The sequence below is a fragment of the Phaethon aethereus genome (genome assembly GCF_964289735.1).
Source record: "Phaethon aethereus genome assembly, chromosome: 6".
NCBI classification, from domain to species: domain Eukaryota; kingdom Metazoa; phylum Chordata; class Aves; order Phaethontiformes; family Phaethontidae; genus Phaethon; species Phaethon aethereus.
The window spans coordinates 16833090-16894037 of NC_138580.1; the positions used below are offsets into that span (position 1 = coordinate 16833090).

Sequence of the window (60948 nt, forward strand, 5' to 3'; positions counted from 1 at the left end):
AGGTGCTCAGAGGCAGGAGAGGACAGGAGGGCCTCTCCAGCCCCAGAGATCTGCACTGCTACCACCTCTCAGCCCAGTCCACCCAAACCGGGCTTGTCCTTGTCTATGCACTGCTCCTCCCACAGCCAAAATCACAAACACAGTCATACCTGCCAAATGTGGTACTTTGGGGGGGGCGCGGGATAACCTGAGGAGAAAGATGCCCCTCACCCCGCCAGGCCATACCTGGCCCAACCACCCCTGCGGCCTCCTCTGTACCAGCCTCGGCCCAACTCGAGGCCCTGTCCCCGGAGGCCATGTTCCCTCACAGTGCCACGTCAACCCCCTCCGCCGCCGCAGAGGCGGTGGCGGGCAGCGTTTCCTGCCCGCTGCTGCAGCCTGGGGACAGGGCAGGGCGAGGATGGGCCCCTCTCATTACCTTACTCGCCGTAGTGCCTCCCCCTGCGCCCTCTCTTTGTGTCGCTGCCGCCCGCCGCTGGGTGGCGCTGCCGCTCCCGCGGAACTCGAGGCGCCGCCGCCGTGTTCCCGGGGGGACGCGATGCGGACAGGGCGCGTCGCCGGCCGGAGCGCTGAGCACAGCGCACCGCATCCCGGAACGAGCGAGATGGCGCGCAGCGGCAAGGTGAGGGGAGAGGGGGTCTTTCAGTATCCCGACAGCCTTTGGGCACCCCCACATACTTCGTCCGCCGTCCCCCCCACGGCCCGGTGTGGGGGGAATGTACCTCAGAGGTGGAGTGGGGGTCGTGGAGGGGGTACTGCCCCCTTGGGCCCGGCCGCTTGTGGCGGTGGGTGTTTGTGCGGCCACGTGCTCGCTGTGGGCGCCTTCTGAGGGCGCTTCGGGGTTGTTCCAGTAGTGCCTTTCTGTGAGCCGAACATGGCCGGTCGGCTCACGCTCACCTGAGGGAATTGGCTTTACTGCCTCAGGCGGCTTGCCTATATGGTAGTCAGCGTGAGGCGGAACAGGCCCGGCGGACCTTCGGTCTGCTGGCTTCGGCAGAACAGCCAGAGCTGCACAGCCCACGGCTGAAACCGAGAAGCTCCTCCCTGTGCTGACCTCCGAGTTGCTGCTGGTACAAAGCTGTGAAATTCAAAGGGACTTCAGTATTCCTGTCTCGGGCGCAGCTGCGGTTTTGTGCACAGTGCAGCTACCAAAGTAGTAATTGCCATTGCTCTTGCTGAAATAGTAGTAGAAACGGTTTTGCCCTGTTAAAAATGCAGTTTATTTGTCTGGTATGTTTAAGGGATCCTGTTGGTGAAAGCTGCGTTAAGGTTTCTGATACAGGGCACTTAATATCTGTTAAATGTAGGCTTTGTCTGTCCTGCAGGTCAAAGTGCTGCTGCTGTAGCCACACTTCTCTCAGCTTATTATAACTAGCTTCAGCAGCGAGAGGTTAGAGATAAAGGCAGACAATTGTTTCATTTTGCCCTTATCAGTACTTGAGCAAAGCAGATTGATGTTAGCTCAGGTGTGACAGTGTGTCCTGCAATCACCCATGCTGAGCAGCTTAGTATACTGCACCTGAAAATTGCAGTACTGGATGCTTAGAGGTTAATAACAGATGAAAAGGCATATAGAGGAGGATTACCAGAAGAGAGACCTGCCCTCTTCCTGAAGGAAGGATTCCACATACCTGAATAGGCACTGGGCTTGGAGTTTTCAGCCTTCCAGAAGGGCATGTTAGCACTTGCTACTTGATAATTGTTTCGTAAGCCAAACAAGCAGCTCTTTACTCCTGCACTTGTTTGATTCCTTTGCTGTCATCTTGCCAGCTGTGAAGAGCATTTTTACCTGTTTTGGACAACATGATTGATTCAGCTGCCAGCAATTGTGTGTCTTGGGTCAGGACAGCAACAAGCCAAGGGTCTGCAGTTGCTGATGCTGGTAGAGTAATTCCTCAGGCTGGCAGGTGAGCAGTATCAAGGCTCTTGTGAGAACCTAGTGCAGCCTCAGTTACTGCCCCAGTTCCACTCTAAGCTTCTGCAGATGTAGCTGCCTCAAAGGCATTAATTCCTGGCTCCTAGGCAAGCCAGCAGTAAAGTCAGAGTGAGGAATAGTGTGTTGAGACTGAGTATAACCTGCTGGACGTCTTGCGGAGCCCTGTTGCTCAGCCTTCTTTCTTTTTTCCTCTTGTCCTCTCCTGAGAGCTGCTAATACAGAGCATTAGACAACTAATCTGGGCAAATTATTCCTATAAACTTGATATTAAGAAATACCTATTTGGGTGACAAAAAGAATGTTGTTCTTTTGGTTGATGTTTAAAAAGGGACTTGGGAGTTATTTGCATGGTCATATGCAAAAGAGCTTAGACCAACACGTTTTCTTTCTGTTTGTCCCTTTTGTTTTGCAAAAGCAGACTATGCATCTCATGCTGCTTCATTCTCAATCTTTTGATTTATTGCCCATGTCCTTTTGGCAGTTTCGCTTCTTAGAGAATTGGATATATTTTGTATTTTAAAACAAGGTTATTGGCTCCAAAATAGGTAGTAACTATACACACTTTCCTGTGTTCTGGCAAGCAATAATTTTTTGTACGCAATGTAATTTAAGCTTCTGGCTGTCCACCAGGCAAGATTTTAATGTATATTTAAAGAACCTTGGTTTAATCAGTGACAATAAATTTGAGCTGGCTTTTTGTCAGTGTCCTTGGAGATGCAGGACATAATTTTGCTGAATTCCTCTTGTAGCTTCATTCAGCTGGGTGGTAAAATTACTCAGGTTAATCAAGGTAAGTGGAGTCTGCGGAAGAACTTTAGAGGAACTTAGCAAAACCAGTTGAATGGACAATACTGCAGGTAATATTCTTTATTAATAAATGTTGGACAAGAGAACTCACAAGAAACAATTTTGTTCATGTGCTAGTTTATGAATCAATTAAGGGGAAGACTTGGGCTTTGTTACATAAAGATCTGTTAGAGCAATGATCAGAAATGCAAACACATATTCTAGCTTGTGGGATTTAAGCCCCTTAGTTGAAATCGGAATTCATCCTTCTGAGGTATTAGGAGCATAGCTGTGTGCTGCAGACACTGGTGCTCACTGCAGAGACACCTCCAGGAACATTAAATGTTCTGACTCACTGGAAGCCATAGGAGTGCAGTCATTCTTACGTCGCTGGGTTAGACCAAACAGTGGCCTGCAGCAATTACAGGCTACTGTGAGTGGTGAATGTAGCTGTAGAGCTTGGGGAACAAGCTTGTATCTCCACCTTGTTTTGTGCAGATACACTGTGTTGTGTTGTGCTGGTAACTGTCAACTGAAATATCTGTTTTATTTCCTAGTGTAGAAGAGCCCTTATATCCCATATATGTTCACAGGGTTGAATAGAAATTGCCCTTCTTGACAGACTATTGTGTTACGTGGGATTTTTTCTATTTTCCACGGAGACAGCTGGAACATGGTACAGGATCAAATGATTCTTAGTTCAGTGTAGTTGCAGTGGTTCTGTTCTCCACCATTGTCTCATATTAACAGTTACTGTAAAAGAAACTAATAGTGACATAGTTTGATTTTTAGGTTTGTGTGTTCAAGGATCTGAACTAACCCTTTTAAGTAATTATGCTTGAAGTGACCCTTTTACATTATTATTCAGTATTGTATTTCCTTTCTAGGCAGCCATAGTGCTGTGCCTGGATGTAGGCTTTACAATGAGCAATTCTGCCTCTGGTGAGGAGTCTTCACTTGAACAAGCCAAGAAGGTTATGACAAAGTTTGTGCAGCGACAGGTATGTGTGACTTCACATGTGATAAAAAAACTGTTGAAAAGGGAGAGGAAATAATGATATCTGTGAAATATTTTTCTCATTTACTAACAATTGAAATAAATGAGAAATGAGTAAGAATTAGTCCATTTTTATGCAGGAGTAACAGTGCTCTGTGTTTCAGCTGTACTTTTGTGGACATGTGGCAGTTGGATTAATCACTTTTTTTTTTTTAGGACAGTAGAAACTTTTAGGCAGAGGAAAGTACTCTTTCTCTAAAATGTTTCAACCTTCTTAAGATTTACTATACTCAAGACTCATCTCAATTTTACTTTTTTTTATCCCAGATATCTTCACGTCAATCTGTTAGTTTAATTATATCTAAATTAGTGAACTCTCTGTAAGATTACATTTTGGTAGGATAGCACTGAAAAAATAAGAAAAAGTAAATCCACTGTACTTGACATTGTTTCAAAATTAGTTCAGCTTGCTCAAGTCTGCTAACATAGTAGTGTTTTTCTACCTGTTTTGTATTTTCTCTCTTTCCAGGTTTTTGCTGAGAGTAAAGATGAGGTTGCTGTAGTTTTGTTTGGCACTGATGGTACTAGGAATGGCCTTGCCAGTGGGGATCAATACCAAAACATTACTGTACATAGGTCACTAATGCTACCAGATTTTGATCTGCTGGAAGACATTCAAGATGTGATTAAGCCAGGCTCTGAACAAGCAGACTGTATCCTTTCGTTGTAGAGCACTTCTTGAACTGATTCAGCTACATAGGAGAAACGAAGTTAGTGTTGTGAAATGGGCTCAGACTTGCCTCTGAAATTTTAACTACTATCAGTGTTCAGCTAATTTGTGGTTGTAAGTTTGTTCAAAAGCAGATTAGCTGCTTTGTGACATTCTTTTAGGCTAGCTGATGGAGTCTTGGCCGTAGGGTATCATTGCTTTTATGAAGTGTTCTGTTAATTAAAGAGAATAAAGATAGCGATAATACAATTTTAGGCCTCAAATAAGGCATGTGTGTCTAAAAGTAATGCTGCAGAACTTGGTTTATGCTTTTTCATCAAATAAAAATACTATTTATGAAATATGTCTGCAGAATAATCAGAAACCAGACAGAGCAGAATAGAGGCTTATGAGATTGATTTCCATATAAAGTATTTCTAACATTGCCAAATGTCACTTGCTGGTTTAAATGTTGTTCATGTTTGAATGTATTCTGTTGTTAGTTGCGTAAGGGGAAGATTTTTAAAAGAAGAGATCTGTGTAGTGTCCCCTTGTGTGTTTCATTTATATACTGTTCAAGTTCCTGTGTTGTCTTCCCTCTTTCTGGCCATAAAATTATTGTTGTGAGCTCTGTTCTATTTGCGTGCAGCCAGTCAGCTGTATCTTAGCAGAAGCAGTCATGTTCCTTCTTCGGTGGGTGGGCAGGTTTTTTGCGCAGTGATAAAAATATGTTCCCAATGAAAATTGTGATTGGGAAGAAACTATCAAGAGATTGCCAGATGCAGATGTTTTGAAGGAAAACTGGCATGAGAAAATGGTATCATGTATTGAAAGTACCGGTAAATTTTATCTGTGGATTCAAAGTAACCTTGTAAAGATTAGATTGCACTTTCATTGGACGTGAGCCTCCTCACTGACAGTTAAAATATTGCGCCCTGAAGCAGTCTTTTTACTGTTCCATCAGATAAATGGGAAGAGACAAGATCATAAAACAGAGAAGTTGTATTGGAACCTCTTGCACAGTAGATATTTGAAAAGTACTCGTCTCAAAAAATTTTTTGCTTGTTAACTAAAATGCATGTTTGTCAGTGTTTGGGAGGGGGTGAAAACAGAAGACGGTTTCATAGGAAAAACACTTTTGTGACATGATTCATGTTCCAAAGGAGATTTTTCTTAAGTTTGCTTAGTTCTGGATGCAATTATTGTGTGTATGGACTTGCTTCAGCGGGAAACATTGTGAGTATGTAACCCAAAGCCTTTTACAGAATTCTGACCTTGAACTTTGGAACTGATCTGATTTCTTCTCTGTATTAGCTTTCCAGTATCGTGTAAATATGGAAAATGCTTTTTTTACAAAATAAAGCCAATATTAAAAACAAACAACACACTACAGGAGTCTGTCCCTGAAGAATTCCCAGGAGGCATCTAGCTTCTCCAGACAATCTAAGAACTTTCTGATGCAACTGGGAACTTCGGAGTAGATTCATGAGAATATTAATACCATTATACAAGGCACAAAGACTTCACTTAGTGTTGCATTTTTTGTGACCTATTTTCAAAAAACATGAATTCAGACGTTAAAATGCATAGAAGACAGCTACCAAATTTATAAGGGTGATGGCATAACTTAAAGAAAAAACAAAACCAAAAAAACCCTAGAAAAGTGAGTTTGTTCAGCCTAGCTAATTAAAGGCTGTTGGGAGAGAAGGTGGCTGTTTGTAAATATGCAGGCTGTGGGAGATAAACATGCAGTAAGGAAAAACGCTGTTTAAGCTGAAAGAAAATATTGGCACACGTGTTACAAAGCTGTCAGTGAATGTACTTAGACTGGAGATGTGACGATTTCTAACACCCAGTGAACTGATGGTCCAGGGAAAGGAAGATAACCTTATTTACCTCTCAAAACAGAAACTGAACATCTTGTTAAAAAGATTATGTGATCTAACTGTGAATGCAAAAGACTAGACGTAGCGATGCAATTTAGATGAATAAAATCTGATGGGCATGGAAAGCTGTATCAGTTTGATGGTTAAAGGTGAGTTGTGAATTAAAAGCACTGTATTTATGGCAGTATAACCTTGAATACCTTCAGAACAACTGCTTTTGTAATGTTGTGGGTAACTTGCTTGTATGCACCAAACCCTTTGATACTGAGTTTACCTTCAGTTGAGAAAATACCATCAGGAAAAAATTCAAGAAAATCACCCTTATGGTTGAATATCCAGATAAAAACTGTATCAGTTTAACTGAATTTTGTTCTGTAGCTGACAGAAGTTTTTGATGTTTATTGTTACTATTTCTTAGCCTCTTAAATAGGCTTTAAAGTCTATCTTGTCCAATGAGTCTACTGAATTAGCTTACTAAAATGGAACCCCCACCAGCGATAGTAATTTAAAATACACTTTCCATTTTCACAAGGACATACTTAAATCTGCAAAGGAAATATCTAGTGTAATCAATAAACCACCTAACATATTTTATTAGCATTTTATCTACCTTGGTGAAAAATGGCAGAATTCCGTTCATTTAGATGTAGTCAGTGATTTATACAGTCACAGGGCTAGAGTCCTCAATTTTAGGGGGTAGGAGTGAGTAGGGGGAATCGTATAAAGGTAAAAACCTACCATAATTAATATGACCGATGATAGAACATTTTCTACCAAGTAGGTTTGTTTGCCTTTTTTTTTTTTTACAGGTAAGGAAAAAGAATTAGAAGAATTTTGTAAGGAAAGAATTAGAAAAAAGCCTTATAGATAATACTTCTGATATATGTAAGTGTTCCTTTTTTATTTTAAGAGGAAAGAAGTACGAGAAGAGGCACATTGAACTGTTTACAGATCTTAGTAGTCCTGTCAGTGAGGATCAGCTGGAAATTATCATTGCTAACTTGAAGAAAACAGGAATTTCACTTCAGTTTTTGTAAGTATGGAAGAGGCTGTTATACACTATGCCATTTTTTTAAAAGGGAAGTTATTCTTTCTTAATAACAGTCTTGAAGGAGCTGGTGATATGTTGGTGTATTGTTTCTTATAGAGGTGTACCAGTATGTAATATGATTGTTATAAATACTTCTATCAGTTGCACATGCCATGAATTCCAGTTATGAACAAAGTCCCCTTGATTAAGTGATGTGCAAATACACGTTAAGATGATGGCTGCTTCTCCAGTTAAGCTTATAGCTCAGAACCAGAGTCTAAAATGGGAGACAAAAGATCTATCTAAGTAGAGAAGTGGGAAACAATGAGCCACAAATAGCCTCAGAAGCAGTGGTTTTGTCACAGCAACAGCCTAGATCCTTTTAGGTAAGGGAGTTACTGGGGAGAAATAATGAGGTAGTGTTGCAGATGTTTATAGCCTGATTCTGGTGTCACTTTTGCAAGTGGGAACAGAAGGGTTTTCACGGTGATGGGCTTGGAAAATGGAAGCAATGTCGTAAGTGTTATGACAGGAATCCCTTGGCTGTCTTGGTATAGGTATAGGCATTGATCTGAAGAATCAATGGTGGTGCTGAGATCTCTGTGAGTTGTTGCACTGATGGTAACGTAGGAAGCTATAGGCCGTCTGGTAGGAGTTTATTTAAAAGCAAAACTTTGTGTGAATGTCAATGTTTGCTGTTTATAACAAATAATTTCACAGGAGAAAGTTAAAGCTGCAGTTTTACTTATGACCGTTTTAATATTTGCTTTCACCTAGATCTAGCATTCTGTTCATGTTGTGAACTTGATAAATTCATTAAAGCCATTTGTGAACCCACCTGCAAGATAAGAGAGGGGTTAGGTAGGAAAGTGTGACTGAAAATCATGGGCTGATCCTCCACAGAAAAATTCTTTTTTGCCTGTGCTTGGGTGAGGCTGAATGTAAAAAATGTCAGCCTACTCTCACGTTTTGTCTACCTTCTAAAAGAAGGTATGATTGCAACATGCCTTGACATGCTCCTTCTAGGTTATTTGACCTATTGTTGTCACTGGAGATACGACACCAGGAACCTGAGCACGTGCTGCCAGCCAGAGTACATCTTTTCAGAGACCTCGTATTTAGAACTTGCTACCTTGTCTCCATACCTGTAGTTTGCTATGCAGACTAGCACAGATGCTACCACCACAAGTTAATGTTGCAGTTTTATTCTGTGAGATTTCTGATACGTCTTTACATTTTCTTTGTCTGTAACGTAGCAAAGGAAAAGCCCTGTGGCTAATAAAAGCACTAGGGAGATGTTGCTGTTACAGCATCAGCTGCAGATTTACACCCTGTCTCCCAGCCACACGAGCAAACAATGCTTTGAGAAATACATGAACAACCGTAAAATACTCAGGATACTGGTTTAAAATAATTTCTTGCTAAACCTTGTCCTTTTGTTATAACCCATGCTTCCACCTCTTACACCCTGTTTATTGATTAGGTTGTAACTTGTGACACATAGTTGGTTTTCCTCCCTGTTATCAGGTGCCAAGCACATGATGAGTACTGTGTAGCTTTGGATGTTACACAGTTATCACAAGAGTCTTTAAGCATTGTATAATGAAAATAATCTAACTTTATATATCAGAGGTTTGAAGCTTCTTTGCTCTCATAACAACTTTAAAATACATTTTCTTTATTTGTCAATGGATTCTGTGTTCTAAAAAGGTACCAAACACTTTGCTGAAATTTGATCTTTAATTCTGCTGTATGACATTGTTGTGCGTATTGTTAACTCTGCTTATTATATGTTGCTCCACAGATAAGTTTAGTGAACACTAATGAGGTGAAAGTAAGGTAGAGATCTGTAGGCTGTGTTTTTGAAAACATAATACAATGATAAAATTCTTTTACTTCGTGGAGATCTGGTAAAAGCTATCATGTGGTTCATTCAAAATTGGATCAGACGAAAGATTTGAAAAATCTGCAGGCGTTGTCAAGGGCACAGAGTAGAGGATCTTACACATCTTTCTTTTCTGTAGTTATTATACTTAGTTAACTCTGTTATATTTTGAAGAGCAGCAAAATCATTTTAGCTATAACCCCTGGCTAAATTTTTAAAACTGATTCTTGAAGTGCAGGAAAATGTGTCATCTTCAGTCAGAAATTCACCTACTGGTGTAAGCTATTAAAATCTCAAAGAGTAACATTTATTCCAGTAATACCCAATAGCCCCACTTCAGAGAAAGGCCCGTTTGCTGGCATTTAGAGCAGATATAGAATTATAGGCCTGGAATGGCTTTTAACAAGTCATCTGGAGCAATCCTCTACTTCAGACTGGGTCAGTTGTATGTATGTCAATGCTGAGCAGTGCTTGTCTAATCTTTTTATCAAGATTTCCAGTGATGGGGACTTTTCCATCTCCTCACTCTGTTGGTTTTAGAGATTATGGTTTGAACTGCCTTTATCAGGCTTTTGAATATCTGACCGGACTCCATAATGTAATTTGAGCGCAAGCTGAATATGAAGAACCGATTGTTCCCTTCCTCTCTGCAACAGACTGTCTTGCCTTCTGACTCCCTTTTCTATGGGCTTTTTTTTGTTCAATCTTTTTTCATAGATCTTGTTTTCTAATCAGCATTGTCTTTACTCCCTACTCCCTTCCTGTATGTGGACATCTTTACTGATGTATGATGCCCAGAACTGGTGCACAGGATGTTACCAATTCCAAGCAGACCTGAAATAGTACTTCATGTGTTTTGCAAGCCATGCAGCTTTTTATACATCTGACTGCAGCTAGATAGAAATTGTTGATCCTGATACAATTTTTGTTTTGTTTTTGGTTGGTTATTTTAATTAAGAAGAAAGTCAAACTAACTGCTTCCACTTGTGTTCTTAGTCTGCCATTTCCAGTGGATGTTGATGATGGAGGTGGAGATACAAGTGCCAGCGTACGTTCTCAGATGTACAGAAACCCTTTTCCAAGAAAGGGTTTAACTGAGCAACAGAAGGAAGGTATTGGTGTGGTGAGAAAACTGATGCATACTTTGGACAAAGAAGAAGGGCTGGAAGAAATTTATACTTTCAGGTAAACTTGGCTAATCCTCTTTATCACACTGCAAATTTACTTCCTGAGTTCTTCCCCAAAATATGAAATTAAGTAGTCAGTCACTTGGCTTTCAGTTTTACTGAAGTCACTGAATTTCATAACTTGTTATACGCTCAGTCCCTTTCAAACAGCTGCTTCAGTGGCTTTAGAATAGGTAGAAAAGCTTATAGATTTCAGTGGAAAATGAATTTTCTATAGCTGTATTTAAGGGGAAAAAAAAAAATCAGTTCTTCCATCTTTAGTGTTGGTGGATTTTGGAAGGAATGTTTCTCTAAATGAGATTTCAAAAGCATGTTTTGGAAAGAATTGGATTTTGTGACATAGTGCAGGTATAACATTTGCATTTAATGATAGCCTTTGTTCCTTGGTCTCAGACTCTTTTTAGCTCACTAGTTTATCAAACTCCCACAAATGTTTTGAGTAATGTTTGTTGAATCCTGCTCTTTAATCACAGACTTACTGTGCCTTTGTGCCAAACAATATGCCTTTATAGTACCATTCCTAATGCAAGAATTTGAAAGATGGTTTTTCACTCCATGTTTCCCCAATGAAAGAATAAAAATATATGTGTCTCTGAAAAACTATAGCTAATGATATGTCCAAGACTTTTCCACATAGGTGTTGCCTCAGTTGGGATACAAGCAAAATGTGTCTGTGTGCCTTAAAAAGTTCTGATTTTATTGTCCAAGTAGTTCTATTCTACAATTACAAAGAGTGATCTTTTAGAGAGTATGTTTTTCAGGATGCTTAGTAGACCATTAGTAGCAGGCTTTGTCATTACATCAAAAGACTGCACAGAAAAGCAGTATCTTTCTGGGCCCATTTATCCTTTACGATAATCCATATGCACGAAGCTGCTATGTGGCTTGTCCCCTTTGTATTTTTTTTTTTTTTTAAATCTCGGGCTCTTGCTACTGTATAAGCTGTCTTTGTGCCATGCTTTCAGGGGAAATCCAAAATCTTTGGGTAAACAAGCATTTCAGTAGTAGATTAAAGCTTTAGTTAAGTTGTTTAAGAATACATGAGGTTTTAGATGCAGTTAAGTTGCTTATAAAGCTTAAGAAGTCAGCCTTGCAAATCTGTCATGATAATTTACCAACTCAGACTCTCTGTTTTCCTATATTCATTATTGCTGCTGGTAAAAATATTTCAACTTTTGTGAAAATAAATTAGTCATGCTGGGAAAGTGAGAAAATATTGTATTGTTTTAGGGTTTGATATTCTGACTATTGGACAGGAGGTACTTCTGCTGCCTCTGGGTTTGGGGGAAAGGACTGGAGAGCAGAGGAGAAGAGGCATGTTTTTAAAATACAAGTTGAAATGTGCATTTGCTAAGGTTTTATTGGCTGAGTCGTCCTTGAAAACATGGAGCTTTTTTCTTCTATAAACATAAGAAATTAAAGTATAGAGTTAGTAAACTGAGCTTAAGTGTCATACGCCTAAAGATGTCATTTAGGTATTTGATTTTTCACATTCATCCTTGAATGTATGTGTTGCAGTAGCTTTGATGTAGTAACAAGTCCTATTTAAAAATCCTGTATTGATGTATCTATTGTCAGAAAAAGTAATTTTTCCTCCCTTCTTTCTGTTCCCCAAGGAAAAAAAATTTAAAAGGAAATACAATGTTTATCTCATTATAAAAATCTCAGTCCATTTTCTTCTTTCATTGTGCTTCTGTTAGAATTTTCAAAAAAACTCTGCTTATCCTAAGAAAGTTGAAAAGTAGAATACCAAGCTGAGTTCTGCAATAATGTTTTTAGGAGCTGATTTTAATTTATGCAGACAAGTGCTTTAACGAAGATAGAGGTAGATTTGGGTCTTTATCATTAGGTGAAAAAGGTGAGGTCAACACTGTTTTCTCTTTGCTTCATCATGCAATAAAAAAATTTTATGAGCACTGTGTGTCTCAGCACTGGAATTTTATAGCAAAATAGCTGATACAGTTATTAGCTGAAAGCTGTTCTGGGGTGCAAGCCTATTTGATTTCACAATAATATATTATAAATTACTTATACTGTCAATTTTGAATTTTTGGACTCCATTGCTTAAAGCTGTGCAGTTGAGTTAACACTCTTCAGTATAAAATCGTTACAGTTCCTTTTTTTTTGGTGTTTTATGGACTTGCATATATGCTGTTTAGGCTAGAAATATTTAAAGTAACTTGTTTCACTCTAACCAAATGCTCTGAAAATAATGAGTTCATTAGTACTGTATTAAAAAAAGTGTCAAAAGTTAATTACCACACAAACAAAATCCTGTTAATTGAAACTGGATTCTTTATTTCTTCACCTCCTCTGCAGAAACCATTTTACCACTTAGAGAAGCCTTTTCTAATTTGCGTTGTTCAACTACCTACATGCCCTAATTGGGTGAGCGCAGATAAATGTAAAATGCTTAATAAGCAATTGTGTGGTTTCATCACAAGGCCTAAGATACTGTCTGTAAGTCACAGAATCACTAAGGTTGGAAAGGACCTTCAAGATCATCAAGTCCAACCATTAACCCAACGCCACCATGTCCCCTAAACTGTGTCCTGAAGTGCCACATCCACGCATTTTTTGAATACTTCCAGAGATGATGACTCCACCACCTCCCTGGGCAGCCTGTTCCAATGCTTGACCACTCTCTCAGTGAAGAAATTTTTCCTAATATCCAATCTAAACCTCCCCTGGCGCAACTTGAGGCCATTTCCTCTTGTCCTATCACTAGTTACTTGGGAGAAGAGACCAACACCCATGTCGCCACAACCCCCTTTCAGGTAGTTGTAGAGAGCGATGAGGTCTCCCCTGAGCCTCCTCTTCTCCAGACTGAACAACCCCAGTTCCCTCAGCCACTCCTCATAAGACTTGTGCTCCAGCCCCCTCACCAGCTTCGTTGCCCTTCTCTGGACATGCTCCAGCACCTCAATGTCCTTCTTGTAGTGAGGGGCCCAAAACTGAACACAGGATTCAAGGTGCGGCCTCACCAGTGCTGAGTACAGGGGCACAATCACTTCCCTACTCCTGCTGGCCACACTATTGCTGATACAGGTCAGGACGCTGTTGGCCTTCTTGGCCACCTGGGCACACTGCTGGCTCATATTCAGCCGGCTGTCAACCAGCACCACCAGGACCTTTTCTGCTGGGCAGCTCTCCAGCCACTCCTCCCCAAGCCTGTAGCGTTGCATGGGGCTGTTGTGACCCAAGTGCAGGACCCGGCACTTGGCCTTATTAAACCTCATACAGTTGACCTTGGCCCATTGATCCAGCCTGTCCAGATCCGTCTGCAGAACCCAGTTCTAATGTACACCATTGTAAAGGCTCGAGGTGGGAGTAATCTACTGTAGCACCTTTTTTTCATTCTCTTTTCCGACAATAGTTAATGACAAGGTTATTCATACAATTTATTTTCTAATGCTTTCTGGAGTCTAAGCTGAAACAATTGGGCCTCTGCATCTCCTTGAAGAGAGCGTATTGTCTGTAGTATTTTATTACAGTTCACCAGAGTTCATTTCTGTTTTCCTGATTCCTTTATTTAGGGAGAGCCTGGAGCGTCTTTCGATGTTTAAGAAGATAGAAAGAAGACCTATGGCTTGGCCCTGCCAGCTCACTATTGGTTCTAATTTGTCTATAAGGATTGTGGCCTACAAATCAGTAAGTTCATAAAATCGTATGTTTTGGTGTATTTTGGCAGCAAGTTAGGTGCAGCTGCATGTTTTTTCCTTAAAGGTAAGAAAATAAAAGATAAAACAACATCCAAAATAATTATGGCAGAGATTTTATGTCTGCAAAAGCCAGTATATCTAAAACTGTGGTTCCCACAGCAACTCTGACTTCACCATATTGTACACATATGTTAAAGAACTAAAATTCACTATGTACAGAAATAGAAGTAATTGCTATCTACGCTGTGACACTTAATGGTATTAAGTTGACGAACCTGATTAAGAATGCTGCGCTTCTGTGAAGCTTTCCATTTGGCATCAGTGATATGTCTGCAGCTCAACGAGACTTAATATATATTTCTTAAGCCCTAGGCATGAGGGGAATTATGCACATGCGCATGTAAAAAGGTGGGTGTAAATGTTTTACCAGCTATTGTTTGGAGTCACATCTATTGTTATTTCAGACTTGGAAGAAAAGGTATATTTTTCCAGCTTGTTTGCTTTATACTGTTGGCCAGAGCTTGGGTGTAATCTGTTTCCCTTACAAATTACATGGGTCCTTCACACAGTGCTAGGGATAAGTAAGTGTATTTCAACACAGAAAATGTGCAAAATTCCGGTTATTGAATAATTAATAGGTAACTATGTAGTGTGGCAGCATTGATGCATCTGGTGAGATGGAGATTAATTAGTTTGTGATTTGAACCCAAGACTAAGAGTCTGGCCAATATTGCAAGGTTTCAGGAAGATACATTATGAAGTTGAAATATATCTGATTTCTGGGAGGTAGGCATGCTAGCCTTGAAAGAGATCTCTGCTGCCAGCTTTTTTTTAATATTTATTAATAATTTTTTTTATTAGGATATTGTGCCAGACCTGTACAAATATGCAGTAAGAGTCCCTTCCCAAAGGTGTTTACACACAAAGTAAGTGAAGCTTGGAAGAGTAAGCAACATGAACTGAGTGACTAGCCCGAGGTCATACAGCAGTTGGATCAGAGCTAGGAACAGACTTGTGATATACTGATGTAATCTATTCTGTTTTTTCTGTTTTCTGCCCAGTTCCCCATTTTTCTTCTCATTCACTAAGTATACTATCAATTTCACTTAAGTAGAGAGAAAAGAAAGCGTTTTTCTGTCCCTGTAGTAAGGAAACATTCACTCATTGCAGGTGTTTATTCCTTCTTTCCCTTCCCAGTCCTGTAATGCAACTGGGATCTTTTTCTGCCTTTTGGGGAAGTTGCAGTAACGTAAGGTATTTTTATCCTGTATTGTAGTAAGCTTGATGCAAAACTTGGGCAAACAAGCTGAATGAGCATTGAGTTGTCTTGATTCTTTAACATACATCTTAATCCCTTGTCAAAAACGTTTATGTAGGTGGAGGAAGTAAAATACATAGCAAGCAAGTTACATGTTATCCTGTGACTAAAAGACTTCCACAAATTACTTAGCCTGTGACTTTAATGAATAACCAATACAAGTATGCAGTTAATATGATATAGTTCAGGTGTTAGGTCTCATACAGATGAAACTGTGTGCTGAAAGCACTGTGGTAGCAGTCAGAGATGCATATTTGGGGCTGTCATTATTAGTCCTTTTTTGGCAAAATAACACAGCACTTGGTCTAAGACTTTTTTCCATATTCTGACTGAATGTTAGAACTGAACATTCCACTGAAATGTTAAATGTTCCTTTTCTTTGAATTCTGATATAAAGGTCACAGAAGAGAAGGTGAAAAAAATTTGGACAGTTGTGGATGCTAAAACCCTCAGAAAAGATGATGTGCAAAAAGAAACTGTTTACTGCTTGAATGATGATGATGAAACAGAGGTTCAGAGAGATGATACTATTCAAGGTATGACTTCTTTATGTGCACCCTGGCCACAAAGCAAAGATAATGGCTTGTACTATTAAATCACCTAAGTGTCTTTTAGTTTTATACTTTGAAGCCTAGCTGGGCTCTTAGAATGTAAGCTCTGTAAGCTGCTGGAACTCAGAGACTGTTATGTGAGAGACTTTGTCTTCATGTATTTTAAAAATTCTTACTTTTGCCAGTAATAGGAATAATAATAATAATACCACCAGGTGGAACTTGGAAGGCACTACAGCTTCCTAAATTGTCTTCTTGTGGAGGACCATACCTCAGTTCTGTAGTGAGTAGTGCGGCTACCTCTATTCTGTTTTCAAATCTTCAGTTATACTGATAATATGAATACTTTCATAACACTGCTTTTTTTTCTAGATAAGCAACTGCTCTAGATATTCTGCAGTTGGGAAGATAAAACCATTCAAGGAAGGCTTAGTGTGCAAGAATCTATGAGCTTTGCTGTTTAAATTATGTAACAGGCTCAATCTGAAGTAGTGGTATGCAGAATACTTCTTTTATAACCTTCAGCCTCTTTCTGAGTAGAAATTCCTCAGAAGACTAAAGAGCCCAGAAATAAATGGTCTTTCACTATGAAATAGTCTACTTTTTAAAAATGGAGTTAAGCAAATACGGGGTTTTTTTTGTGATTGTAGATACATTTTGTTACTTTTTTCTTTCATTTGCTGTTTGAATACCACACAAGTGGGAGAAATTTATTAGCTATAAAGGGCAGAACTATTCAGATAACAGTATAGCAAGTGCTGTCAAATGAATAAAATAAATTGAAAAATGAAGACAAATACTGTTTTGCTTTTTTTAAATGCAATGTGTTTCAGTTATAGCCATCATAGGTGTTTCGTAGCAATAGCAGATAAAAATGTCCGAACTACAGTGTGATTTTCTTTGTTTCTTTAAGCAGAAATGACAGGTAAAAGCTAGTAGTCTGTTTATGTTTTATAATTTGAAAAAATTTAGTAAAATTTTAAAAAATTTCACTTTTCATAGTGAATATATTTTGAAGCATTTGTGCCCATTCCCTGCTGATGTCCTCACTGCCCAAGTTGGTGAATGGTTGCAGGATGTAAAAAGAAGTGATGAACAGTTCAGTGTGAACAAATGAGGCCAAAAATTTCTCTATCAATGGTGTCTTACACCATTTTCTTACAGTTAAAGAGCTGCTGATGCTTCATGGACTTTTGTGGACAGTTTGAGAAACATCATAATTAGGCAATATTTTGCATTTGAAGCACCCGTACTGAAATTTCTTTTGTTCTGCCTCTGTGTTTGCTTTTCAGTTTCCAGGAAAATGTATCTGCATATATGTTTTTCATTCATGGATTTACCTCTGTTCCTTCTGGTTTCTTCACATCTGAGGATCTCATCCTTTGTTTGTGACTGTATAATAAAGTGATACTGTTACAAGAAGGATATTGTAGCTGGAGGTGGGGGAGTAAGCAATTGGAACACCATACCCCTTAGAAACTAACAGCTTCCTGTTTTGTGGAGATAGCCTTGTAATGTAAGGCATGGGAAGTAAAACACAGAAATGTATAGAAAGACCACTTCTGCTTACAAGAGTGTTTTGGTTTTCCATTGTGTGTGAGAATGTATCTCATGTCCACTGTTAACATATCTTGTTTTCTGAATCCCTTCTGGTGTCATTTCCTGTCCATGATTTGTGATATGTTTGGGTTTTTTTGTATTACGTTTGCAGGGAGTGTTGCAATCTATTTGCTGAAATCTATTCTGATTTGCTTAAATCTATTCTGTGAGCATAACTTTGTTGGGCAAGATGTTCAGTTCCCATATTTTCTTTCCTGCTCTCTACGAGGGTAACTGTTACATTAAACAATGTACAAGGAGTGTAGCTGCTGTTTGTGAAGTACAAAATATGTCTATGGAGTGTGTGGTTTTTTGTTAACAGGGAAAGTAATTTTATGAGCGTGTGTGCAGTGTAGCTGTGGGGCATGCATGCATTGTTAAAATATTCAGAGAACTAATTTCGGTGTTAGAATTGTAGGCCCATATGTGTACCAGATGCTCTTCTCTTGTTCTGCAGGGTTTCGCTATGGGAGTGATATAGTTCCTTTTTCAAAGGAAGATGAAGAGCAGATGAAATACAAAACAGAAGCAAAATGTTTTTCTGTTTTGGGATTCAGCAGATCCTCTCAGGTACAGTACTAAACTTCTTCCCATTCAACTTAAAACCAACATACAACATTCATGCAACAACTGCGTTGTTCAGACAATTGATTTCAGCTTAAATTCACTAAAGTTGTGGTGTGGTATTGGGAATGGGACATCTGCAGTCACATGAGTCATACAGTGTGACTTATTTGCTGATTTTAGTACATGTAAACAGTATGTAGTCGTGTGAAGGAGAGAACCTCAAAAATGTGGCCAGTGGGCCCTCAAGTGAAGCAAGAGCCAGTGAACTCGGATCGCTGCAAAGTGGAGACAGAGGTATTGTCTCATTTCATCTCATGAACTTAAACAGTGTTGCCAGATCTGCAACAGAAGCCTTTTTGGGCTTTGTCCAGCCACTAGTGTGTTCTTTTTAACAGAAGATGCCTCTCCCTCAATATGAAAGAAATTTTGAAGAAAGCCTGAGAACTGACTGCATTCATTCTCGTTTCCATAAGGATTAGTTTGTGAACTGTGACTTGCTACTTGCTTCTACTATAACAAAAACTAAATGTAGCTAAGACTTCATAGAACTTAGATGAAGATAACATGATTTAAAAACTGTCCATATTTCAGTGAGATGCTTGGTGCCTTTATGCATTTACCTGTACTTGTGGGGATTAATTTTGCGATTTGTTTTACCTGGAAGTTGTAAGAAACTTACCTTGAGCAAGTATATTAATAAAAGCTATCCAGCACAAGGTGATTTCCTGCAGAAAATCCAGGACTTAAACATTAGGAAAGGCTTAGGCAAAGGCTTAACAAACCATTCTTGAAGCAGAACATGTGAGGAGAAAATACAGAGATGTGGGCACCAGTAATTTGGGGAGAGAGTGCAACGTTTCATTTTAGCATTTTGGCGCTCACGAGGGAGACGAACTGCATTGGCTGTTTGCAAGGCTAGGAAAGAGCAGAGCCCCAGTCTTGCTGTTTATCTGCAATGACTGCCAGGGCAAGTGAGGACCAGCAAGACAATTCCTGCCTAGCACCTTCCTTGGAGGAGAGAGAGTGCAACGTGGAACAGAAAAGAATAGTAGGGGTGCTTGAACTACCAAAATCCCACTCATTCTTCTCTGGGATATTGCACAGGGTGACTGAAACTTCACTCTTCTTGGAGTTCACTGCACCTGGTCCCCTTCACCACTCAAAACTGAAAGGAAATCATGGGGCAGCTCTGCACATTCTGTTCTGAAAGTTTCCAGCCCTCCTGCTCTTTGAAATGTCTTGCTGCCTAAATAAAATAGAACCCTTGACAAAGGCTAAGGAATTGTTACCTTTACCAGGAAGGAAATATGCTAATAAAATAGGAAGCATCTATGGGAACTTGCTCCCAAATGGATGTAACTAAACATATTTTTACTTTACAGTACAGGTGGCACAGAGGTCCCTGCATGTTGCTAGATACGCCCTTAGACTACTGCAGTGCGGTGGTCCAAAGCATATTATTAACTGAGAAGCCAGGAAGTTATGTTGATTTATTGAAATGAGAAGCCACAGTAAATGGGAACTGTAACTTGGTTGCTCCTTGAGGACATTCAGAACTTTAAGTTGTTAAGTAACACGGGAACTTGCGTACTAAAAGTGATTGATTGAGGAAATGTACCATGCTTGAGCTTATATGCACTAAATTGGCTGGGGGAGAGAGATGTTAGGGACTGCAAATCCTGTACCAGAAACTGGGTCTAACAAGGGAAATGTGTCTGAACCCAGTGTTTCAATGAGACAATTTCTTGCATCTTTTCACACGTTCTTAGCCTACAGCTGAGTCTTACTGTCTTCATTTAATTCTGTAAGACATATTTCACTGTGTGCAGCATTTTCTTGTGCTGGAGGCTGGCTGGTCTCCTATTTTTACTTGCAGTCTGACTTTTATTGAAAACAGAAACTAAAAGGAAAGCAGTTGAGAAGCATCATGCTCCTGTAAGTGAGCTGTTATTTCGCATGGAATTTTTTTTTTACCATCATTGGTCAGATAGTGTGGTAATACCTTCAAATTCATAGTTAATAATTATAGGAATACAATTAGTTGTAGGAATGCTTCTGATTCACATAACTATGCCTCTAAGAGTTAACAAATTGGTTTTATATTTTTCCAATGCACAAAATATTTATTGCTTTTGATAATTTTTATGATGTACTTTTCTTGTCTGTGGATTTCATAACGAAGAGGAATTGCATCTTAAATAAAGTGTGCTCTGGTCCTGTAACTAGGATTGTGAATAATTATGCCCAATAGTAGTTGCATAGACCTCAGTGGAATAAAATTATTCATGTGTGATTGCAGGATTAAAATTACACTGTATAGATAATGATATCAGGAAGTTTCTAAGTACAACTGGAATTTTCAAGACCCATGCTTTCCTTACATTTTTGGCTCCTGAATTTTATTGTTTGGAATCATAATACTGACACTATTAAAATGTATGTTTTGTATTAAATTGTTTCTTCTAAAAACTTTGCAGAAAAGATAAATTATTATTAACTAGAGAAACTGGAACAGCTCCAAATACATAATTTAAGAAGGAATAGAACCACCTCATATTATTTTTCTGAGTTATTCACATCCCTCAGGAAAGAAGATCAGAGGCCGCTGAAACTTTGATTTTTAATTTATAAGCAATGCCATGTAAATCAAGAAATAATCCTTGAAATATTACAAAGGGACCATTTTTTTTTTCCAAACAAAAAAAGGTGTAGTTGTATACTCATCTAAATATTTATACTATACTGAACATAAAATTTCCTGAGCTTTTAAAGACAGAACAGCGAAGAATAATCACAGGTAGAATAATCTAAGTTGAAGAATTGTGGTGTAATACATTAAACAGATCTGCTCTGGTGCAAGTTGTCACTGACTTCAACAGCACTATGGCAACTTGCTAAATAATGAAAGTTCAGGTTAGTTTGAAGACTGTAATTTGAAGAGATTTTTCTGTAACAAAGAAAGGTCATTTTAACCAGTGTTCATGGTAGCGTGCAGTCTTTGTGACAGGTTTTCCACTACTGCAGTGTTTTTCTGGGTGTGTCTCACAGCCTCTGTAGCTCTAGCTATTCCAGCAATGCCCATTAGTGAACTGTATTTTTTTTTTTTTTTTTTGGGTCAGCCATGTTCATGAACAGCATAAGTTCTGGCAAAGAAGTGCTGCTTTGCCAGCACAGCTGTATATACTCCAGGTTGCTGTTGAATTAGCTTTATGAATTAAGGATGTGACTTTTTTCAGCTCTTTTTTGACATGTCTTTGCTAGGAAAATTTAATGGCACAGATGTTGTCCTGGTTTCAGCCAGGATAGAGCTGGTTTTCCTCACAGAAGCTAGTGTGAGACTGTGTTTTGGATTTGGGATGAGGAACTGTTGATAATGTGCTGATGTTTTGGGTTGTTGCTGAGCCGTCAAGGACAGTCCAGCTTCTTGTGCTGGCCTGCCAGCGAGCAGGCTGGGGGTGCACGGGGAGCTGGGAGGGGACACAGCCGGGACAGCTGACCCAGACTGGCCAAAGAGATATTCCCTACCATACGACGTCATGCCCAGTACATAAACTGGAGTTGGCCGGGGGGGCGGAAATCGCTGCTCGGGGACGGGCTGTCGATCACGGGGTGGTGAGCAATTTCTGTATTGGGCATCACTTGTTCTTATACATTCCTTTGTTGGTATTATCATTATTGTTCCCTTCTTTCTTTCTGTCCTATTAAACCGTGTTTATCTCAACCCACGAGGTTTTTCCTAATTCTCTCCCCCGTCCCGCTGTGGGAGGGAGAGTGAGCGAGCGGCTGCGTGGTGCTTAGTTGCCGGCTGGGGCTAAACCACGACAGTCCTTTTTGGCGCCCAACGTGGGGCCCGAGGCTTGAGATAATAACGGTTGCAGGTCACAATATCAGTTTGATTTGCATCATGCTCTCGTCTTTGCTGTACATGTTAAGGATCGGTGTTGGTTTCTGCGGGCTGCTGTACTCTGCAATGATTAGTAATGTCTCGCCTGTGAATTTTGTTTTTAGAGCACTGACCTTGAGCTTAATGTGGTATCATCTGAGCTCTGTACTAAAGCCGTTACTGTATTTTGGCTACAGTCTTGTGGAGACGATTAGCAATTATACTTCTGCCTCTGAAAGGTTTTTTATGGAGGAAATGCAGAATGGTACCTTTGATACCCTCTATCATAACATTTCCTCCTTCATCACAATAATTTTTCAGTATTTTGAACACCCTTGGCTGGTTAAAATACCTCTATTGCTACTTCTGGGGAACATGGTTTCAGTTTTGTCTAAGGTTGGCAAGCAATTTAAGAATATCACCCGGAGATCTGCCCCAAGGCTGGATAGTTATGAATGGCAGGGTGTGTGGAACAGCATGGGCAAATGCCTGGGGCGGTGGGCACCTCCGGTGTTTTGGAGCTTCACTCCCGAACAAGTGCAGAATCCTGATAAACTAGCAGAATATCTGGAAGAAGTATGCTGTCAGCCTGGCAGCTCCAAGGAGACACAAATCATTGCCATGTGCTGGGGCCTGGCCCATGCCTACCGAACCCTATTTAACACTATGCAAAGGGGAGAGAGGCTCTCTGGGTCTGATGGCAATGTGGCAGGCACTGTGACTACTCCAACGTCTGTAGCAGGCACTGTCACTACTCCAACCCCCACGGCGGGCACTGTAGCTACTCAGACTGTTGCAGCTGAACCAGAGGACCAGCCCATCCCGGTATCAGTTGCCCCTGTACAAAAGAAGAAATCTTGGAAGCGGAAGTCAGCTCGTTTAGTAAGGGAGGAGGAAGATCCTGCTAAGAAGGAGCCAGAGGAAGAGAGTGAGGAGGCAGAGTGCTCTGAAGCAGGGCCATCACAAGCACGGAAGAGGGAAGAGAGCGAGTCATCGCTTGAAGAGGAGGAAGAGGAAGAACTTATAAAAGAGACGGTAACTACCCGATCTCTATCCCTGAGTGAATTGCGAGATATGCGAAAGGATTTCAGCCGTCATCCAGGTGAGCACATTGTCACCTGGCTGCTCCGATGCTGGGATAATGGGGCCAGTAGCCTGGAATTAGAGGGTAGGGAAGCCAAGCAGCTGGGATCCCTTTCTAGGGAAGGGGGCATTGACAAAGCAATTGGAAAAGGTGCACAAGTCCTCAGCCTCTGGAGACGACTCCTGTCGGGTGTGAAGGAAAGGTATCCCTTCAAGGAAGATGTTCTATGTCACCCAGGCAAGTGGACCACCATGGAGAAAGGTATCCAGTACCTGAGGGAGCTAGCGGTGCTGGAAGTGATTTATGGTGACTTGGACAATGGACAATCATCCAAAGATCCAGATGAAGTCAATTGCACGCAACCTATGTGGCGGAAGTTTGTACGGAGTGCACCATCATCATATGCCAACTCATTAGCAGTAATGGCCTGGAAGGACGGAGAGAGACCAACGGTGGATGAATTGGCTGGCCAACTCCGGCAATACGAAGAAAGTCTCTCTTCCTCCCTACGGGCCTGCGTCTCTGCTATAGAGAAACTGTCCCGAGAGTTCCGGCAATTCAAAGAGGATATGCCCTACCCTCCACCCATACGGACCAGTGTCTCAGCCATTAGGAGTAAGCGCTCTTCTGTTCAAGAGAGAAGATATAGAGGATACACACCACGAGCCACCCTGTGGTTTCAATTGCGTGACTACGGAGAGGACATGAGGAGGTGGGATGGAAAACCTACCTCGACCCTAGAGGCACGAGTACGCGAGCTGCAAGGAAAAACAATTACAAAAGGGGGTTCAGGTTCCTCGAGGAAAATCGTCGCTCCACTTTCCAGTGGGCAGCTTCCCAGAAAGAATAGAAGAGCTGATCTCACCTCTGATCCTCTTGAAGGGACTTCTGACTCCTATTTACAAGAAGTGGGTAACGAGTACTATGAGCAGGATTAGAGGGGCCCTGCCTCCAGCCAGGCGGAGGAGAGGGACAACCGAGTTTATTGGACTGTGTGGATTAGATGGCCTGGCACGTCAGACCCACAGGAATATAAGGCTTTAGTGGACACCGGTGCACAATGTACCCTGATGCCATCAAGCCATATAGGGGCAGAGCCCATCTGTATTTCCGGAGTGACAGGGGGATCCCAACAGCTGACTGTACTGGAGGCTGAAGTGAGCCTAACTGGGAATGAGTGGCAGAAGCACCCCATTGTGACTGGCCCGGAGGCTCCGTGCATCCTGGGCATAGACTACCTTAGCAGAGGGTATTTCAAGGACCCAAAAGGGTACCGGTGGGCTTTTGGTATAGCTGCCTTGGAGACGGAAGAAATTAAACAGCTGTCCACCTTGCCTGGTCTCTCAGAGGACCCTTCGGTGGTGGGGTTGCTCAGGGTCAAAGAACAACAGGTGCCGATCGCTACCACAACAGTGCACCGGCAGCAATATCGCACCAACAGAGACTCCCTGATCCCCATCCATGAGCTGATTCGTCGGCTGGAGAGCCAAGGAGTGATCAGCAAGACTCACTCACCCTTCAACAGCCCCATATGGCCAGTGCGAAAGTCTAATGGAGAGTGGAGACTGACAGTAGACTATCGTGGCCTGAATGAAGTCACGCCACCACTGAGCGCTGCTGTGCCGGACATGCTAGAACTTCAATATGAACTGGAGTCAAAGGCAGCCAAGTGGTACGCCACCATTGATATTGCTAACGCGTTTTTCTCGATCCCTTTGGCAGCAGAGTGCAGGCCACAGTTTGCTTTCACTTGGAGAGGTGTCCAATACACCTGGAATCGACTTCCCCAGGGGTGGAAACACAGCCCTACCATTTGCCATGGGCTGATACAAACTGCACTGGAACAGGGTGAAGCTCCAGAGCATCTGCAATACATTGATGACATCATCGTATGGGGCAACACAGCAGAAGAAGTTTTCGAGAAAGGGAAGAAAATAATTCAAGTCCTTCTGAAAGCTGGTTTTGCTATAAAGCAAAGTAAAGTCAAGGGACCTGCACAAGAGATCCAGTTTTTAGGAATAAAATGGCAAGATGGACGTCGACAGATCCCAACGGATGTGATCAACAAAATAACAGCTATGTCTCCACCAACTAGCAAAAAAGAAACACAAGCATTTCTGGGCGTTGTGGGTTTCTGGAGAATGCATATTCCAAATTACAGTCTGATTGTAAGCCCTCTTTATCAAGTGACCCGGAAGAAGAACGATTTTAAATGGGGCCCTGAGCAACGACAAGCCTTCGAACAAATCAAACAGGAGATAGTTCATGCCGTAGCCCTCGGGCCAGTACGGGCAGGACAAGATGTTAAAAATGTGCTCTACACGGCAGCCGGGGAGAATGGCCCTACCTGGAGTCTCTGGCAGAAGGCACCAGGAGAGACTCGAGGTCGACCTCTAGGGTTTTGGAGTCGAGGATATAGGGGATCTGAGTCCCGCTATACTCCAACTGAAAAGGAGATATTGGCGGCATATGAAGGAGTTCGAGCTGCCTCAGAAGTGGTTGGTACTGAAGCACAGCTCCTCCTGGCACCCCGACTGCCGGTGCTGGGCTGGATGTTCAAAGGGAGGGTCCCCTCTACGCATCATGCGACTGATGCTACGTGGAGTAAGTGGGTCGCACTTATTACACAGCGGGCTCGAATAGGAAATCTTAATCGCCCGGGAATCTTGGAAGTGATCATGGACTGGCCAGAAGGCAAAGATTTTGGAATATCACCGGAAGAGGAGGTGGCGCGTGCTGAAGAGGCTCCACCATATAATGAACTGCCAGAGAACGAAAGGCAATATGCCCTGTTTACTGATGGGTCCTGTCGTATTGTAGGCAAACATCGAAGGTGGAAAGCTGCTGTATGGAGCCCTATACGACGAGTTGCAGAAGTGGCTGAAGGACAAGGTGAATCAAGTCAGTTTGCGGAGGTGAAAGCCATCCAGCTGGCTTTAGATATTGCTGAACGAGGAAAATGGCCAGTACTCTATCTTTATACTGACTCATGGATGGTGGCAAATGCTCTATGGGGGTGGCTGCAGCAATGGAAGCAGAGCAACTGGCAACGCAGAGGCAAGCCCATCTGGGCTGCTGAATTGTGGCAAGATATTGCTGCCCGACTAGAGAATCTCGTCATAAAAGTACGTCACGTAGATGCTCACGTACCCAAGAGTCGGGCCACCGAAGAACATCAAAACAACCATCAGGTGGATCAGGCTGCTAAGATTGAAGTGGCTCAGGTGGATCTGGACTGGCAACATAAGGGTGAATTATTTATAGCTCGGTGGGCCCATGACACCTCAGGCCATCAGGGAAGAGATGCAACATATAGATGGGCTCGGGATCAAGGGGTGGACCTGACCATGGATGCTATTGCACAGGTTATCCATGAATGTGAAACGTGTGCTGCGATCAAACAAGCCAAGCGGTTAAAGCCTCTCTGGTATGAAGGACGATGGTTGAAATATAAATATGGGGAGGCCTGGCAGATTGACTATATCACACTTCCACAAACTCGCCAAGGCAAGCGCTATGTGCTTACCATGGTGGAAGCAACCACCGGATGGCTGGAAACATACCCTGTGCCCCATGCCACCGCCCGGAACACTATCCTGGGCCTTGAAAAGCAAGTCTTATGGCGACATGGCACCCCCGAAAGAATTGAGTCAGACAATGGGACTCATTTCCGAAACAACCTCATAGACGCCTGGGCCAAAGAGCACGGCATTGAGTGGGTGTATCATATCCCCTATCATGCACCAGCTTCCGGAAAAATTGAACGATACAACGGACTGTTAAAGACTACACTGAGAGCAATGGGTGATGGGACATTCAAACATTGGGATAAACATTTAGCCAAAGCCACCTGGTTAGTCAACACTAGGGGATCTACTAATAGAGCCGGCCCTGCCCAATCAAAACTTCTACGTACTGTAGAAGGGGATAAAGTCCCTGTGGTGCATGTGAGAAACATGCTGGGGAAGACAGTCTGGGTTACTCCTGCATTAGGAAAAGGCAAACCCGTTCGTGGGATTGCCTTTGCCCAGGGACCTGGGTGCACTTGGTGGGTAATGCGGAAGGATGGGGAAGTCCGATGTGTACCTCAAGGAGACTTGATTTTGGGTGAAAACAGTCAATGATTTGAATTGTATTATGTTAATTGTTCAGAATGACATTACTACTATGGCTGCTATCTACCATATCAATGGTATTATAGTAAGAATCACCCAGACTGATGACGAATGAGCTTCACTGAAACCAAGCAACGTGCAGCAGTGATGAAACCAGAACTGGCTTCAGCAGCTTGCGCCCAACAAATCCCTCGAGATCGACATCTTCGACCTGCAGATCATGGACATGGACCGTGCCAGATGACAATCCAACACCACATACCATCTCCCCTGCCCTGAGAGACTGCTATGATGGATGAAGCCCAGAGTCATGGACTGACTGAACTCCATAGACATTTTAAAGTGATGGCCCATGGACTAAGAAAGTGATATCTGTGTGTATATATTAAAGGACAGGAAGAGTAATAATGAATAATTGGAATGTATTGAAAAGTATAGGACCTGAGCATGACGTAAATGGTATGGAATAAGGGGTGGATACTGTCCTGGTTTCAGCCAGGATAGAGCTGGTTTTCCTCACAGAAGCTAGTGTGAGACTGTGTTTTGGGTTTGGGATGAGGAACTGTTGATAATGTGCTGATGTTTTGGGTTGTTGCTGAGCCGTCAAGGACAGTCCAGCTTCTTGTGCTGGCCTGCCAGCGAGCAGGCTGGGGGTGCACGGGGAGCTGGGAGGGGACACAGCCGGGACAGCTGACCCAGACTGGCCAAAGAGATATTCCCTACCATACGACGTCATGCCCAGTACATAAACTGGAGTTGGCCGGGGGGGCGGAAATCGCTGCTCGGGGACGGGCTGTCGATCACGGGGTGGTGAGCAATTTCTGTATTGGGCATCACTTGTTCTTATACATTCCTTTGTTGGTATTATCATTATTGTTCCCTTCTTTCTTTCTGTCCTATTAAACCGTGTTTATCTCAACCCACGAGGTTTTTCCTAATTCTCTCCCCCGTCCCGCTGTGGGAGGGAGAGTGAGCGAGCGGCTGCGTGGTGCTTAGTTGCCGGCTGGGGCTAAACCACGACAGATGTGGTGTCAGTTACGTTTAGGTCTTTTGTTAACTACTGTGCTTTTCCACACTGACTTTTGAATTATTGCAGTATTATTCAGACTGGTAACAGCTGCAAATACCAGAGTCCTTCATTTCTGTCCATCAATAGGGAGGTATGAGAATATCCTGCTGAATATGACTGTATATCCATATTGAGTGATAAATGGAGATATGAAACATACAGGGCTTTAGCTTCTATGAACAGTAATCAAATTTTGAGGCTTCTCAGTTGAATAATGTCTTAGTTGTTTCATAATTTAATTGGTGCAGTCACGTTAATAACATTTGGTTTAGATCAGGCTAACTCTTGACGATTTGAATCTGTAGATCCAGAGGCATTACTACATGGGCAACCAGGTTCTGAAGGTCTTTGCAGCGAAAGATGATGAGGTAAGGTGAACTGAAGTTTAATGCTGAAGATGTTCTGCTGTGGAACAGAAAAGAATAGTAGGGGTGCTTGAACTTGTCCCTTCTTTCTTTGTTAATAAAACAAATGTTCTTCATGCAGCTTACAGAGGTCTTGTTCCATTTCCCATTAGGATGAAAAGAAGTTGGGTTAGACCCCAAATGAATACCATATATCATTAATAATGAGTGACTGGTAAATATGATTGTGCAAGGGCTTGAGGAGCCTGGAATTGGTGCTTAAGTCCATTCTCATGCAGAGCAACAGTGTGCCCTGTCACTGTATTGTTTAGAACAGACCTCCAAATTATTTTAAACATTAGAGGTAGAAACCTCACTGTAGTGCTCTGATGTGTTAAGAGTCTGACTTCCCTCCCTTTCTCTCAATACTTCTGAGAGCTCTTCACACCTAGCAGAAAAGGTGGAATGTGCTGCATCTAAAGTTTGCACAGCTTTGAATGGTTCCACTATCATGATGAGATTTGACCTTTCTGCTTCTTCATTTTTTGAACGTGAAAAAAGCTTGTGTTGAAGTTATAGCTGAAATGGGGACTAGTCTTGACTAAATCAGTGCTGTTGAATTCACTGTGAAAGATGTATTTCAGCAGACTAATGAGACCTTGCATGACTCTCTAGACCTTTTTTTTTTTCTTCAGAGCGCAGCAGTTGCTTTTTCTGCCCTTGTTCATGCATTGGATGAGTTGCAAATGGTAGCTATAGTGCGCTATGCTTATGATAGAAGATGCAACCCTCAAGTTGGCGTAGCTTTTCCATATATTAAGGACACATATGAGGTAATTTTTCACCCTTACCTTTCTTGTAGAGAGCCATCATATTGATGCTTTACAAATACCAATTAATAAATGGTCATATATGAACCATATGAATTTGCAGTGTTAAGTAATATCAGAAGAAACCAATGTGACTTTTCAGAGTGATTTTAGGAAACAGTACCAAGTCTTAGGACAAGGAGGTAATAAATAATATTAAGAAAATTCCATAGAAAAAAATACATGGAAAAATAATGCCATATGTTTATACTAGTATTCTCTATACTACAGATTTAAATAATGCTGATTTTTATTTTAATAACATAGTAATAATTTCATTTTGTTATCCTGGAAATCTCAAATTTTTTTGGTGTCTAGAAACAGTGTAATCACATACTTATTACATAAGTTACCACTGCTTTCTTTCTGTGTTACTACCTATCACTCCGCTTACAATCCAAAGTTGTGGTAGATTCTTTGATTTTCTTAAATTACAGATTTATCTCCAGGTTTCTGAGTAGCACAAAATTTGAATTTGATAGTTGGCATGGCATTTCAGGCATGTCCAACTACAGTCTTGTCATTAGGTTTCTAAGTCAACTGGAACCGAGGGGAGGAGCTCACAGCATTAAAGCTGTTATTTAAATTCATATGGAGAGTTAAGAAGACAGTAGTGTATTTATTTACTTGAAAAGGTTATTTTGAAAAACAGGAGAAAGCAAATGAAGACTGTTTCTTAGGAAAAAAAGAAAGTTCTGTGCAGAGCAGAATTGTATTTGAAATATTTTTTTTTAAATTCTGAGACACCCAGAAGCAACACAGTATGTCAGAATTTTTGCAGCATATGTTTCCACTAATCTTTCTTATGAGAAGCTATTGAAAGAGTCGAGTATGTATAGCATGGCTAAGCAATGACAAAGGTGGGGGCGGATATAACAGTCTTCAGACTTTCAAAGGATGTAAACATAAAGGAAGTAAAGGAATTATTTAGGGTGGTATGAGCTGGAGGAGGTATTTGAATAAAGAAAAGGTTAGGCTGAGAATCTTAAAAAGGCAAAACCAGTTTTTGACTTTGAAACGCAGTAAGCTCTGTGATAAAACCTCCCAAAGCACCAATGTATGGGGCATTTAAAGCTTGGCTGGTTGGAACTCTGCACAAGAAAAAGGGATTGGATGACCTGGGAGGTCTTTATTCCACTAGTAGAAAAATGAGGAGTGTAGCTATCACTAGATGATGATATTAATGCTGTGTTTCGTTCTGCTTAAAACTGTGTTGCTCTGTAAATATTTTATTTAAGTATTTTGATACACACAGATATTAGATCTTTGGATTTTTATAATGTTTATATTGCCCTGATAGGGCACTTTGGGATACTTTAGATTTTTTTTTTTTAAGTTCAGGTTCAGTTGTTTCTTTCTTCTTTTGTCTTGCTTAGTGTCTCATCTATGTGCAACTACCCTACATGGAAGACTTAAGACAGTACATATTTTCATCCTTGAAAAACAACAAAAAATGCATTCCTACAGGTAAGATAGTCCTTCACTGGGCAACTGGACAAAGTAACCTACTTGTCTTCCTTTAAGACACTCTAAAAGAGCTAGAATATTTGGGTTTCCAGTGAACACATAAGCTCTGGCATTATTTTGGCTTAGAAAAAAACAAAACAGCCCTCTGGGAATACATTATGGTGATGTCATCTTGAAGTATAAAGCCTGTATCAAAACTAAGCAAACTTAGACTGAATAGGCTTAAGGTTTGCAGGCAGTATTTTAAAACTGTCCTGTTAAATGACTTCTGCTGGGGTTATGGGATTATTAGTCTCACAGGATCTCTGAGAGAGACGTCTGAGATTTAGTCCTCCGTATCTGTTGATCTTTGAATTCATTTGTTAAATCAAATGGCCAAACTCTGTGAGAGCTACAATATGTGATTAGCTGGCTAAAATTAGAATAGAAGCATCAGCTTTGTTTGTATAAAGCTGGTCCTGTAGCCAGTTGCAGTATGGCTTGTTAATATAATGTACAAAGGCAAGGACTGTATTTTCTGTAGTGTGCTGTTTTTTAAAGCATGCGCTTACTGGTGTCCAGACACTGACGGAGTGCCATAGAACATGCAGCCATACAAAGCTTGACTCACTGTTCTGAGAATTTTGCACAGCAATGAGTGTAAATGGTGTAGTTTAAAGTCCGCTCCCACTTCTTTAATTTGTTACGGAATCCATTGAATGGGCATCTGCACATCATATATAAAGCATGCTGGGTTGTTTCTGGAACAGCTTCTATTTTCTTGCCTGTAACGAGCAGTTTGAGAACAAATCTAAAACCTGTTTTACCAAAGCAGTAGTTGACTATTGTGAACTGTGTTAATTTGCAATCATAACTTCTAAAATTTGCATTACGCCATTTAGTTTTTCAAACCAACTGTTCTCCTTATTTTCTAAGTGGCCTATAAACCTTCTGTTGCAAATAAAAACATCTTGAAAAGGAAGAAAAATGGAAGCAGAAAGGCAGCAATAATTGAGGTCTTGGGGAAAAAAAGAAAGGTTTTATGACTTTACATTATAGTCCTTAAATAAAGCAGGGGTTTTATTCCTGTGTCCATTATCCATATTCTTTATTGGCACATCTATATCTGCAGTGTATTCTGTGGCATGTAATGACTTGGTCAAAATGTCACACTGTGAAGTGAATCTTCATTTATAAATTGTTTCAAGAAATGCATCCACCTGCAAGTGTATTTAATTTTCCTTTGTGTGTAATTGCTGCCTTAGCGGATCAGTTATCTGCTGTTGACTCTTTGATTGATTCTATGAATTTGATTTATGAAGATGATGATGGAGAAACTTTTGAGGACCTGTTCAAGCCCAGCAAAATCCCAAACCCTCATTTTCAGAGGTTATATCAGGTGAGATAAACTATATGGCATTTTAAAAAAATTCTTTTATTAAGACTTTTCACCTTTCTGTCTTTTTCTGATTCGCATTGGAAAGATCTACATTGTGAAGATGGGAATATAAATTCTTTTGCATATAAGTATGGGATAGCCAGTGATTTCTATGTTGTCCCTGACATAGATTTTATTCTTAGAATTTCCCAGGAAATTTTAGGAAATTTTCTAGGAAACAAGGGAAATTACACCTGTGCTGATATGTCTGCAACAGGATCAGCAATATTCACAGACACCTAGGTTAGACAAGTTGAAACTTGCTTGGGTTTTTGACACTGTATTGCCACAATCATGGTGTGGACATAGGGTCAGTCTTCAGCTGCTGAACAGAGAGAGAAATTGACTGAAAATCAAGGATCTTTTCAGCTCCTCACTCTGCGTACCATCAAATCTGAAGGAGAGTCACTTTTCTGTGCATTGTTGCATCTAACAGTGATTCCAAAACAGATCAGTGTGAGGTGAACTTGATCAGTAGTAAATGGTTAACATTGTTGGCATTTAAAATACTCCATTTGGGTGTCTGAGCTGACGCATTTACAGGCGAGCAGAACAGTTCACACTTTTTGCAGTTACTATATCAAGCTGTCTACATTTTAATTTCCATTCCTTTCATATCATGAAGATTTTCTATGCAACTGTGAGGATGAGAGACTTAATTATACATTGGAATTTAAGTGTTCAAAAAAAAATGACACAGCAAATTCAAAAATAAGGAAAATTAAGATGCGATTTACGCAGCTGTAGAATTGTGTTGTATACAGAGCCATGGGGATATATTGAATGTGTGACTCCACTCTGAAAATTGACCAAAAATGGTATTATAGCAACCATATTCATCATACCTCAGCAATTCCAAATGAAATTTTTTTCAGTTTAGAAGTAGGAAGATGATGCTTTTTTAAATTAAGAAAGCTTAGCCTCATTTCCAAAAGCCATGCTGCCTCAGTGTTGTCAAAAGAAGCAAAGGATCTGAAGGTCGTATGCATGTTTGAGGAACACATGTAAACCCACTGTCTTCAAATCCTACCCCAGCTGACACCTGAAGAACTCAGTGTTCCTTTCAAATTCTCCCAGTCATATTGACAAGGCAGTGTGTAACTGAATGCAAGATTTGATCAGTAGAAGGTCATTGCTGGGCAAGAGCTTAAAATGGATTGACCTCTGCATGACTTTATTTTAGGAAACGTTGTAAAGCTTGGGTATTACAAGACAAATACGGTTTTCCTTGTAAATGAAACACACAGGGGATAGAATTACCTCTATTACATTGCTAGATAAAATTTTGCATTCTTTTGGGTCAGTGAATGTTGCCTATCAATGGAAGATGTTTCTTTAGGTGTGACATTTGTATTCTGAAACAGTATGATGGCATTGTGTCAGCAGTTGAGTCGAGTGCTGCTAGAATCTAGCCAATTTCCTTAGAGGATACTAGGATTTGGTAAGGGTGAATGCTACTGGTGGAAAAAGTATTTATTGACTGTTCAGTGTACTAGGTAGTACACAGTTCCTGTCCACAGTGCTTGCTGTTTATAAAGCCTTAAATTACCAGTCCTCTTAGTGCTTTCTTTTGCCTGCACACAATCCCATTTTTTTTTTGTCTTGGTTACAAAACTGCTACTAATCTGTATAATTTGCAGAATGATTCTTCTCTCTCTTGCTGCAAGCATGTTCCAGATTCTTGATATTTTGCTCTCAGACCAAGTAGAATTGCTGGTTCCTTAAGAGGTACGAAGAAAAATTATACATCCTCTTTTGAATGCAGCCAGTAAGTTGATTGGCCTGAACAGGACCTATAGATGGTTTGGAAAAATAACTCTGCAGAAAGGATGAACTCTCCCTTCATTTCCTTTCCTTCATTTCTGTTGCCTCATGAAGATATTTGGAATGATAAGTGACAAGAGCCAGAATTTAAACAGAAACATCAAGCTAAATTATATCTCTGGAAGTAGTGGTAGGCATCAGTAAATGACGGAGTGAGTGGAAAGGAGTTGCTAATGCTTGCTGGAGTGGAAGATGAGGAATATCCTATATCCAGAGTTTCAACTTTTGTTCCTTGCTTCCGGAAAAGCCTAAGTGAACCTCCTTAGCTTTTGTGGTGGCAGACTTCCAATGTCATTGTTTAAGTTGTTCATCTGAAATACGGGGATTTGAAGCACATAAGACATTTGGGGAAGGCAGTGCATTTTATTTGGTAGTCAAAGAAACAAATTGCTCAACAATGATTGTTCTGTACCGAGACAGACCTGGGGGGAAGGTTTGTGGGCACAGTGGCCTGCAGCATCACATAGGTCATGGGATCTAGCTTGCAGAGTCTGCATCTAAATGTGCTGTAATGGCTCTTGTTAGACCATGTGTAAGCGACTGTAGAGGTCACAGCATCCTTCTCTCTAAATTGGAGAGATATGGATTTGATGGGGGCCTGTTTGGTGAAAGAGGAATTGGTTGGATGGTCACATCCAGAGGGTAATGGTCAACGGCTCAATGTCCAGATGGGGATCAGTGACAAGTGGTGCCTCTCAGGGGTCTGTATTGGGACCGGTACTATAATATCTTCATCGACAGACAGTGGGATCGAGTGCACCCTCAGCAAGTTTGCAGACGACACCAGACTGAGTAGTGTGGTTGACATGCATGAGGTATGGCATGCCATCCAGAGGGACCTGGATAAGCTTGAGGAATGGGCCTGTGTGAGGTTCAACAAGGACAAGTGCAGGGTCCTGCACCTGGGTCAGGGCAAGCCCCAGCATCAGTACAGGCTGGGGGATGAAGGAATCAAGAGCAGCCCTGCTGAGAAGGACTTGGGGGTACTGGTGGATGAAAAGCTGGACATGAGCTGGCAATGTGTGCTCACAGCCCAGAAGGCCAACTGTATCCTGGGCTGCATCCAAAGAAAGCAGTGTGGCCAGCAGGTCAAGGGAGGGGATTCCGCCCCTCTACTGCGCTCTACTCTCCCACCTGGAGTCCTGCGTCCAGCTCTGGAGCCCTCGGCACAAGAAGGACATGGACCTGTTGGAGAGGGTCTAGAGGAGGCCACAAAAATGATCAGAGGGATGGAACACCTCTGCTGTGAAGACAGGCTGAGAGAGTTGGGGTTGTTCAGCCTGGAGTAGAGAAAGCTCCAGGGAGACCTTATTGCAGCCTTACAGTATTTAAAGGGGGCTTATAAGAAAGATGGGGACAGACTTTTTAGCAGGGCCTGTAGTGATAGGACAAGGGGTAATGGTTTTAAACTAAAAAAGGGTAGATTCAGACTAGATATAAGGAAGAAATCTTTCACAATGAGGGTGATGAAACCCTGGCACAGGTTGCCTAGAGAGGTGGTAGATGCCCCATCCCTGGAAACATTCCAGGCCAGGTTGAATGGGGCTCTGACCAACCTCATCTAGTTGCAGATGTCCCTGCTTATTGTAGGGGAGTTGGATGAGATGACCTTAAAAGGTCTCTTCCAACCCAAAGATTCTATGATGATTCGATGATGGAGCTCATTTGTAAATGGTTGGACTGTACAATGATGTTCTTTCAAAAAACAGAGCAGTAGGGAGAGAGGAGGTAGCTCACAGAAGTCTGGAAGGGCTTTCAGCAACAAGTAATCTTACCTTTGGTTGAATGTAGTGAATCTGTTGGAAGGTAATGTTGAAATCATCACAAACTACATGTAAACGGAACTCTAAGATACTTGTGTTGGAATTCATTCCACACGGGTTTAACCACTCTAAAGCTAGCTAACTAGTCTAAGCTGAGTTGTCCAAATCTATTCAATAGTCCATGAAAGAACAACCGTAGGACAGTAATTGATCCTTCTTGTTTCAGAGCTCTTAAGTACATGATAGTTGTAGTTGTGTAGAGTGAGCAAGTGACTGGTATAGATAAGATGCTTATCTTTTAGACATTTGAATCTGTCTCCTATATTCTAAGGCTTTAAATACTATCAGGTTCCTGTAGGATTTATAGATTCGCTAAAATATGTTCTAGCAAAAGTGTGTTCCTAGATACTGTATGGAAGGGAACAAGGCTTTCTTGCAGTAAATTCCTGTCTATTTATGCATTTATGCCATTGCTTATCATGGAATTAATTATGTGAAAAGCCCACTTCATTACATCCATTGACCAGTATCATAGTGTGACCCCTGTTCCTGAAAGCTGGCTACATGCCTAGGCTGGAAATGTAAAGCAATTAGGAAAGACAAGGAGGAGCTGGTACGTTGCTGACAACATGCATGAATAGAACGGTGAGTCTGGATGCCAGTGGCAGTGTGGGTTGCCTTCTAGCCAGTGAAGGGAGGAGTGTTTCTTGCTGGGGCACAGAAGGAAGAGAAAGCAAAATTAACAGGGACTGTTTGGGATTAGAAATTTCAGGTTAAGTCTGTTCAACTTCATCTCCATTTAGCACCTGAGTTTCGATGGTACCTCTATCTCAGGTTTCAGAGGTCATCTTCTACTGTAAAAACAGGAGCAAGTGGAGGCTGTTGCTACTCAGTCTGCTCAGCTCTTGCAGCTGCACACATAGATATTTCAGATGCAAAAGCCTGAAAAATACATTCACAATAGGGGACTTTGAGTTTAATTCAATCCCCTAATGTTGTTTTAATATTGTGTTTTCGTATCACAAGAGCCATTACTGCAGCTTCTGGCAACCTTTTTTCTCTCTTTCAAAATAATTATGCCTTAAATCATAACAAGTGTTTCCAAATCAGTAGCCTTGTATGACTGCCTCCTTTTGAAAGTACGCTCTAATATGGATTGGAATCTTAATGGCAGCATGAAAGCGCATCAGTATTGATGTGTGGCATATGGTCTGGATTTTCTTTATTGGCAGCTTTTCATTATGAATGGAAGGTTTTTTTGTTTGCTTTGGTTTTGTTTTTTAAATTAATGTAATGTCTGACAGCCAACAGGGGAGGAAATCTCTGCTATATTTCTAGTTTACTGAGTAGTTACCTTCACGCTTGCATCTGATTCACCTAGTACAATGGGCTTGGAAAAATTACTCTCCCACTAAATACCATGTGTCTTTATGTACATATGTGTGTGCATGCACTGGTATCTGTGTATATATATGCACATACACATACATCTGTACTGCTATCCCACACTTCACAACATTTAAGAGATACCTACTTTGTTTTAAAAATTCTCAGTGGAATTTCTGTAGTCTGCCTCTTAACTTCATCTCTCTCCCTCTGCTTGGCTCCCTGACTCTGTGCACTGTCTTTACACTTTGGTGAAAAAGTCTTCTCCTCTGTAGCTCCTACTATCTGTTCCAACTTTGATGTACATCTGTCAGGCCGCTTCATTCCCTCACTTTTTTCAAAGCTAATTTGCAAACTTACGTATATTCTGTGCCTCACCTGTGCACATTTAACTTCTTTCTTTCCATTTGCTCTTAAACTGGTGAAAATTTCTCATATGTGCATACTGAGTTTTATTGACCAAGAAGAAATATTTTCTTTTGAGGGACAATAAATTGTAACAAAAACTGGAATACATGGTTGGGGTATATATCTCGTTACCGAATTTTGGAATGTATCAAAATCTCTCCCATGTGACTGTTTCATAATAGAACTGCATTTTAAAGGTAAAGTGAAGTTAAGAAGCTGAATAGATGCAGGTGACTCATTCCTGGGATTTTCCTAATAATTTTCATAGAACTCAATTCCAGTGAGTGTGGGAACACTCATCTGCATCAGTATTCTTGTTTAATATCATTATTACTCTCCTTAAACAGCTGATTATATGACTTTAAATCCACTTGTGAGCTGGAATATTTTTCAGCAATATGAAGGTATTTTCTTTAAGAGGGAAGATACTTTGCTTGTACCATACAGGTATACCTGTATGGTGTAAATATAACATATTTAACACATAAACACTTGTCAGGCATACACATGAACTAGAAGTTTGTCTTTCCTCAAATTGTTTCTTGCAGTGTTTGCAGCATAAAGCTTTTCACCCCAATGAGCCATTGCCACCAATTGAACAGCAACTTTTGGAGATGCTAGAGATGCCCTCTGTGGTAAAAGAAAGGTGTCAGGCTCCTCTTGAGAAAGTAAAAGCACTTTTCCACCTAAAGGAAGTTGGCAAGAAAAAAGAAGAGAAGACTGCTCAAGACATCTTCAAAGACAAGTAAGTTGGAGATGTATTATGGATTTTTTTGGAAACTTTTTTTGACACTTCAGATTGTTTTTGCTGCATGAAGCAGGCTTAGAGGCATTTGAACATAAGATCAATGAATTACATGCTGAAAAAATACTGATGAGTGGAAAATATTGTGGTACCACAGTATGTCTGGGGTATTTTGTGAGTAGTGGTGGTGTTACTATTATGGGGCAAGACACATGAGGAACCAGTTTGTAGTTTCCTCATGTCTGTATTTGTTGTCACAGAATCCATCAGGTTGGAAGGGACCTCAGGAGGTTTCTTGTTTAATCTGTTGCTCAAAGCAGGGTCACCTATGAGATCTGAACAGGTAACTCAGGGCTTCATCCAGTCTGGTCTTGAAAACATCCAGGGATGGGGACTGCACATCTGCTTTGAGCAACCTGTTGCATTGCTTACTGTCTCCTGGTCAAACAGTTTGTCCTACTAGTAGTTATAAAATAGTTCAAATAAGAATAACAGAATGTCTGATATAGTTTAGAATAAATGCTGCAGAGCTTTAAATTAGCTGTAAAGATGACTCTCTGTTTTCAGCATGCTTGATTTAGTTTGTTCTGTAGCTTTCATTTTGAATTCCAAATCAAAAGAAAAGTAGCTTCATTATTATCTGCTGTGCAGTAAATATGGATGTTTTGAAAAATCAAACTGTTATGGACTTTTCCAGGAACATCTATTGTCTGAACAGGTGGGTTTTTTTGTTATTACATATACTGTGTTTACTTTATTTGTGCTGCAAATATGAAGAATAAATGTGTGATTGCTACTGCATTGGTACTGTCACCCCTGCCACAAGTCAATTTGCTCAAACAAAATCTGATTCTTAGACCTCATTTATTGAATGCCTAGAATATAAGTAGTGGGTCCCCTGGGATGTTCGAGACTTCTCGGATCCTTCTTCCTCCCTTTTGTCATTTTTAGCCCAGTGCTTTCAGTGGTAGGAACAATGACTTTGAGCCATTTTGAGGCCTTGCTTAGCTGAGCTGTCATATATCCTTTACCTTGGGTTGGCTAGAGCCTTCTCAGCATGTTGTCTTTGGGAAGACATGGCACAGGACTTCTCACATTACTGCTCTGGAGTAATGAGCACGTTTCTGTATACGGACTGGGAAATGCCTTGCTCTTTATTTTGTTCTTTGCTGTGTGTGCCTGTCTTGCCTTGGTGTGTCTGTGAATTCATACTGATTAAATTATCTTGTCCTTGCTCTGTGCCCCAGATTCTCTGTGTGTGTACATATATACATTTATATGTGTATTTTAAAAAGTGATAGAACCAGTTTAAAAAAAAAAAAAACTTGGGTTCAAAGAAGCTAGAGAGAGAATTTAAACAAAAACCAGGGACCCATTGCTGGTAGTTGCTTAAAAACATATTGCCCTAAAGGCATCAGTTTGATAAGCAAGGAGGAAAGCTATTTTGTTTAAAAACTGGTGTCCTTTAGAGGGATGATGAAAGCAGCTATAAAAATATTTGAAAAAGAATGAAACGCACAAAGAAATTGGTGTTAGGCATTAAAATGATTTAAAAAATAATCTGTAAGGGAGGCAAAAGGATACAGACTCAACTATGCAAAGAATAATGAATGGTAATAGGATTAAAAAATATTAAAAAATGGTATTGCTGTAGTAATGAATGGCAACAGTAGTGTTGTCAGTACTACGACAGAAGTGTTAACTTTATGTTTTTGTTCTGTGTTTGGGGAAAAGCTGAGTGACGTAACTAAATCACTTAATAAAGAAAAGTACATCACTGCAACAATACTAAGGAAAATGTTAGGTGCTAGGTAACATTCAACTTATTAAAACTGTCAGATCTAGATAATTTGCACTCAGGCATTTTGAAAAAAGGCTAGAAGCTCTCTTGACCATTATTTTTGTTTTCTAAAACTGATTTGTGTCTCCTATCATATTCACATGATCCATCTCTGCTTAATTTTTAAAGGTCTAATGGGATTAAGGCAGCATAAATATAGACATGATATTTACTTCAGATTTTAATATTCAGCATTCATTTTTTTCACTTTTGTTAAGGTCTCTGTAGCTTCAAAAATTCTGTAAAGTATTACTTTTTTAAGTTGGCTTTGGAGAGACTGTTACCTGATCCAGTTGTGCAGTATGTAAGAGGCTTCTATAGAAATGTAGAAGTAGGTGTTTTAAATTAATCTTGGGTTTTATTAATTTTTCTCAAATAGTAGCTGCATGTTTTACAGTTTAAAAATACTGCTAATCAGTGCATTACCAGTTACAGATTCTAAATGTCAGATCTTTGGCTGGTATGAATGTGTATGGATTCATTAATTTCTGCTGTACTGCACTGATTAATGACAGCTATAGATTTGGTTCTAGGCAGTTAAATGCAGCATCATCATTTATGTTCTCCTTCTTTCTCCAATCCCAAAGCATTTTGAATCAGTAAAAATAATGCAGGAGGAAAAAGATTGCAAGACATTGCAATTGAGTGGAAAACACCTTTGGAGAAAAATATTCTAACAGAGAATTTTCATTGTTCTTTTCACCATTATCAAACCATGTCAGTATACAAGAATTTTGGTTCAAGTAGAAGTTCTAAACTCACTGGTGTTATCTGTTAAGTATCAGTTTCTTCATTCTACAGACAGGCATATGGGCTGTCCAGAGCAATCAAGCAACTTTTTCAAGGTCAGCCAGAAAGTTGGCACAGTTGAGAGTGAAGCAAGGTATCCTATCCTTGTCCTGAGGCATAACCAAAGTCATCATTTCTCCTAGAATGATAAGGAAGGTTACGTTGGATGACAGGAGTTGCTGAGGAGAAGGGATTTAATTTCAGTAGTGACAAAATTAAGTAAAGGACTGAGAAGACTACTGAAACAAAGTGGGTTAGACACAGATTGTAAAGTAGGCGAGGAGTGTGCTATAGAAGGTAAAAAGGAAGACTGTACAAGTTCTTTCTAATAGTTGATTGCTTCTGTAACATGCAATGCAATTTGTAAAATCGGTTCTAACCTTGTAGAATGTAAAATGGCACCTAGTCCAGGATCTCTTAAATCATCTTTTCGCTGCAGTAGTAGAATTTTTAAGAAAAACTTCTTTCTTTGTTTTGGGATTCCTTGAACACAAATACTGCCATTTAGATCACCAAGTAGCTCTCAGTCATTCTTAAACTGAAATCAATTCTTCCATGTGAGTAGCCTGTCACATTAAGTGACATAGAACACAGTGTCTGATCTTCCCCTTTTGTGATTAGCTGGATTTTCTTCTGCTGCCAAGATGTGCTCTAAAGTTTGGCACGTTAGATGTTACAATTAAGTTCCTGGTCTGAATGTACACCTTGCTATATGTTACCTGTGAGGGCAAAGCTAGAAAGTAGCCTAAAATCACAATTAGCTTTTTAAAAATAACAAATTGTCTTTTGAAAGCATTTTGAGATGGAGCTTAAAATGTCCTAAGAGAGTTCTTACATACATAATTGGGGTTTGTCTAGCAGGTTTTGAGTGCTGTAAGTGGAAGTTTATAAAGCTCTCGTGTGCTGATGGACAATATGGGTCATTAGATAGAAAAGCTGCTGTGTAAACAGATTTGTGGTAGCTATCAATTCCTAGACAGGAACTAGCAGGTAATTTTTGAAGAGTAAATTAATTTCTTACTTAAATGTCAAGTTTCATTGCCATTTCATGTTAAGAATATCTGGTGAGAATACCAAATGTTATGTAATATACTGTAAATTATCAAGGTTAACTCATTATACAGGTTCCAAGTAAAGTCACTGGAGATATTTTGTATTTAGAAAGGTAGAGAAGGTCTGCATGAGTAAACCCACTCCTGAAATAAGCATGAATAATCTTGCAGTGTCAACAAGCGGTGCCTTTACTTTAAGCTAAGATGAAGTTTGATCTCTGTTTCTACTGTCTGCTTTGTGCAGCCTGTGGGGAAAAATTAGTTTAGGTTGTATAATGAAGTTTTGTCCAGCATTCAGTGTATATTTCATTAATTTACTGAATCCCTATTTAGTAGGCAGGACAGTTTACTCTAAGTGTTTATATTCATTTTTGTCCTTCTCATTTGCAGCAGTGAAGATGGACCCGCCTCTAAGAAACCAAAAACTGAAGATGAGGAAGGCAGCTTTAGCATCATAAAACTTTCTGAAGGCAATGTCACCTCTGTAAGTATATTTTTATAAATCTCATTATCAAAGGGGAAGATTAATTTCTGTAATGTATTATAGTGAATATACAGCATTCCTGATAAAAAGACGGTTTCTAGCTAAAATGTGACTGAAATATTGTCTACTTGTAGATTTGAAACTCTCTGCTAGAGATTGTAAAGACAACTTCCTCTGCCCTTAGGTGTATGTTAGGACAAGTTTCCAGCAGTGTTGGATATTTGAGGGCAAAATTCTCCCTCCGTGTCTAGAAGTCTAAAGGGCAAGCCTGAGGATCTGAAGAAAATGGAATCTCAGAGTTGGGGTTCAGTGGTTGACTTTTGTTCTTGCTCTCTTTCATGTCATCTGCAATGTAGAAGTTGCGTCTGTATATTTAATCAGATATATTGCTGTGATTTTAGAGACTCTTCTCTGCCTTGCTTGGAGTTTTAAATCACAAATTTGGCTTCATCTTGCTGATAGGTTAAACGTCTAGCTTAATTCCAGATATTGTGTACATGGGTAGATGAAGCCATAACTGTGCACCTTCTGTTACTTGATTTTTCGAATTACAGGAAAAACAGTGATTTAGTATTAATTGAGATAACTTCACTTATTTTCAAACTATCCTTTAAGGTTGGTTTTTAAAATGCATGATGGAGATTTTTGAAAATATTTAAAATCTAAAAAGGCTTAAATATTTTTTTTACTCCTAACATACACTTCTGATTTTTCCTGAAAAGTGGCATTGCCAGATTTAGAAGAAACATGAAAAGACCAAGCAGGCTGATAGAAAGATCGGAGAATTATTTTGACAGCAAAGCATAAACTTAGGAGAATTTTGGTTTCTGAAGGGAAATGTGTCGTGGTTTAGCCCCAGCTGGCAACTAAGCCCCACACAGCCGCTTACTCACTCCCCCACGATGGGATGGGGGGAGAGAATCGGAAGAGTAAAAGTGAGGAAATTCATGGTTTGAGATAAAGACAGTTTAATAAGTAAAGCAAAAGCCACAAACACAAGCAAAGCAAAACAAGGAATTCAGTCGCTACTCCCCATGGGCAGGCAGGGGTTCAGCCATCTCCAGGGAAGCAGGGCTCCACCATGCGTGATGGTTTCTTGGGAAAACAGATGCCATCACTCCAAACGTCCCTCCACCCCTTCCTTCTTCTTCATCCCAGCTTTATATACTGAGGATGATGTTATGTGGTAATGGAATATCTCTTTGGTCAACATGGGTCAGCTGTCCCGGCTGTGTCCCCTCCCAGCTTCGCGGGCACCCCCAGCCTTCTTGCTAGCAGGCCAGCTCAAGAAGCCGGACTGTCCTTGACTACTTAGCAACAACACAAAACATCAGCACGTTATCAACATTTTCTCATCCCAAATCCAAAACATAGCCTCACACTAGCTTCTATGAAGAAAATTAACTCTACCCTGGCTGAAACCAGGACAAAATGTGAAGCAATGTAATTTTTTTTTTAAAGTTATTGCATCTGCTCTAATGTTAGACTGGGCCAGAAGGGGTAGATGAATTGAGTGCAAGCTTTTAATTTTGAGCTTCCTATTGGAGTGGCAAACACCAGTGATTCTGTACCCACATGCCTGGGAGCTCCCACTCCTCATTAAGCGTCTGTCAAGACTAGTGAGAGGTCTGTGCTACAAAAAGTCTCAAAGCTGAACGAGCAAGTAGCCTCAATTACTGTGCTTCTGACCTCTAAACCCCAGAGAATATAGTTGGCTTATAAGAGTGCATCATAGTAAGTGTAAGTTCATCTTGCTCATGTCATAACTAACCTTTGCTAGCTAGGAGTACTGCGCATTAACACCCATTGTAAGACTTCAATTTTATGAGCCCGGATGCAGAGAATTGTAGAGCTTCTGTTTCCATGTTAAAATAAACAGAGATTTAAAGATTCTTGTTGCTTTGCAAGAATAGAAAGATGGGTATTGGCAGGTGATTGTATCATTTTTGTACCTTTTGTAGGTTGGCAGTGTTAACCCAGCAGCAGATTTCCAAACTCTGGTGAGGCAGAAAAATGCTGACTTCAGAGATGGTAAATTACTTTTATCTATCTTAATTATATTTAGTAGCATCTTCAGGGTTCAGTAAATACAATCCATTTGTCTAAACATAAACTCCTAGTGCTATGTGAGATGCTCTGGAGTTTACTGCTTAGCTTCTAGTGCCACTCAGCAAAGAAAGGTGTCACTTGTAATTCCCACATCAATATTTGCCTTCCCTGTTTGAAAGTCTCAGATACCTCTGTCTGTGTAAGACGAGCTATATGAGGCATCAGAGCAACTCTTCAGGTGTTTGTAACAAGAGATCCCTTGGTACTGACTGCCTCATTCAAACTGGGGATCAGCTTCTCATTTGGCTTCATGGAATCTTTCTGGCTTGAAGTGGAGGGGTGTTGGCTATGCACAGTGTGAGAAACCTGTCTTCTACTGTCTACTTATTCTGTTCTATGAAGAAATGAGAATCTGATGCCGGGGATTTAAATCTTTACACGCAAAGGTAACTTCTTCCGGCTTGTGAGCAAAAGAAAGCATGGATGAATTTAGGGTGTAATAAGCAGGTAGTATGTGACTCTTAAAGGTGAAAGCAGGATCTGTGCGCACTGAATCTATTCTCAGCGTACAGCAAGACAGGGTTTTGATGCAGAGGTGAGGAAAAATACAAAGCACAGGTCAGCCACTGTCTTCCATGCCCTAAGTCTGAAAATGCAAACGAATTATCATTTGTTTGTATGGCATTTCCCTACTGGAATAGCTATACAGGGATATATGTAATCCCAAAAAGAACACACAAGACGGATGGGGTCCTTTTTTCTTTTAAAGGATGATTTGAAGGTTTTGGCAAGATAAACCTCATCTGCCCGCTAGCCACTAATGTAGCACTTCTTTTCAAAGAAAAAGATTTGCAGAGGTGCTGAAGTGAGGTGCTGGGTATTTCAACAAGGTCTTTGGTCCTTTTGGACATAGTTTGAGGAGGGTGTTGAGTAGTGTATTGATTTGTGATAAAGTCTGTTAAAGCCTACATAGCTATTTTTCTCCAGAATTTCCAGATTTATAAGCCAGCTAGCCGGCTTTTTACATGGATTTTGCATTGGATGCAGAAGAAATTGTTTATTGAAAAAATACTTGGAATTGTGTTCTCAAGTCTCAGATATATTAAGATGCAGTAAAAAAGCATTGTACAATATATTAGAATGCAGAAACTCTGAAACAGCTGACTACTTTGTTACGGTAATTAATTTTATTATGTAGGAAGGCTTTAAGGCAGAACTAAGTGTAGTGATTACCCTTGAAGATGGTTTAGCTAAAGAGTGCTTAAATATGTCCACTTGGTAGCTGTGCTGGAGATAACTGCGGAACACATTTGGATGGCTTCTGAAATTGTGAGCAATCTGCTCTTATTTTACATGTGATCTCTGCTCTAATTATAAGGTATAGTTAGACAGAATGTAGTGCAGTCACCTATTTAAAGGAGAAAAGCCGCTATAAATAAAAACATGCTCTGCATATTGTTTTTTTCTTCTGCTTTAGAGGCTTTTAGGTAGCTTAATACATAAAACATTACAGGTGTGTTTTTAATGGCTTGCTGTATTGCATTCTGGTTATGTGAATAGTAAATTTTGCCTTAAAACTATTCAATGGTTCTAAGGGTTTTTTTAAATATAATTGTGTCACATAAATGTCATTTAGTGATGAAACTTTTTTTTCCTCTGCTACAACATGTGAAATGTAAAAAGTCTTTGCAAGAAAGGATAATCTGTGACATCCAAATACCTTATTGGAAAAAAAACTCCACAATTACATTATATGTGTCAGGATGCAGACAGGTGAACTATTAGGTTGCATCCTGTTTTGCTTCTTTCTTGTATAAAAAGAGCATCCAGTGTAGTCTTCCAAACTGAATAGAACCTACATTCTCTTTCTAAAAAAGGCAGCAATTCCTTCTTCCTCCTTCCCCACAAAATAGCAACAGAGTCCCTCCCATAGGGAGGGGAAAGGGCTTTCAACTGTTTCCTTGGGGGTGGATTTTTTTGGTAGATAGAGAAGTTGTAGCAGTAGAAAGAGTTGTACTTTAAATACTGACAGTACAGTGGCTTTTTAATTAAGCTGCAGGTTAATGGCACACATCCTCTTCAGTCCACAGCAAGTGTCTCACCAAAATTATAAAGTTATCAAGACCAAAATATGACAAGGGATTTAAAAAAAAAATATTTAAATTCTTCTAAACAGCTTGTAGGAAGTCCTGAAGGTATATTTATCATGAAAAATGAGTACCAATGCATATCCTGCAGTGGCCTCACTGGGATTTGATGATCAGGGTTTGTGCCATTCAGTGGAGAAGCCTATGTGCAAGTCAGCCTGTGTCTGAATGCTGGGTCCCACGCAGACCAGAGCAGGAGAAACGATGCATTCACTGTTAGTGAGAACTGGGTCACTAATGTGTAAATACATTTTTATAGAAAATCTGAGGGTTTCGAATTGGTAAGGGCCCTACGGATAGGTTTTCTGAGACTGGCAGCTCAATTCCTGAAACAGTAATCAACTTTGTTTTTAATTGACGTCTGTGTAGTTTATTACAGTAGGGTCCCACTTATGGCTTATGTGATGAGTTGTGTGTGAGGGTGTCAGCTTACTGGTTAGTGTTGATTGCTCATATAACTAGTATTGTGTTTCCCCTCCAGATATCTTTACTTTCTTGTTTGCATTCATAGCCAGAGAGATGTCATTTTATGCAGGTCTTAATTTGAACAGGTTACAAGTGCACAGTCATCACAAAGAGCAGTCTTCTGACAACAGGTTCTGACATTTTTGTCAATGAATGCAAATAAAATAGATTAGTTTGCCTGAGTGGAATCTAATCGTTACTCCCAAGGGTGTACAATGAGTTTCTTCATGGCTATGGCTGCAAAGAAGATTCTCAAATGCAATGAGTGCTGGCCATCTTTGTAATGCCAGAGGAGTAGCCACATGACTACCAGTTCATCCTGTTTGACTATTTACGGGTTTCCATCCATGTCTGCATTTCTGGAGAGCAGAAGGTGTCTGATATGGGGTGTTGTGTTTTCGTACACTTCTGTAGATGATAAGATGGCTTCATGTGGGATAAAAAAGATACTGACATGCATAATATTTTCTTTGATTTGTAAATTTTCTGTGCAATTTTATAGGCCAGACTTCATTGCATCCTATCTGAGAACTTGATGTCTGAAGTCCTGTAGTTGGAAGAGCTTTTTTTATTTACCTGATTGTCAGTGAAGAGAGAAATTTGCAATGATAACCTTACAGTTTATGGACATAAGAAAAAATGTCCAGAGACAAATTGTGCCAAACACTTATTTTTGTATTTAGAGCAAGTTTGTTAATATTTTTATTCCTAGGCATTTCTAGAAAAATAAGAGTCAGTAATTGCTCATGTAGATTTCAGCAAATATTCTGTTGTGCCTGAGGTGTCACACTTTTGCCATGGCATGTAGATAGTTTCTTAAATAAAATGTAAAACACCAGTTTTGCACTGGATGCTTTGTGGGCATAAAAGAATTGTGAATAAGAGATTTGCAATAGGAATTTATTAGACAGTTGCAATGAGGGTGGTATTTTATTGCAAGATTTTCTTCAGAAATGTCTCTTTCTAGACCTAAGATATTTTTTAAAAAACTAGTATTTAATTTCACTTTTTGTTGGCGTATGACTTTGCATTTTTATCTTACTGGATGTTTTTGTGTATTTTGGAGACTCTTCATGCTATACTGCTAGGTAGGCCAAATGCAATGATTGGTTTGATGAAAATGATTGGAATGAAATTAAAATCATTGGAAGAGTATTTGTAAACCAAATACTTGAGTATATAAAATCACTTTGAAGTTTCTTGTACGTCTGTTTCCCAGAGAAGATGAAGCCACATTTGTCTTTGAAGGGCATAGCAATCAGGTGAGAAGCAAAGCTCCGAGTTGCAACAAACAGAATTTGGGTTAGATGTTATGGGGAAAACAAATATAAAAAGCACAATGATTGTAGTCTAACATAGAAAGACAGGCCCAGGGAACTCGGAGAGTCTCCATCTTTGGAACTACTTGGAACTCAAGTCAGTGGAGCATTGAGCCACCTGATCCAAAGTGGCCCACAGTGACCCTGGTTTAAGCGGGGATTTGGACTGACCAGATGTCCTTCAGACATCCAGCCCAAATCATTCTGATCAATACCCATGGGCCATTTAGAGAGACCAAATCAAAATTGAAAAGCACCTTATAGGACACTGGAGTAGTTCAACAGCTCTTGATCTTAAAATTCTTATTTCTTGGCTTAAAGGTGAAGTAGGTCCTTAAAAAATTAGGACAGTTTTCTGATTATAATTTCTTTCTTCTTTTCAGTTACAAAGAGATGGTATTTACAGAGCAGTAGTTTAAAATTTATTATCAGGTTGTTTAACTGATTTGTCAGTGACTTTAAGTCCATTAATACAAATCATTACCACCAGTGGATAAACCAAAAGATTGGTAACAACAGGAGTCTTTTATCTACAGAAAGAGCTATTTCTTAACTAGGTGAATTTTTTAGAGGGGAGAGGGGATCCCCAAGGAAATGGAACTTGGACTGTAATACAGCTTTGTCTATTATTATGCTTAATTTGGTTGGCATAGTAATCAAGACCAAGGACTGAGCTGAAAAAACATAAAAATATAACTGCGTTTTTGTACTGCAACTGTTCAGGGATAAAAAGTGAATATAATTGTTCATGACATATTTCACAAGAAATATCAGCACTGGTGGATGTATTTTAGAGTAGAAAATGTATTTGAATGCCAGTGGGGAAGGGACTAAATTCCGTTAAAACTAAAAGATCTTCTATTCAAAGATTTTTTTAATTTTTAATTTTTTACCTGTAGTTCTCCAAACTTTTTTCACTGTGCTTGTTATCTAACCAGTCGAGTACGGTAGAAGAGGGAAGCAGAAGATAAAAATTTCTTGGTATGATCTGCAAAACAGTGCTTATTAGCAGTGCTGGAATTCCAATTTATGTTCACTTCCTTAAATGTGTGTGAGGGATGTTGGCGGAGAAGAAAACAAGTTGTTACTACACAGTAGTGGCCTGAAAAGGCTGTCAGTTTGTAACTCTAGGACCTGCTCTTCAAAACCCCAATGCCTGAGATTTGTCTGGGGCATATCAGAGTGTCTTTGGCTCCCTGAAGTGACTTGGTGGTCTAGTCAGAACACAGGAATTTTATCTGTTTTAGATTCATCAATCATTGGCCTGTCATTTGAGGGAGATGCGATGGACAGACCCAATTTTAGCCAGGCTGTTTCAAGATATTGGGAGAATCTGTCTTAAAATATTGTTGCCACATAACCTGTTTTCTGCATATATTATGGTCTTTCAGTGCCTAGGAGAACATTGTAGGGTTTTTTTCCGTTCCTTACAACAGATTTCAAAAGGAGGCAGTTCACAGTCAGTAGCAAGAAGAAGTCTTTTCTTCTGATGCTTGCCAGTGCAATGAAATGGAAAAGAATTTAAAAAAAAATTAAATGCGAAAGTAGTAGGGTGTCTGATAATTTTGAACAGTATTCTGGAATCATTCTGACAATAAAGACTTTTATTGCACCCTCATAGTGCCTGGGGTTTTAATTTAACACATCAATGAAAAGGCAGCATTTAAAAAACACCACCACCAGCACTGAAAACACCAGCAGGACTTGCTTTTATTAGTACAATTCGTAAGAAATTAGAACATTTAATGAGAAAATCATTAACCATGAAAAAAATGGACTGACTTAACTTGGGGAGCTTAAGTAGTGAGACTTCAATTTAGTTTGTCAGCTACTGGTAAAACAAATAAAAAGAGTGAAGCTGATCACCTCTGGAGCAGCAGGCACTTTAGCACACTTTCTTGTGTGATAGCTGCTGTTGAACAGAACATCTACCTCCTTTTCTAGAAAACCGTGGAGTCAAAAGCTAATGGGAGAATATCAAGCATGTCTTGTTTCACTCTTTTCAGAGATGCTGTCCTTCAGATTCGGTTCGGCATTTTATGAAACATAAATATATCGGCTAGTACTGTGTATGCTTCCAGTGAGCAGAGTGGAATACAGTATTTAAACGATGTCTCTTTCTCAGTGTGTTTACTTATGATGATTTTCTATGTTGATGTTTCCATGGCTGAAATAGTTGCAGTGACATATATGCCCATAACATCTGAACATAAGAAGGGCTATAGGTCAGGCTAAAGGTAATCCAGTAACCAGTCTTTAACAATACCAGAACAGGACAGGCAGATACTGTGACTTGTCCAGAATGCTTTCCTGCATTTTCTTCCTTAGTGGCAACATTATCTTTAATCTGTCCTGATAGAGTTCCTCTCTTCAGAATTCTCTTAAGAACTCTCTTAAGACTTTGTTCAAGCATTTTTTAAGCTGTTAAAACTTGCAGCATTGCACAGCAACCTGTAGTAAAGAGGTTAACTGGTTTTGTTTGAAGAGGTGCTTTTTTTTTATTATTTGTTTTTAACCCAACTCTTTGCTCTTGTTTTGAGAGAGGCAGTGGACTATCATTGCCTATTCATCCTTTTCAGAGTGCTTCTGAGTTTATAGATCACTGCTGTATGCCCTTCACTCTTGTCTTTTCCCAGGCTGAGGTGTCTGCCAGAGGGTAAAATTGGACAGTTCCTCACCTGTAATTAAACATGAAGAAAGTAAAGTACTAAAATCCAGCGGAATTTAGTTGGGCTTGTAGAGCTCTTGGTGACATTTTCACTTGTCAGGTTTGCAGTGTTTTACAGCTACCTACCTTTGAGGAGCTCAACAGTGAGGATGAAACTGATGTTACCTTTCTTGTTGGTGCAAGTCTCATTGTTTGCCTCTGCTTCTCTTTTGTCAGGCATGCACAGTTTGTAATACTTATCTCCATAATCATGAACAGCATTGCCCTGATGAAAAATCATCAAACTGCCTGTACAGAGACAAGATATACTCTAATGTCAATAACAACAAAGTAGTCTTTTAACTCCAATCACCCTACAGCTGTTGTTTTGACAATATTACACCTTCATTGTAAACTTAATGCTTTTATTGAAATAGGCCTGTATTTCAAAGGATGTTTAGCGGATATGTTTTGCATTGTAGAACAAACCTCTCTCAGCTTATAGGATCCAAAATGTTCTGGTTTTACTCTCTATCAAAAAAGCTAGGCCAGTGTTTTTTGTTCTTGGCTTTCAGGGGAAGACTTTTGCCTTGTCTATGCTTGTGTTTCTTCCTAGTATATCTGTCTTTTCCAGAGAGGCTGAAGTAATTGTCAGTGGCTTAGATAACAATTATCAACTTGAGTAGCTTGAGGTGGTATGGGTATGACTATCTCTTGATGCCTGTGGAATAGAACAAGAGAGATGTAAAGGAAAAATTTTTTTTGCCTTGAAAGTGTGCATTCTTTGATTTATTTATTTCTCCTTGTCTTTCAGTGAGTCAGCAGTTGATAAACCGCATTGATCAGTTTCTGGAAAATAAAGGTTCACAGTACTACATGAAAGGGATCAATTGTATCAGAGTTTTCAGAGAGGAGGCTATTAAGGTAATGTTAATACGTGAAAATTCTCAGCTTTTTCAAATTAGAGACATGATGGGCCTATTTGCTGTAGTAGAAACTTGATAATTTCTTGCTACAGCAAAAAGAATTGATTCGTAGATTAAAATCCGTTATGCTGTTTGCAAGTTTCAAAATCTATTTGCATCTTACGTTTCTTTATTCTTACTGGAACGGGGACTAGGTTCTCTGGTATTATTTGCTTTTCTTTGTGTTCTTTTAAAGATGAAAACACAAGGTCTCTGACCTGCTTGTGAAAGAAAAATAAGCAATCCTGCAAATTTCTTCTTAAATAAAGTTAGTTGCAAAAAAGTCTTTCTAGCTTTCTGAAAGGCAGTTTTTGTGGCTCCCCTTTCCTTAGAACTCTTGATTTTAGTAGAGATAAGCCCCAAAATCTGTACTGACTTTTGTGTTCACCATGTTAGATGACTTCATGAAGAACTAAGTTTGTAGCACTCCTTAGTAAGCTACTTTAATATTTCTCTGTTATCATTGCTGTTATTTTTTTTCAGCTGTCCAAGGTGCAGTGCTTTAATGACTTTCTGCAGGCCCTGAAATCAAAGGTGGAAGATAAAGCCTTAGCTGATTTCTGGGAGATCATGATACAAGGTAGGATGGCATTTAAAATACAAAAAAAAAGAAAAAAAAGAGGTATTTCTAGTTGTATTATCCATTATGTAAGAGAAAACGTTGTTAGCGATGGGACGCTAACCTAAACCCAGAGCAGCATATGATATGGTTCATTCCTGCAGCCTGTTTAAAGAAAATAAAAAAACCTTTCACATTACAACTTCCTTTTTTTGCACTAATAGTTTCATATCAGCAGTATCCATAATGCCTTGCCAAGTCTTGTTGAAATGGTAAATTAATTGTGGAAGAAGAGATACAAATTAAATGTTACAGGGTAAGGAGAAGAAGATATGATTTCAGCTGAATTTCAAAATAAATGGAAAGAACTCGTGCAGCAGAGATATAAAAAGATTCTTCCAAATTAGACTTCAAAAAAGGCATAGATAGCATTGAAATATGTCACTGATCATTTTGTGTTTAAGCAACCTGAAGGGACAGAATATGTGGTAATGCGACACGTACTTATGATTAAACTGGGAGATGCACAGCAGTGCAATTACAAAAGATGTTCAGACACTACACAAGTGATAAATAAGGGAATGTTTTCACAAATGTGAAACATGGTGGACTAAAAAAATATCTTTTACGTCATACTCTTGTCTTTAATGGGAACCAGTGCTAAGAAAATCTGTTAAATGCCCAGCTGTATCTCTTAAGTGTGCATGCTATAAAATGCAATGATATACTTTTTTTATAGCACCTTTCAAAGTGATGAACTCCAGACACTCTGTAATGTTTACTTTGTCCAACTTTTTCAAAATACAAGGTGGGGATTTGTTTAGCAACAAAAACAACAGCACAAGACAACACTAAAAGAAGACTATATTCAGTAGTATTGTAGGGGACCTTCTCTGAAGAAAATAGGTGGGGGGGGAGGGAAAGAAACAAAAAAACCCAACAAACTTTGCAAGTAGGAAAGTTGGCTCTTCCAAAGCCATGCTAGAATACTGTTTTAATAATTTTTAGCTGGTACAAACGAGAGTTTTTAACAAACTGGAGTATATTTTTGAGGGGAAAAAAAAATTACAAATACAAACCTGATACTTTCACACAAAATAGATTATCTTCTTGTGAGAAGATGGTAAAATCATGGTGCTTTATGCATAATCTAGCTCCTCTCAGTAGGTAGCTAAAAAACTGCTTTTCGCTTGCTGTTGCCAAAAGCAGAAGTTTTCTCTGCTTCTTGCCACATGACCCATGCCCTCTTTTCTACCAAATGTGGTATGCATTGGGCCTTGTCCTGAGCGACTGCAATCACTGAAAGGGGATGGATGTGAGTTAATTAGTGGCTCAGGAGTAAGGCAGATCCGACAAGTTCACATGTCTCCTGAAACCCTGCCATGTAGTTATATGAGCACTTTAAGGTGGCATTACGCTTGTGCTGCTGCTGAAACCTTTATGAATCTTTTGTTCTTCGCTCTCACACCCACAGCTTCTTTATTCAGGCACAAGCATTTGTGTAGCCAGGTGATGAGCTAGACTGGAAAAACTATTGGGGTAAAAAGTAATGGAGATTTTTTTTTTTTTCCTCGGGGGTCACTGCACAGGATGGTGGTGCTGCCACAACAAAGGAGCAAAGCAGGGGCAGGACCAGCACTTTGGTAGTCAGAGTGTAGGTAATCACAGCATAAGTGTTTGTATGTTAGGAATTAATTTTTCTAAGGCTATTAAGGACTGAAGAGCATGCTAAGAATGACTAAAAGTGTAATTTTGGATAGATTTTCAGCATTTCATCTGTGTTCTATGATTTCAGTGTCTCATTAGTTTGATTGTCATAATATTAGCAGTTTCCTAAACGGATACTTCCACAAGCTTATGAATATGCTCATTAATTTATTTTTATACCATAGTTGACTCATTTATGCAAGTCACATTTTCCTTTGAGCAATATTTTTTTTTTTATTTTTGCTGGTGCTGATGACACATTCAGAAGTTGGAAGACTTAATTTCATTTCACTTTTAACATCAAGTGCGTTTTTGGGAAGCCTTCTAATGATATTTTTATATCTCATTTTTTTTAGACAGAATTTCTTTGATCACTAAAGATGAAGCAGAGGGAAGTCTGGTGACTAGTGAAGAGGCTGAAAAGGTATCATTTTTTTAATGAGCATCTATTCGTATAGAGCCCGTGCTGTGGAACAGAAGATTCTTTCTTGATGTGGATAAATCTTCAGATAAATGAAATAGGATTCATATGAAGGAAGAAGAGTGTCCTTTTGCCACACAATTGAAATTGCCCCAAGTCAGAACAAAAATAATTCCCTAGCATGTGCCACAGCATTTGCTTTAATTGGTCTTTAGAAAGTAGCATGTATTGACATCATTATCTGAAAATATCCTCTACAAAGAATATGAACTTCAGGTATTCAGTTTAGTGGAACAGCAACAGACTGTTTATGTATGCAAAATCACTATCTGAACTTCATAGAAAGAACTGTGATCTCATTGTTATCACATGAGTTCAAGATTAGGGATACTTTTTTGTCTAAAGGTGTTATGAGTTCTAGCAATATGAAGTTGTTATGGCTAGTTTTCACCATATACGTAACGATAGCTGTATTTTCCACTTTATGCAGCTCTTCTGGATTGGTGGACATCATAGATGCTGCTGCTATTAATATTGTGATCATATTGGATCCTTTTGGAAACAAAAGTTTTTGGAGTATTTGCAGGTATTCTCTCTACAGGAATACAACACTTCAGTAACTGCAGTGATGAATGAAGGATGTTACAGTTACAAAGGAGCGAATTCTAACAGGCAGAATGATGCCTTCTGTTTGAAAGAAAGCAGAAGTCAGAGTTGCTGTCAAAAAATCATATTTATGTGGAGAGGATAAGGCAGCCATTCTTATATCAGGCTGCTGGCCTTGATTTTAAATAGTGTAGGAGAAAGAAGGTCCTTGTATTACAGACCCCTGAAGGTAAACCTGTGGCTAAAATCACTAAGTACTTTTCAAGAGAAGCAGCTTTTCTAAAAGATGCCACATTGATTTTTGCAACTTCCAGGCCTTACATTAGCAATAACTAGAAGGGGTGGAAGTCAGTTCTCCATGAGTGAGTTAATGAGTGGGTAAAAGGTTGTATTTTAGAAACTGCTTTTTTCATCTGTAACAATTTACCTCAAGGTGAAGAAGACACAGAAATGTCCTGAAAATGAAAAGCTAACAAACTGAGAGTGCAGCAAGCTAAGCACATGTACAGAGTACAAATGGGAGAATATGATGTTTTTTTTCTAGACATGAAGGACCTACTGGCTGTTTGGCATCACAAATAATTGTATAGAGCAACTTTTTTCCCCAGGGCTGATTTTAAAGAGTATCAGCTTTTTTTACATACTCCAGATGCTATGAATTTACTTGGAAACTTCTTAAGACAATATGTTTCTTGAGAACTTCACTTTTTAGTCTGAAACTACCATTGATGCTCCAAGTGTGCTAATGCTATGTGAAATAGTGACTATTCCTTAAGGAAATCTCGACTAGCCATGAAGACCTTACAGCATACTGTTGTCTTAACTGTGAGCTTGTGGCAGCTAAAAACTACTGTGCCTGTAGAGGAATGCAGCACAAATTTTAGAGTACCAAGGACTAGATTAACAGCTGCCAGGCTAAGCTGGAGCAAAGCATTTGTAGACTGACTTCAAAATTACTTTTCTGTTTAATGTCAACCTGCAGTCAGCCAGATGTTGCAATATAGGAAATTCTTTTATGACTGATTGAAGGTTCTACAACAGCATTAACTTCCCTTTAGGGGAATAAGAGAGATTGCATGAAATCAGCTCAGCAACAGAGTTCTCTAACATGGCTGTTACCTTGACTTTAAGAATAAATGGGTTGCATCTCTTTGCTAACTAGGTGGCTGGCAATCCCAGTTATTCACTAGATAACCACCTCCCCACACACTCTCCAGATCCAAAACTGGAACCCTGATTTGCCATTGTCTGTTGAAGGTTTATATGACTTTTTACTTAAGAAACTGGAAGACTGGATATTCTTGGAGTAAGATCTGCAGGGATAGAAAATTTTATCTCGAGATTATGGGGCTGATCTAAAATCTAGTCCTCCTTGGTCCAGTTAAACCCTGCCACAGATTTCCTGTGTGATACAAAGCCAGCATTTTCCTAGGTCTGTAGTAGGTTGCAAAAATGGTTCATTTGTTTTCTATACTGAAGGTGATACCCTTCACTAAAGGGTTATATTGGATCTTTTAAAAAATCAAACAGTAGAGTAAAATGCAGGTTTTCTTCACCTCTGTAATAGGTATTATGCAAACATGTAGGTCAAGGGATTGGCTCTCAGTGTGGTTCCTGTGTGACACAAAAGCCTTTTCTCTTACGTGCAGATGCTAGTGATAGCAGTTTCAGGACTGTTTTCAATATAAGATTTCAGGTTTATAGGGTTGCTGTTTGAAGGAGAAAGGAGGACTTACAAGGCTGCTTATTAGAAAGGTAACAGGTCAAATTTTTCTTTTTGGTTGAGCTACATTATTCATGCATAGTTTCCTATCACTGAGAAAAATTATTTTAGGTAGGCTGGGGTTTTTTTTCTGTAATAGTGGAGATGACCAGTTGCTTGACCAACCTGATCTCCTTCTATGACCAGGTGACCCGCCTAGTGGATGAGGGGAAAGGCTGTGGATGTTGTCTACCTGGACTTTAGTAAAGCCTTTGACAGCATCTCCCACAGCGTTCTCCTGGAGAAACTGGCAGCTCTTGGCTTAGACAGGTGTACTCTTCACTGGGTAAAGAACTGGCTGGATGGCCAAGCTCAGAGAGTCGTGGTGAATGGAGTTAAATCCGGCTGGTGGCTGGCCACAAGCGGTGTTCCCCAGGGCTCGGTTGTGGGGCCGGTCTTGTTCAATATCTTTATCGATGATCTGGATGAGGGGTTTGAGTGCTCCCTCAGTAATTTGCAGACGACACCAAGTTGGGTGGGAGTGTTGATCTGCTGGAGGGCAGGAAGGCTCTGCAGAGGGATCTGGACAGGCTGGATCGATGGGCCAAGGTCAACTGTATGAGGTTTAATAAGGCCAAGTGCCGGGTCCTGCACTTGGGTCACAACAACCCCATGCAACGCTACAGGCTTGGGGAGGAGTGGCTGGAGAGCTGCCCAGCAGAAAAGGTCCTGGTGGTGCTGGTTGACAGTCGGCTGAATATGAGCCAGCAGTGTGCCCAGGTGGCCAAGAAGGCCAAGCAGCATCCTGACCTGTATCAGCAATAGTGTGGCCAGCAGGAGTAGGGAAGTGATTGTGCCCCTGTACTCAGCACTGGTGAGGCCGCACCTTGAATCCTGTGTTCAGTTTTGGGCCCCTCACTATCCAGAGAGGGGCAACGAAGCTGGTGACGGGGCTGGAGCACAAGTCTTAAGAGGAGCGGCTGAGGGAACTGGGCTTGTTCAGCCTGGAGAAGAGGAGACTGAGGGGAGACCTTATCATGCTTTACAACTACCTGAAAGGGGTTTATGGCGAGGTGGATGTTGGTCTCTTCTCCTGAGTAACTAGTGATAGAACAAGAGGAAATGGCCTCAAGTTGCGCCAGGGAAGGTTTACACTAGATATCGGGAAAAATTTCTTTACTGAGAGAGTGGTCAAGCATTGGAACAGGCTGCCCAGGGAGGTGGTGGAGTCACCATCACTGGAAGTATTAAAAAATCATGTAGACGTGGTACTCTTGGGCTATGGTTTAGTGGGCTTGGTGGTGGGTTGATGGTTGGACTTGATGATCTTAAAGGTCTTTTCCAGCCTTCATGAGTGTGACTCTATGCTTCTGTGATACACTCTTTTTAGAGCATGAGGATGATAGGTTGAAATAGCAGAAATGTCAAGTGTTTTTTCTGGTTGCTTTGGGGAAGATAATGAATTTCAGCACAACTATTACATTTATGCAAAAGCAAATTACATGTAATACAGATTTTGGAAAAAAACCCCCAACTTTGGATGTTCAGCATTTGATGGAGACTTCAGGTTTCAATTTATTGCAAATCATCATACATTTCTTTAGCTTTTAGTGTGGGAAAGCTCATTTTGAAAACTTTGAAAAATGTGCTACTTTCAGAAATACCATTTGACTCTTAATTAACTATGTAAAATGAAATTTGATCTGGCACAAAAAGCCTTCCAGAGCTGACAATGTTATTAGCTTTTAGTTTCATAGTATGTGCTTTATAATACTACTAGATTGAGAACTTTTCCAGCAAAAAAGATACACAGATATACAGCATCTTGAAATTCTAATTCCTTCTGGCCTTGTCACCTTCTCATTTTTATTTTTTCAGTGGCAATATCTATATGATAAGTTGAAGTCAGCATGTTAAAACTTAATCAGCGTTGTCTGTGGAGTAAGCTTTCTACATTCCTTTTGGATGTTGCTGTTTAGGATGCAGGAAAGGTCTGACTTTTGGGTACTGAGACAACTAGGCAGAGATTGTCTACATCCTCTTTTGGATAACATCTACTTTTGGTGTTAACCAAAAGCAATGTATTTGCTTTTCATCCTAGTGGATATGATATCTGGTACTACAAATGGGATGCAGCAGGTAACTTCTCAGTTTTTTACCCTGTGTCTAAAACTGTCACTATTGCTTTAGAGAAGGATTAGAACATTTTATTTATGTAAAATAATATTTAAGCTTTTTACAGTACAAGTGTATTTTCTCAGAGACTGGTATTGCTCTGATATAGGGATCCCATGACCTTTTACAAAATGTCTATGGCTGTTATAGCTGAAGTCCTCAGGTAAACAGCAGCTTGCTTTCAGGAGCCAGCTGTTTGCATAAAAGAGTTACCTAAACTCTAAACAGGTATATACAACTTGTTAGAAAATAACCACATTAAACTAGCTGTTCTCTTTCATCATGTAGAGTTATAGCGAAGTTGTTTCTGAATTAAGGATGATGAAACTAAAAAGTCATGGAACGTGGCTTTTCTGCCTTCCCAGCTTTCTCAAACGTCTTTTTATCTGAGACAGGGTTGTTCCTGGCTCTGTGTACTTGTTCTGGTGCATTTTAATATGAAAAAGAAAATTTATGATTTTATAGTAAGGATATTGGTATCTTTTTTAGGAATGTAACCATGGCCATACTGTAATGGACAAAATTTCTATCTAGCCCAGAATCCCATGTTTGACAGTGGGATTTATTTATAACTGGGTTTATTTATAACTGGGTTTAGTTATAATAACTACAAATAACTACCCAAAGATGGGTAGGGGAAAGTGTACAGTCCCAGGCTCCAGCCACTGGTGTCTCAAGTACTTTCTGTGCTTGAGGCTGTTTCTGTGGTCTCAGTAGACTTCAAAGCGTTTCTCTTCTATGAACTTTCCTCATCTCCTCGTGAGACTAGGGACTAATATTTGCAGTATCCTTATTACAGGGTGTTCCACAGCTTAACCATTGTCTGAAGAACCATATCTGTTTGTCTGTTATTCAACACACCTCCCCATAAAATCCTTTAAAAGCAAGTCTTAGGAAATCTCCTGTACTTTATGATTACTTTGGAGGGTGGAAACCAGAACAAACTTCACTCATAATTTTTAATTACAGGTGGATTCATTTTCATATACAAAGGAGACATTCTGTTAATTTAACATTATGGGTCTGAGTTTGGTCAGTACCATATAAATACATTTGTGTTTTCAGTTCTTGGCTCTGGAAGAAAAGAAAAATGAAACTCTGCCTCCCACAGATGAAGGTGGTGATGTTGATGATTTGGTAAGTACCATAAAGACATAATGTGGCTTTAGAATTAAACTGTAACTGAAAGGTGCAGTGAGAGAGAGAGAGAGTGTTACTTAAAAGAGTAGATTAGAGTGCATGGCTTAGAAAACACCTAAGGAATTGAGTCAGTAAAGAACCATGTGAAATTGCTTATTTGCTATTGTGAAACATAACCAAGTGTGTAATTTCATGATGGCAAATACTGTGTTATATAGTAACACAGGTGTTTACATAAGTTAAATGTGTCCTCTAGTGTGTTTCAAAAGAGCCAGTGATGCTGCTCATTTGATAGTAGATTGTTATAATTTACTATAATAGCATTTAACAACGCTTGTAGATCTGTAATGGCTATTTATGTGGGTTGAAAACTGAAGATAATTTTTAAAAAGGT

The 60948-nt window shown here is 39.9% G+C and overlaps 1 protein-coding gene across 1 annotated transcript; it reads left to right on the top strand.

Moving 5' to 3' along the window:
* Window positions 1-563: 563 nt before the first annotated feature.
* XRCC5 (X-ray repair cross complementing 5) lies at window positions 564-60572 on the top strand (the record flags this gene model as incomplete). The annotated part of the gene is made up of 20 exons (XM_082001376.1): window positions 564-622; window positions 3610-3723; window positions 4249-4432; window positions 5616-5664; window positions 7225-7347; window positions 10226-10414; window positions 13953-14067; window positions 15794-15932; window positions 18004-18116; window positions 28570-28632; window positions 29304-29441; window positions 30854-30944; window positions 32189-32322; window positions 38291-38487; window positions 42562-42652; window positions 44614-44683; window positions 52094-52203; window positions 52728-52824; window positions 54867-54934; window positions 60480-60572. Exons 1-20 carry the CDS (start codon window positions 605-607, stop codon window positions 60570-60572), a joined length of 2196 nt encoding a protein of 731 aa, XP_081857502.1. The 5' UTR covers window positions 564-604.
* Window positions 60573-60948: the final 376 nt, after the last annotated feature.